The sequence below is a fragment of the Tubulanus polymorphus genome, unplaced genomic scaffold, assembly GCF_964204645.1.
Source record: "Tubulanus polymorphus unplaced genomic scaffold, tnTubPoly1.2 scaffold_63, whole genome shotgun sequence".
Taxonomy (NCBI): Eukaryota; Metazoa; Nemertea; class Palaeonemertea; order Tubulaniformes; family Tubulanidae; genus Tubulanus; species Tubulanus polymorphus.
Window position 1 is genome coordinate 11733 of NW_027437470.1, and position 61268 is coordinate 73000.

Consider the following 61268-nt stretch of genomic DNA (forward strand, 5'->3'; position numbering starts at 1 on the left):
ACAAAATTAGTAATTAGTGACGCCCATAAAATGGTTCTACACAGTGGGTTACAATCAACTTTGTGTTACATACGTCAATCATATTGGATACCAAGAATTAGGCAAATAGTTAGCCCAATTATTAGAAAATGCTCAGTTTGCATTAGACATGATGGTAAATCATATCGTGCGCCAATCACGCCTCCGTTACCTGCCTGTAGACTAAAAGAAGCTCCACCCTTTACCATCACAGGCGTTGATTTCACTGGCCATTTATATTATCGCACGAAACACTCAAAACAGAACAAGGCATACATATGTCTATTTACATGCGCCGTTTCCAGGGCAATACATCTGGAAATAGTCACTGATCTGACGCCTGCTTCCTTTATGAGAGCATTTCGCAGATTTGCCAGCAGGAGGTCGTTGCCAAGTCAATTGATCTCTGATAATGGTTCAACATTTTTGTCTGCAGAAAACGATATCAAAGAAATATTCAAATCAACAAAAGTCAGAAACTTTCTGTCTAACAAACTTGTCACTTGGACATTTATACCGAAACGCGCGCCATGGTTTGGCGGATTTTATGAAAGATTAGTCGGTATAACGAAAAACACTTTGAAAAAAGTAGTTGGTCGAGCGTGTATTACCTTGGACGAATTGTCGACTCTAATTATTGAAATAGAGGCTACAATAAACGATCGTCCCTTAACGTACATGACAAATGATGACGATGAGATCATTCCCTTAACTCCATCACATTTAATTTGTGGGAGAATGATTACTCTGTTACCTCAACCGGTAGTTGAAGAAAACGAACTAATTGATCCGAATTTTAACTTACCGCCCATCGGTTTCTCCGACGCGAACAAACGCATGAAATACTTAGACAGTCTTTTCCAAGATTACTGGATACGGTGGCGAAATGAATATTTGCCAACCTTAAGGGAAAACCACTGTCAGACGCTAAAGCGGGGTGGAATTACGGAAAATCATGTCAAAATAGGCGATATAGTGATCGTTCATGATGACTCAAAAAAGAGAATCTTTTGGCAACTCGCTATCATTGAAGGTCTGAACAAGGGCAACGACGGTCTTGTGAGATCCGCGGTAATTCGTACTAAAAACGGAATTACGAATAGACCTCTTAAGAAATTATACCCCTTAGAAATCAATTCTGATAGTGGTGAGAAAATGAATGATGAATCATCGCCACTAATTAGTAATATTCAACCCCCAATGAAAATAAAACGAAATGCAGCATTGAACGCTAGAAATAAAATAAAAAACTGGTGTGACAAACTGGTCGACTAATGCACAGGTTCAGCCTAATCAGAGTATAATTCAAACTTATGTTCATAATGTTTCTTAATATGAGTTAATTTCATTTTTGAAGATTTATAATGTTAAGAACATGTTCTTCTATGTTTTTCAATTATTAAAATGTGTAAATGACGATCACCATAGTATATATGTAAAATTTAATGTTAATTGAAATGTAAGTTGAATCTTAACAGTGAAAATCATGTATGTATACATTCAAGCACAAATTGTATTAATGTTGAAATACTATGTAATTTCCTTTCTATTATATACCTGAATATATATCGGAGTAAATGTTCTTTTTATATCTGATATTCACATGTTTTTAATTTCAAGAATACGTCAATCAATATTGTAATCTGTTATCTCATAATAATGCTATACAATATCCTAGTTATCATGTATACACCTATATTTTAGTTGAGACACAACGCAATGTCAAAGTTTAACGTCAAAGCTTAATGTCAATGTTTAATGTCAAAGCAATCTCAGTTTTGTGTTAAATGAAGATTAAGAGTAATGCAAACTTAATGTATCGAAGATTTAGTGATTCTGATATGAAATTGGAAATTGATTAATTTCTCATTTTTTACGTAGGCTTATTAACCTCATAGGTATTCCTAATTGATTATACATCCTATCTTTTCTTCCCGCCGCCGGGAGTGTTTCGAAAGTTCGGTTACTAAGCCGCTCATCTGGTTTGTGTTTATATATTTACTGTGGATGACATCTTGTTTATGTTTATTCTCCATCTATGTGAAAATAAAATCAGTCACTTCCAAGGTTTCGTAGTAACCAGACGTGTTGCTTCTTTCTCTCGGATCTGTCCCCTCTGGTCGAATCGAACCTTTCACGACAAAGATGGAGTAAAAAGAATAACAATATATTGATAAAAGATTTCTCGAAAATGCATAGGCCTCCCAACAGATTTGCGGTGTCGAACATCTTTCTTTAAGCCAGTGTTTCCAATCTGAAATTGATTCAAGTATATTATCATACCTATTATTTTTATATAGTAGGCTAGGCACTAATTTAGCACACCCACACACATAATAGACATAGGGCCATGTTGTATCCAGGGTTCATAGTCTCCATGACCAGTCTCATTCCATGATTTTCAAGCACCTTTTCGAGCCGAATTCAATGACCCAATGTTACTAATACTGAAACTTCGATAGCATATTTTACACCTGGCTTCCCTTATATCATTACATTTATCGATCCATAGGCTATAATCATCATGCTTAAGCCAAGAATCCTGAAATCTACATTTTCCAGGCATTCTTACAATCAGTAGACTTTAAGGGCTCTAACAGTGAACTTGTAACTGTGACCTGCAGATGGTAACAAATGACTGATCTAGTTTTTGAAAATTTGTCTCAAATGTTTTCAAATGAAAAATCAATTGAAACATCAGTAGAGTCAAAAGAACGAAAGCAGGCCATGAACAGATCACACTCAACGTTTTGCCTATAGCAAATTACATTCAATTGGATTATAAATTAGACAGTGTGTTGCCATATATTTGCATTGACCAGACAGAATCATTGTTTTCATTGTAGTTGAGATAAATTAAGACTAATTAGACGTGATTAGTCGGAACTAGACCTAACAATACAATGATCAGATCTGATAATGTATAATGCCTAAGCTATAGATTATCTGTGACTGACCACTTTGAAATCTATGCGCGCAGTAAGGTAGATCACTCTCAATGACCATGACCATGAATCAATGACTTTAGAGGCAATTCCATGACTTTCAAGGCCTTGAATTGACCTATTCCCATTTCATGACTTTCCATGACTTTCAATGACCGCTATGAACCATGTATGACCCACAGCCCCCGCCCAAGTTGGCAGTTGAAACATTGACATTGATGGTCCCTGGTCCCTCACAGTAAACTGATAAACTAGCAGCTGCTTATAAGCCCATTCTTGTCCATTATAAAATTGGGTGCATTAAATTGTCTTTCTGTTATTGACAAGTCCAGAAGAGAGGCTTTTTTAATGATTAAAAATGACACCTCTCAATCAATTGAAAACATACCTTCATTTCCGCTTGTCTTTATGCTGACAAACAAATTCAGTGCCAGTTTCGGCTTCGTATTCAGATATGTTTCTGAACACTTCTTCAGCGCGTTTAATATTATGGAATATGGAAGACCTCAGACGACATACGAGATATAAGATACGAGATACAACATACGAGATACAACATACGAGATATAAGATACGAGATACAACATACGAGATACAACATATGATATGCGACATACGAATATTAGTAGGGCGCCATTTTTGGTCACAAGATGTCATTTGTCGTGGAGAAGTTACAGGAATGGGGGATGGGGCAACTCGTCGGAATCTTCGAAGGTTAGTGTGAGACACTTAACCTCCGAAATTCAGTTCTAGTAGGCTAATTTAGTAAGTTAGTGGACTTTACAGCCGAGGTTACGGCTCTCCGTCACCACCACGTGGATGACCGGGTCCCTCGCTTGAAACACGGACGTGACAACGAGTAAATGCAAAATCATACAAAAGCCACTTATAAACACGATACGTTTTTTGTCAATATTTAATGTGTAAATTGGATATCGAAGTGACACGTTTTTTGTCAATATTTAATGTGTAAATTGGATATCGAAGTTCTGATGGCAATATTGATATCTGTAAATTTAGGAAATTTGGATTGTGACTGCCTGTCAGCATATTTTGACAGTTGAGCGCCATCTATCGAACATAAATTGAAGCCAAATTTTACTGCCAATTTTGCCAATCATTGTATTGTTAGCATGTCTAATTAGTAGTCTGTTGAATTTTAATAATTTTTTATAATGTCTGAGTAGCAAGCCCGTGTCAAGCTCTTTTGAGGGGCAGTTCTATTGCAAGAAAAAGGGCACTGTTTCACTGTAAAATGGGGCACTTTCTTGTTGAAAAAGCCTGGGCAGATCTTAAATAACAAGTGCCCGGGTACCTGAAAAATCATTTGAGAATGGATTACTTTTCATTTTCTATAAAATGAGAATTTTTTCCAATTTTCGAAAAATCTTGACCCAAATCTTTAGGCACTGACTTTTTTGAAAGGGACTTTTCAGGGGGTTCGTTTGCTACCCCCGAACCCCTCTTCGGTATGGGCCGGAGTAGGCCAATCTGATTCCACAGGCATTAAAATTGGCCTAAAGTGTTATTCAATTTCGTGTCACATCGATTTTTTTAAAAATTTTGCATAATTCTTTTGAACAAATTGGTCTTAACAAATATCTCATGGGTGGATATAGCAACACTTTAAACCCCTGGCAGAGGATATGCGCATGTAGCCTCTTTACAAGTCGAGACCTCTGATCGCTCATTTTAACTTGTTTTTTAGATAATTCTATAGACCAGGAGGCATTTCTTCTGCTGGACGAAGAAGCACTTAAAGAATTGATACCCAAAATAGGCCTACGCATCAAGATAAGGAAAAGGATGCAAGAATTGGAGGGACACATCCTCAATGCCTCCAGTGACAAGGTATGTGCTGTTTTCCAACACACTGCATGTACAGGGTGTCCTGTAAGTAACGCAACTTTTTACCCTACTTGGGACTTAAGTCCAAGCGGGCTATTGCGTTCACTTTTCGTCTGTCCGTCCGTCAATAATTTATATCCAGTTTCAGGGTTCAGTTCCACAAATATATGTTTATATCACAGTCAAATTTTTGTTCTATTATCATTATGTAGGCCTCTTCAGACAATCCAATCAAAAGAGGCATCTTTACTTTACTTTACAGTACCTTTACTTTGCATATTTACAGTGTACTGGACAGCCTCAAGCATCAACATTTGAGTGTACCAGACAGCCTCAAGCATCAACATTTGAGTGTACCAGACAGCCTCAAGCATCAACATCTCAGGGTTAGTTTTTGTAGTAAATCTGTACTAAAGATTCTGTAATGACGCGCAAAAGTTGGTATGAACCTAGTGTAGCAGACTTTTAGCAAATTCAGTTTAAATTCAGAAAAAATACACATGACTAATGTATCATCAGTTGAATAAGACAATAAGTTGTGTTGGGCTGTTATATTTCAGGTTTTAATCAACAGACATCTGTGGCAGAGGCACTTGCAGCCATAAGGACAAAACGGCTTGAAGTATGCGCACTACTGCTATACATATTCCTACAATCTCATTTTGTCCTAACACAAAATTTTTCCATTTTTGCAGGGCAAGACAACAGAAAATATGCCATCCAAAAAAAAGATGAAAAAAACCTGAATTGAAAATAACAGCTGGATGGTTAAGATGGAAAAATGATCGTTACGTCCAAGTTAGAAGTGCAAATGGTGGTGGAACGCGCAAGATAGATATGCCACGCAACAGCAATTACAATGATATCCTGAAGAAATTGCGAGAGATTTATGACATAAAAACGCCGATTGAAAATTGTGTACTTCTAAGTTTTTGTGAGGAAGAAGTGGATGAAAGCATCGCATTAGAAAGCTACAAAGACTCACTCAGTAAAATTGGGAAGCCTCTGTGCTCTCTCTATATAGGGAGGTAAGCAGTCAATGAGATACAATTGGAAATGTGAATACTTGTACAGATGTTAATGACTTCTTTAAATGTACACTGTACTTACTAAATGACACCAAAGTGATTAGCACTGATTTTACATTTGAAGACAGAAGTACTGTAGTTTCTTTCAACGTCTTTAAATTTGCCAATTTATTTCAAATTTTCTGCAATATTACTGAAGTTTAAGATTGAAAAAGGTCAGCATCTATGGCGTGTGGAATTTCACGTTTCGTCTAACAAGATAAGTCTGTACACTTTACAATTTAAGTAATGATGAGGCAGGTGAAGATGAGACTGGTAATAAGGAGGCAGATGATGAAGATGTTGCTGGTTATAAAGAGGGAAGTGAAGATGAGGCTGGTAATGAGGAGGTGGGCAAAGAGAAAGATGTGAAAGTGGCTATTGAGAAAAAAACTGACAGGTAAGGCCACACAAAGAAATACCCTAGTTTCTCATCAGATTTTTTTCTGAAAAGTGACGAGGGCGGGCAAATTCTATTTTTATTGCTTCTTTTAAATAAAAAGCTCAACCTGAGTACTTAGGAACAGACGCGGGAGGGAAGTTTTTTTTACTCATGCTAAACAAATACCAGTAATGCAAGTAAAACATATGCAAAAAACTTTATTCAGAATTAAGTAGCTCCCCAATACCTACACAATCAAACTATATCGACTCATTTAATCGTTAAAAAAAGGCGATTGATGCTTTGCCGATGCGGGCGAGCGCATTTAGGGACTTCATGACAGGGGCTTTATTTGACTTTCTTGAAAAACTAGGGTATTTCTTTGTGTGGCCTAATATATTGACGCAAACACAGATGTAATTGTTTTCTATAGTTTTGGAATAGAATCTTGATAAACTTCTAAGCACTAGAAGCAACACTTCAGTTGTTCCTGGAATGTCGTTATGAACAATTTAACCCTTTTGCAATTTCAGTACTGTAGGTGTGCAAAATCAGTTCACTTATCAATTAGGAACCTTAGATGATGTTAAAGCATATCTGGCTGACAAGCTCGAAAAAGATAATGCGGATAAGTTTGATGAAGAAATGGGCTTCGAGTTACTCAACTACGACCGTGAACAATTTGTGCCTGTTTTCGTGGCTCCCCACGTCAAACTCTACATTGAACTGAACAACGTATCAGCCGAAATACGCGAGACGGGATGGGGAGATTTTGCACTGTTGACGCATCATCAAATGTCAGTCCTAAAAGTGATGAAGGCTGAATATAACTTGACGCATTTAGTGATCGCATTTAGAGAGGCCACTTTCATTTTGCAGATATCAACCTGCCCTGAGAGGCCACTTTCATTCGGCAGAAATCAACCTGCCCTGAGAGGCCAGTTTAACTGCTGCTGTTTGAGTTGTGAAATCACCTGCCCTGAGAGGCCAGTTTCATTCTGCAGATATCACCTGCCCTGAGAGGCCAGTTTCGTTTCGATAATACAGATTTTTCCTACATTTGCAATCTAGGCTAGGCCTCACGCATGTTACCAAAATGAGTTTAGAAAATGTGTCGTATGTTTTATATTGACGTAATGAGCAATTGCGCATGCTCTCCTCATCTCTTCGTCACCTCCCATTAATTTGTGAGCAAGCCGATAGCCAGTTTAATTACGATGCGATAAGGACTTTGTTATTTAACACTAGTGCATTCATATTTATTGATGCAAACAATGTATAGAAATACGTATGCAAATGTAACACAAGAAAGTGAAGTGCAAAGAAATTAGAAGAAACATATAGCACGTTAATCGTAATAAATTATAGATTACAAATAAAAACAGCGCCGCTTGGAATCATATAATTTAATTTTTACAAAAAACTTGTATCATCGTTATCATTGATTACCTAACATAGCAGCAAAATTCTATTCCTAAGAATAATTGTGATTTTTCTTCTTCATTAAGTTATAGATGAAATTTTTTATGATGTTTTGATAAGAAATGTTCCCACAAGGAAAAGTTTTTTTCATTTCTTTATTTCTATGAAAAATATTAGTATTTTTTAATTTGTTTCTGAAAAATATCAATTCTAATTCTATTTTCTTATATATTTCAACAAAAATTCATATTTTGATTTTAGGTAACTTTTGTTTCCCTATCGTCTTGACTTTTTAACTGTTTTAGCTTAATATGATTAAAAGCATTTGTATATCTCAATTTATTTCTATAGAATACAGCGTAGTCTTCTATTGTATGATCGAAAACTTTAGTTTGAATCTGAATATCCTGATCACCTTGCCGCCATTTCAGCTCACTCTGTTGTATGGGTTTTCATTTTCTATTGATTCAAACAAATGGCCTCTCAAGGCAGGTTCCTGCCCTGAGAAGCCATGTGGCCTCTCAGGGCAGGTTCTGGAAAATCTGCAGAATGACTCATATGTTTTCAACATCTACTACGTACTCGGCGTATACGACGACACGTGCGCGGGCAGTGGCGTATACATTAACTATGAATCAATATGCGAAAAACGTTTCATTTGAAACGAAAAATATTTAGAAATATTCGATCAACCGCTACCGGGGACCGGCTTCTCGCTACGTCAGTGGGCCACTCTTAGTGTGAGACACCGATGGTCCGTTGATTCGAGTTGGCTCCAAATAAGGGGCTACAGCCCCTAAATCCACCAAAAACGCCTCAAATTCCAAAATCCATTTTTGAGTGTACAAAAATCCCTCAAAAGTTAGCCATGGCCCCTTCAAATTGGTGGTGCTAAGAATTGCGCCTAGTCAAGGGTTTAAACTTCGCGTTCGATCGAGGGTTTTCGATGAAGAATGTAAGATACTATATTACGAATGCCGATGACCAAAGAGTTTAAAAAAAAGTCCGACACACGCGGAATCGGTTTAGTGTACTATGATTTCAACGAATGAATTGAAAAATGGACATGAATTAAAAATACTAAAGATAACATAAATTTATTGAATGAATTATTCATTAAATATCAGAATGGAGTTCTGGATTGTATCACTCTCAGCTCCTGGCCCTAGTCCAGCTGATTCGTTTATCTCGACGTTTTTTGCGACGGGTGCAAACGCACCATACAAGCAACGTTCCGGTGTTCCGCTAATTCCCTGTCTAAAAAAATGTTACTTGATATTTCCATGGATCTCTTATCTTTACAAATGTAAGAGCTGTTGTGTTTTGCTGAACACTTATTTATGTGGTTCCTGTAGTTTTGTCAACTCTCGACTCTCAACGGGTGGTCTAGTGGACTCATCAGTCTGCCCCGGTAGCTCGATAGGGATGGAATTTAGCTGGGGATTTTAAACCTTGAGAGACTGGAGAGCACGGGAGTTCTTAATCTGGAGACCAGGGCGATGTGCGGGTTCCCGGGTTGTTTGGGATTCAAGAACTCACTGGCAGGGGTCAAACAGCGGAGGAGGGGTACAAGAGGGCCGGGATTTCCGGCTGCGGAGTTCTTTTTTAGAATTTTTATTTCTGATGCAGAAAAGCCGGCGTTCGGTGAGCGGTGAAGTAGTTATTTTTTCTGCAGGCAGTGAGTAACCGGAACCCCGGCTCCTGAACACCAGGCTGTTTTCAGACCAAAGGAAGACAAGAAATAGCACCATATTATGAACTTGAACAGTTTGATATCTTTTTAGTTTTGTGATTTGAAAAAACTTTTCGTCTCCCGCGGGAGAGAAACGGCCGGCGCGCCTGAGTCCAGGGTGTTCACAGTATGGCCTAATATCGTTGTGTCCGGTCCAGGTGTCCATATCCAAAAGAAATATATTTCTGGTTTGAATAAAATGTTGACTATGTTGATTTTCGTATAATTGACGATGATTGTACGCTTCACCGTATTAAACGATTTATATGCAGTAAATATTGAAAAACATACACTGAGGTGGCGCTAGCGGACGGACACCCGTACTGTAAATAAGTCGTATCTCGTATGTCATATCTCGTATGTTGCATCTCATATCTCGTATCTCGAATGTTGTCTGAGGTCTTCCATAGTTTTTGCAATATGGCCGGCATTTTGATAGCGAAAACGACCTTGGAATCTAATTGAACACTAAGAATGTGTATCCGTAACCGAAAATTGAAAGGTAGTTAACGCGTCCTGGAACTAGGGTCAACCCTGTGAACTTCATCTTCAAAACAAATTTGTTGAACAGCAGTGTATCGAAAAACTGTACGTACAGTGTACTGCGAACTGAACGCGGCGTCTTCTCACTTAGAAAATCATCGACTTGACAGATTAGTTCGATTTTCGACCGCGGCGGCGCTATACAACATTGGACAAAAGAAACTTTCTACCTTTTGCTCGATCAAGTCGGTCATGACGACGACCTTAAGGCATGTCTCTGTAACCGAAGGTAGAGCATAAAACACGGTTCAGGACTCGTCAGCGGACACCGGCCCGGAAAACATTTCAAAACGTGTATTGTCGGTACCTAGCACGATTTCGGCGTTTTTCGGGAATTCCCTGAAATTTCGGCGTTTTTCGGAAATTCCCTGAAATTTCAGCGTTTTTATTTCAGCGTTTCAGCTTTTCAGTGTTTCAGCTTTTTCAGCGAAGTTCAGGAACCGCAATATTGTTGTGATCCGATGGTCAATTGAATACTTCTTCATTATATGGAAAATGCCTCTTTTCTTAGGCCTTCTATTGGTCAGCGTTGTGATCACTTAAAATTACCCTTAAGTTTGAATTCTCACTGAACTACTACATCACTATAACCAATATATATATTTCATATCAGGCGATTAACTTTGATATGTGGTGGTCAGTGGACAGCAGCTACGAAACTACTACCATTCCTTCTATATTCAATAATATGATATGATATGATATGATATCTTCTTTAATGTTCAGTTTAAACGTCTTGAACGCAAAAGTTTGAAAAGTTTCGCATGTTGGTACCGATACGCACGTTCATGCGTTACAGGCTCTTAATGCGCACGTTACAATTACAAATCGAAACGTTGTTCGTTCAAAAACCCCACGTGAAAAACTTTTGCATTTAGTAGGAAATTTCAAAGTTAGCTCGCTACCTACAATAAAAATCTGACAAGACTTTTCAAGCGACAAATTTAAATGTAAGAGCTAGTAGTACTAACGAAGGATTCAGGCAATTCCCCGTGTCATTTCTAAAAACATTTAACCGGAAATTAGACAGTACTTGTGTAGCTTGTACAGGTAAAAGAGTTGTTATATTTACGTTCAGGCCAAATGAAATTATTTGATACCAGACACGACAAAGTTGTTTCCGAAACAGATAACTATGTGGTCAGTATTGGTCAAGATTTGGTCAGTTGAATAGTTGTTAGATGAAAGCCCACACCATATCTAATTATTTGACACCAAACACGACTGTGTTGCTTCTAAAATAGACAAATTACTTTAGGGTCAGTATTGGTCAAAAATTGGTCAGTTAAATAGTTTTCAGATTAAAGCCCGCACCAATATAGTCGCTCGACGCCCAAACACGATTTTATTGCTTTACTAAACATATAAATTACTTGGTGGGTTCTGGTTAGCACTCGTAACTAGTACTGGTCAGTTAAACAATTTTAGATTAGGCCTGATGCCCACATCATATCTAGTTATTTGACACCAAACAACTTATTTTTTTGCAAAACAAATAATTTACTATACGGTGCTGGTCATGCATTGGTCAGTTAATAGACCATATGGTCCACGCCACGAGTTATTTGATACCAAACATGATTGGATTGTGTTGTTTCGAAAATCTGTTGGGCAATTTGTGGTCAGCCCTGGTTCGTTTATAGGTTCTTATTTTGCAGGCATCTCGAACACCGAAAGATTGAATTACTAATTAATTCAACAGATATCATTAATTAATGGAAATGAAAGTTTCGACGAAAGACCGTCCGTGACCGTCATTTTCGTCGCCGCGATTTAGCCAATGCCCATGTGTCCCGGATGTAAACTACACTTTTTGAGAAGGACGGTATGGAGAAATATAGAAAATTAGAATTTGCCTCACACGCGCGATTAACTTAAGGAGCTTCCAGCTCGCGCCTTCGGCGCTCGCTGTGCGCTTAGTATTTTTAGTTCCTATTTCTCCGTAGAAACCGATTGGAAGACTGGATTCGAATCCCACAAAAAGCACAGTCCCTTAGCAACGGGTCGAATTTTTTAGAATAACAAGCGCGCCGGTTTCACAGCATCACTAAGGGTCGAGTCCCGGAGAACAACGCACGCGCGCGGTCCACGTGTTACAAAATGACCGTCCCGCTCCACACAAGTACTGAATAATCAACTCAAAATTTTGCCAATCCCTGGGAGTAAAATGCCGTGTGTTTTTTTAACATATCGTATCTTTATGTGTTTTTTACTCCCGTTTTTCAAACGTTATTCCCCTTTTCCGTTTCGAGTAAAATACGTATACGCTATAATCTGTACTTAAAATACCGTTGTTCCATTAATTCCGTACCCATGCAACCCGTTGTAATACTTAGGAACAAATCTTTAGTAGTGTAAAAAATATAAAACTATTGAAGCCATGAGATTTAATGTAGAAATCTGTCGTTTTTTAACTACAGAAAATTTTGTTTTCGTGTAATCGATAAAACAAGAGGCTCTCAATATGTAATCAACATTCCCAAACTCCCATGTTGTTTTTCGCAAAAAAATGATTTTTTTCTTTTTTAATCACGGGTCCCTTGATTCGCTCGAAGATCTATCATATTTTCGGTGATTTTCTTTGGTCCCGCCACCGGGTGCCTTCCTTCATAACCTACATTTTTTACAATGTAGAACTTGGGAACACAGTTCTTGCGTAAAACATATAAAACTATTCAAGCCGTTCGTAAAAAAATATCAGATAAGTGCGTATATAATATCATATAAGACATTACGAGAATGCCGGTTTGCTAGCGTATCTATTTGACACCCGTATTGCTCGGGTTAGTTTTACTATCAACGGGTGGCGCTGTATGTAAATTTCACATAAATCAACGACTTTCGGCTATTAGCGGTACTTAAGACCACTTGAAAACATCATAGTCAATTACGGTAGTAGTGAACATAAAAAGATACAGTACAAAGATACAGTACGGTGTACAGTTAAGGACATGATTCCATAGGACCCATACCAGAGACATTTTGTTCAGACAAGGACTGTTAGTTAAACACTAATCTTCATTATCAGCAATTAACGATCTGGTGAATTAATTAGTGATTCGGTCTTTCGGTGGTTCGAGATAAAATGCCCGCAAAATAAGAACCTAACGAACCAGGGCTGACCACAAATTGCCCAACAGATAAATTTTCGAAACGACACAATCCAATCATGTTTGGTATCAAATGTGGCGTGGACCATGGTCTTTTAACTGACCAATGCATGACCAGTACTGACCATATAGTAAATTATTTGTTTGCAAACAATTAAGTTGTTTGGTGTCAGATAACTAGATATGATGTGGGCATTAATCTAAAAATTGTTTAACTGACCAATGCTTGACCAGTACAGACCAGTTACCAGTGCTAACCAGAACCCCCATAAGTAATTTATATGTTTAGTGAATCCTTCGTTAGTACTACTAGCTCTTACATTTAAACTTGTCGCTTGAAAAAGTCTTGTCCGATTTTTGTTGTAGGTAGCGAGCTAACTTTGAAATTCCGCTAAAATGCATAAGATTTTTACGTAGGGTTTTGAACGAACAACGTTTCCATTTGTAATTGTAACGTGCGCATTTGAGCCTGTAACGTGCACATTTCACTCGCGTGAACGTGCGTATCGGTACCAACATGCGAGACTTGTCAAACTTTTACGATCAAGACTTTTAAACTGAACAAAGAAGATATGATATCATATCATATATATGAATAATGAATAAATGGAAGATAATGTAGTAGTTTGAAATGTTTCGTAGCTGCTGTCCACTGACCACAGATCAAAGCTTATTGCCTGATATGAAATATATTTTTGTTATAGAGATGTAGTAGATCAGTGAGAATTCAAACTTATGGTTAATTTTGAGTGATCACAACGCTAACCAATAGAGAAAGCTGTAAGGCCTAAGAAAAGATGCATTAAGTATAACATATCTTTCAGTATAATGACGAAGTATTCAACTGGCCATCACAACAATAGTTTGACTTATCTTATTGAAAAATACCGGAGTGTTAATGGGAAATAAATAGAATATCGTTTTTCAATCATACGTACACGAATTATCGCGATATAAAGATAAATAATATGTTCATATACTTTTTACGTCTTATACTGTATATTTCTTCAGTAGTATAAAGAGTGGATCAGCAGGCCACCTGAGACCATTCCACGATCTAAGGTCAGTTGCCAAAAGTTGGTAAGTTTACCAGTGGATAGTTTACATTTATAATGACAATTAAATTTTCATTGCTAAAATAACTTTGTACTTGTTGACTCAAAAGCAGAGAATTGAAAACACGATAATACGATACGAAAACTCAGTGTACAAATTCAAAAAGATTATCTCTAGTGAGAGATCGAACGTTGTGTCGTAATTTTCTAATGATAAAACATGGTTTGAAATTTGAAATGTGTACATAGTTGATCTTTTTCAGTGTATTTAGTCATGTATCATATTGGATGATGGTTAATTTAAACTAGTAATAGGGGTAATGGGCTTTCAAGCCAAAGGTCGAACGGTCGAAGCTCATTAAAAACAAAACATTAAAAGCAATTTAAAACTATAATATATTTTCATAACCGTGTGTATTTTATATTATAACTAAATATTTATTCTAAGATATCAATAATTTAAATTTAAAAAGCATATTGTATTAAATCAATTGGTCGCTCCACTTCGCTACCGCTCCGCTCCGCGACCAATTGATTTATTTACAATACACAAATTCATATAGTCAAATATATTTTAATAATAATTATTATTCTATTATTCAACTGAAATGCACACGGTTATGAAAATATATTATAGTTTTAAATTACTTTTAATGTTTTGTTTTTTAATGAACTCGACCATTCAACCTTTAACCTGAAAGCCCATTACCCCTATTACTCTTAAAATATTCATGTAAATGAATAACATTTAAATTGACAGATTATTCAATATAAAAGTATATATTTACAACATTATTTCAATATTCATATTTGTATGAGATTTTTAACATTAAAAGTGTTAGTAAAGTGTGATTGAAATAATGCATGATATAAATCATTGAACTTCTAAAATCAATTTTAATAAAAAATTTAGAATTAAAATGGAAGCAAATAAGTACTACTGTCCAACAGTATAATATCAATATAGATAAATCACAAAAAGCAAGACACAATAAAACTAAAACACATTTAGAGAATAAATTAAAATTAGAATATAAAGATGATATATTAGAAACTAAATTAGATGAATTAAAGAATGAAAAAGAAACATACAAATGTGATACATTTAATCAATCATTCAGTGATAAAAGATATTATAATGAACATTTAAAATCTAAAAGTCATATTAGAAATAAGAATAATGATATTTTAGGTGAAGATTATTTTGATAAAGATAATGATAAGAAACAGAAGACAATTAAAAGCATAAAAAATAAATTAAACAATAAAAGACCATACATGGAAGATGTAAGAAATTATATTAATTCATTAGATAATAAAAAAGATATAGAGATAACCGAAGCATTTAAAAGTGATATTGGTCCAGCAGCTATCGAGTTTAAATTTCATAAAGGAAAAACATTAGAAGAAAATAAAAAACATTTAGAAAATATGAAAGAAATAATAAAAATAATAACTGATGTTGAATATCCTAAAATAAGTATATCTTCTAAAGTTAAATTCATAAAATCTGAAGATAAACCAATATATAATATAAATTCTCATTCACAACATATTATATATAAACAACATATAGATGATAAAATAGATAAATGTTATAATGAAGTAAAAACTAAAATAGAAGAGAAATATTTTGAAGGGTCTGGTTTAATATTTGATGAGATGATATTTATGACTTTACATGTTTATAACACAAAATATAATAAGTTAACTAAATCAAAACCAATTGATGAAAATAATGTATCATATTATAAAGAACCAGATATTGAAGCATCGAGTTATATTAAACTACCATTTAAAACTAATGCTGTTATAAATGTACAAAATGAAGATGATAAATGTTTTCTATGGGCTATAATAAGTTGTTTACACCCAGTTGAAGATTATAAACAACATAGTTTTAGATTAACTCATTATAAACAATTTGAAAATAATTATAAGATAGATAAGTATCCTGTTATAACTAAAAACATCCCAAAAATAGAAAGAGATAATAATATAAAGATAAATGTATTTGATTTAATCAAATTACCAAATACAAAAGGTAACAATATAAAACATTATACATTAGAACCTTTATATCTATCAAAAGATTATGATTCAAACGATGTAATAGATATACAATATTATGAGAATCATTATATGTGGATTAAACAAATCGATTTATTTCTTAAATCAGAAAGTGATCACCATAAAATATATCTTTGTAGAAAATGTTTACATAGATTCAGTAATGAAAGTACATTATTAAATCATAAACAATTATGTGAAAATCATGATTATTGTAAATTAGTTTTACCAAATGAAAAAAATAAAATATTAGAATTCAAAAAATATGATTACAAAAATAAAGTTCCATTTGTTATATATGGAGATTTTGAATCATTAAATAAAGAATTAACTGATCAAGATAGAAAAGAAATATATTATAAAAGAAAGAAATTAAATTCTAGTGAAAATGATTTTTCAGATGAACCACCAAAAACAAATACAATTAAAAAGATTCATCAATCAGCTGCTGCTTTCGGGTTATATATTAAATCTGATTATCCAGAACTAATTGAAAGTGAATATTATCATTATAGAAATGAAAATGTTATCAATCATTTTTGTGACTTATTAATTGAATATGAAATAAGATTTAGTAAATTATTGAATACAAATATCGAAATTATAATGACGGAAGAAGATAAAGAAGCATTTGAGTTTGCAGATAAATGTTATTATTGTGAAAAGATATTTAATTATAAAGATAAAAAAGTAAGAGACCATGATCATTTGAATGGAAAGTTTAGAGGCGCTGCACATGAGAATTGTAACTTACAAGCTAAGAAAATTAACTTTGTACCAGTTATATTTCATAATCTATCAGGATATGATGCACATTTATTCATCAAACAGTTATGCCATAAAATAGGAGAAATTAATAATGAAATAGAAAGATTAAATTCAAATAGATCAAAAGATAAAATACCAACTTATAAATTTAGAATGTTAGCTAAAACATCTGAGAATTATATATCATTCCAATTTGGTTGCCTAAGATTTATAGATTCATATAGATTTTTAAATAGTTCATTAGATAACTTATCAAAATCATTAGTTGATGATGAATTAAAAATATTAAAGCAACATTACCCAAATAATGATGATTTTCAATTAATGAGATATAAAGGAGCAATTCCATATTCATTTTATAAATCACATAATGATTTCAATATAACTGAATTATTGAAAGAACAATTCTATGATGAATTAAAAAATGAATATGTTAAAGATGAAGTCTATAATAGAACATTGATTATTTGGAATCATTTCAAAATAGAAAATCATGGACAATTAGTAGATTTATATTTAAAATCAGATGTATTATTATCAACCGATATATTCGAAAGGTTTAGAGATGTAAACCTAAAATATTTCAATATTGATCCTTGTCATTGTTATCCATCACCAGGATTAACATGGGATTGTGGATTAAAATTTACAGATATAAAAATGGATTTGTTAACAAATATAGATCAATTACTATTATTTGAAAAATCTATAAGAGGAGGAGTTTCAGGTGTATTAGGTGATAGATATTTCAATGTAAATGATAACCCCGGATATAAGTTATTATATATAGATGCAAATAATTTGTATGGTTGGGCAATGATGGAACCACAACCTTATGGAGTATTTGAATTAACTGAAGTTTTACAGAATGAAAATAATAATAAATTTGATTGGAAGAAAAGAATTTTAGATATTGCAGATGATTCAGATACTGGTTACTTCTTTGTTGTAGATTTAGAATATCCTGAAGATAAAAAATTTAAATCTAGAAATCTAGCTTACTGTCCCGAACATAAAACTGTAACTCATGAAGAATTATCAAATTATCAAAAAAGAATTAAACCCGAAAATCATATTCATACAGAAAAGTTAATGGTAACTCAAGAAGATAAATATAATTATGTAGTACATTACAGAATGTTAAAGTTTTATTTGAATCAAGGAATGATTATAAAAAAAGTACATAGATATATTTCATTAAGCCAATCTAAGTGGTTAGAAAAATATATAGATTTTAACACCAAACAGAGAAATGAAGCTAAAACTGATTTCGAGAAAGATTTCTTCAAGTTAATGAATAATGCATTCTATGGTAAGACTTGTGAAAATATTAGAAATAGAAATGATATTGAGTTAGTTAGTAATGGTAAAAGAATTAGACATTTACAAACATACCCTAAGTTCATTGGTAACAGAATATTTGATGAAAATTTAGCAGCAGTTAAGATGAGAAGAACATCAATGAAATTTAATAAACCAATTTATGTTGGCGCTTCAGTTTTAGAATTATCAAAATTACTAATGTATGAATTCTATTATAATGTATTACAACCACTTTTTGGAGAAAAACATATAGAAATATTATATTTTGATACTGACAGTTACATATTAAAGATAAAAACTGATAACATAACTGATGATTTAAAAACATTAAAACATCATTTTGATTTCAGTAATTATCCTAAAGATCATGAATTGTTTAGCAATGATAATAAAAAAGTTCCAGGGAAGTTTAAGGATGAATTAGGCGATGAAGAAATGATTGAATTCATCGGTATTTGATCTAAAATGTATTCATATAAAACTAAAGAACATGAAGCTAAAAAGTTAAAAGGAATAACCAAAAGTGTAGTAGAAAAGAATATTCATTTCAAAGATTACATCAATTGTATATTCAATGAAGAAGTTAGAAAACATAAGATGAGATGTTTAAGATCTGAAGATCATGAAATGTTTATTGAAGAAATTGAAAAGATAAGTCTAAACCCATTTGATGAAAAGATATATTCTGGATGATGGAATTCATACAGTTGCTTATGGTTGTAATTTAGATGAATACTTAAAATTTAAAAGAGAAGAAACAAAAGAGAACGGGATAATGAAAAGAATTCTAACGTGTTAATCAAATTTTAATAAAAATATGTATTATAAATGGAGAGTAAACAAGCGCACAGTGAGAACAACAAATCATTTCTAGATAGAATAAAAGATACTTCAAATGTCAAATCAGTAGATTATAAATTTAAGAAGTTAAAAGAATTAATAATCCATAAGAAATATCTAATTACAAATATTGATACAGTAACTAACAAATATGGAGATAAATTAGTTATACACTTAGAATATGAAGGATTAAAAGGAAATACATATAAATTCAGAACATATTTACCGGATAGATTTCATAGATTATCAAGTGAAGATCTAGAAGAATTATGTTCTGGAGATTTCTATTTCGTATACAAAGGTAAGAATGAAAAAGGGCATCATGAAATAGATTTCGAATAAGAAAATATGTAAAATAAATGGCGGAATTAAAAGAATACAGAATATTTGTTGATTCTAGAAGTCTTACAAATTATAAATCTCATAATTTACTAGTTCAATTAGATAGAGAATTTAAGAATTGTGTAGATTTAAAATTAGTAAATATAAGTTTATGATATTCTTTTCATAATATATCGAATAAAAGTCTTGATCATTTAGCTTTTAAAATTAATGTTAGAAATTTGAATAAATGGTTTCATCTTTATCTAAAACCAGGATTATATAATTGAGAAACATAAGCGCAAGAAATTAATAGAAGAGCTCGTTTAAAAATGGGCGCAGCTGCTAGATTTGAAATTAAATTTATCAAAAGTGATAGTTCGAATAAAATAAGAATAAAGTTAACTAATGAACAACATAGATTTCTAGTAAGAAAACCTTTAGCTAAACTGTTTGGAATTCTCCCGGATAGAGATTATTCAAGTATCGAAACTTATACAAATTTAATGACTTTTACACATTTTTTCATTTATTGCAATTTAATCAATCCTAAAAAAACATTTGAAGCAACTAAAGATACAATTTGTAATTCTAGTATATTAAATATTTTACCATTAAAAAATGTCAAACAATTTGGAACTCAAATAAATTATAATTTAACTGAATGTGATTTCAAACCTTGTATTCCACATTTCAATAATTTTAAGTTAGAAATAAGAAACCATAATGGTTATTTAATTGATTTGAATAACTTTCCTGTGATATATGAATTAGTTATAAGATGTAGAGAGTAATTTTTTCACTATATAAATGAATATAACTGTTGGGCCGAGCATATGTTTTGGATTTGATTTTAAACGTGAGAAAGAAATGAAATTTAACGTTAATGATGTAATTACACATATCAAAAATATTACATTTTCTAATGACACAACATTTGAGTATGAAACAACCATAGATAAAGAAACTTTAAATGTAGAAAAGATTACTAATTTAATTAGAGAATCTTTAAGATTTTATGAATTAGATGAAGATTTTATCATCGATGATATTAAAAAAATAATAATTGAAATATATACAAATGAAACTAGTAATGAAATAAATGTTGAAATAATCATAAATAAGTTAACTAAATATTTTGATGATAGTAATTTTTTTGATAAATAAATGAGTGATAATAAGTGGATAATAACTGGATTATATAATGGAGCATGACTATCAGTTGGAACTGTTAGTTATTCAATGGTATTAAAAAAAGTATTTAAAATGGGAAGTGTTAATGTTGATAGATTTGATATAAATGATATTTTAAAATTAACATTAGCAGTCACAAAAATATATTCCTCCCATATAAATGCGTAATTATTTTACTAAATAAATGGCTTCTGCAATTATAACTATTATAGGATCGGCAATTGTTAACGCTTTAGCATTTACTGGCGGCGGTTATTTATTTAAGCATATTGATAAGAATAGTTCATTAGGAGAACAAAGAAGACATAACTTAGCATTAGAGAAATACAATAAAGCAGCAGAAGAATACATAGAAAAACGACAAAACTATATGGATTACATCAATAAAGAATTATATGATCAGAAGATTTCACATAGAGATTTTCAATCAGTTGATGATGCAATGAGTTTATATAACGCAGTAACAAATAAAGAAAAATTACATCTATACAAACCTAAATTATCAGATTATTATACCCCAAGTAATGAACAGAAGTAATATGAAATAATTTGGATTTTAGGTGGAACAGTTATTGTTATATTTGTGGCGTATAAGTTTACTAATTAGTAATTTTTTTGCTAAATAAATGGAAGATAAAGTTGATAATATTGATATTATTCCTCATGATATAAATAAAACTAAATTGAAAATATATTTAGAAAAACAAATATTAGAATTTGAAAGTGACTTAAAGATAAAAAAGAAAAAATATTTAAAAAGTAAAATTATATATTATCTTATTATCAGTGGTTCGGTTACAATTAGTTCTGTAATAACATTTCTAGCAATATTCAGTCCATTAACACCTTTAGCTATATCAATTGGTGTATTAGGATTAAGTTCAAGTGTTTTAACTGGTATAAGTTCAAAATTAAATATAAAAAGTGATAAAGAAAAAATTAAAACTTATATAAAAGAAATTAATAAATTGAAGAATACACTAGATTATGTAATAAGTTTAAATGGCCATATAACAGTTGAAGAACAAGATAAATTATTAAAAGAATTAATAAATTATTAATTTTTTTAATTAAATAAATGGTAGATAGTTTTCCAAAAGCTTTCCAATATAATAAATCAATTAAATATAATATTCCAGCAATAGATTTCAATAAAGATATTACATATAGAAATGAAGTTTTAGATTCATTAACTAATTTTGAAATTTATGTTACTGAAACTAATAATTGTAATGCAAAGATGGAAAATATATTTCATGTATATTTAATTAATTTTGAAAAATTGAAAGATGAAAAACAATGGTTATTAAAATCTAATATGAAGTATTGGCAGAACCAATTAAATTTTGCTGTTTATTGTGCAACAACAGGATGCGGAATTAGTTGGAATGATCATTTGAATAATTCTAAATATAAATTAATTCAAATTTTATTTAGATTTCATACATACTTTCAAATCAGAATAATATTAAATGAATTAGAGTGCGCTTTACCAGGATCTAGGTATTTTAAAGAATTAGATAATAATATTAATTCATCATAGTTTTATAAAATTTATAATGAATTTAATATAGATATAAATAATTCTGATTTTAGAACAAAAATTGGAACAATAAGATCACTTCCTTGCCCTAAAAAGATTGCAGAATATTGTGCACTTCCCATACCATCTAATAGTTTGTATAATATCTATAGTAATAAATTAGGTTATGGTAAAATAGAAACTAAGGATTTAGAAACATTAAATTTCAATAAATTACCGAAATTTTATGATAATTTAAAACAAGAAAACAATAATGGTTGGGTTTATTTCATTTTAGAAAATAATGAAGGCTTTACAAAATCAGGTATACAAAGAATAAATCAATCTATTAGAACTTATTTGATATGTATTTTAGGTGCGCAAGTTGAAACAAGATCCCCAATAATTGGAAATTTAAATACATCATTTGATACACAGAAACAATTCAAAGTATTATTTGAAGATTCTATTCATAATGATAAAAATAGATCGATTCCAGAAAACATTGTAAGATATCAAAATTATTTAGATAAATCGCATATTAAATTAAATTATTGTATAGGCCCTAATCTATTAATTATTTCTAATGATTTAGTATTAAAGATGGGAAATATAATTGTTTATAATAATCTAATTAAAACTGCAACAATAAATAATTCATTTGGATTGAATGATATAAATAAAAAGATAATTACTGCTCCAAAATTAATGGAAGGTGAAAAAAATAAAACATATTTAATCAACAGAAACTAAAACTAATAATATTAAATCAAATAATGATTCTAAAATAAAAGATTACAATACATCAGAAAATATTAGAACTGATAATATTCAACATGAAATAATTAAACTAAATGATGATAATAAATCCCATGAAAATACTAAATTAGCTTTACCTTGTATAGGAATTGTTATAGGAGGAATATTATATTTTAAATTTTAATTTTTTATTATATAAATGGAAGAAGATATTCCAATGGATACTTTTGGTGACGCCCCCGGTATAAGTGATGAACCACAACCTGATTTTAATGAAACTAATATTGATAATGATGATGAATCAGCATATAATACTAATTTAGGTGAAGATGATTCTAGTGGGCCTATATTATATGATTATGATGAATTTGAATATGATACTGTAACAAGTGAAAAATTAATAGATTATTTAGAATCCCTCGATAAGATAATAATTAAAACTAGGCCAGATAGAAAAGATTTAATTAATAGATTAGAAAGAACAGAAAACCCTGAATTGAAAAAAACAATTATTATACATAAAACATAGTGTAACAAATACAGTTATTGAAGAATTATTACCAAAAAAAGGTAACATATAACATTGAACCAGAAGATATTGCAATACAAATTGTAGAAGATGATCCATTTTTCATGAATAATTTAGAATTTAAAAATGATTCATGGTTTTATAAAGTTGAATTAAATAACGAAACTGTATCAATTCAATTATTTAAAATGGGACAAGAAGATCTGTACCATCCTGAAATGCGTGCAGGATCTTCAATTGAACGTTCAAAAGGTGGTAGAGAATTTCTCAGAATTATATGGAATGCAATCGATAGAATAAATGAAGAAGAACCAATTCCTAAAATTGATATTAACAAATATTCACCATTTAAAAATCCAAATTTAAATCCTCCTGATGTTGATCCAGAAATGGAAGAGTATGGAGATCGATTAGATAAATTAAGATCTTCAACACCCGAAACATCGAGAAGAGATATTCAACAAATTGATAATGATTCAAGTCAATTACAATTAGTAAAACATTTTGATAGCATGTTAGATACAATTCATTCATTTGAAGAAGAGATGAATAGTGCTTTAGATACACCCGGTGCTGAAACTGGAATAAATCGAATACAATCTTTACTAGAAAAAGGATTATTTGATTTAAATGATGATGAATTAGAAGCATTTCCTGAACAAGCGCGTAGAGAAATTAAAGGTATGCAAGAATCGGCTGATAAAATTGCGCATGAAAAAAGTAAAAGAGATATTAGATTTTTAGAAAAAGATAGAACTGATAAAATTAAAGAAATAGAACAACTAAAATTAGAAAGAGATAATAAAGTTATTGAAGAAATCGAATTTAAAAAAAGAAATGCGTATTTAGAAAAAGAAAAAGATGATTTAGAATATAACATAGAATTACAAAAAGAAGAAATTAAATTATTATTAAAATCATATGATTATAATATTAATAGATTAAAAGTTATTTTTAAAGATTTGTTGATAAAACCAAATTCTGAAATATCATTGAAGGATAGAATGAAATTGTTATTTAAATTAGAAGGAATAACAATTCTTTCAATTCTAACAGCTGTAACTATGTTATTTACAACAATTGGTTTAGCAATATCAAATGCTTTAAAATCTACTCCTACTCCAAATAAACCAGATAAACCCCCGAATGATAATTCTATACAAGATAAAGTTAAAGATGGTTTAAAGAAATTAGCAAAATATTTATGGGAACTATCTAAAAAATCTGCTGCAGCATTGCCAGGAGTTATTGCATCAATTGTTGGTTTTATATTGAAATCTGCAGGAAACATTATTAACTTTGCTGCTGAACATATTATTTTATTTTTAATTATAGTTGTAAGTGCAATTATTTTTGGGTTAGTAAACATGATCAAAAATAAATAATTAATTTTTTTGTTAAATAAATGAGTGGGAGTTATATCAATCCTTCTAAGAATCATAGAATATCTAATGCTATTAAAGCAGAAAGATCACATCATATAATTACTCATAACCCTTCTAATATTAATCCCGATGAAACTTTATATGTTAGAATTCCTCGATTAACACAAAATATTTTTTTATGTTCCAAATAGTATTTATTTATCAGCTGATATCAAAGTAATCGGTAATAATAATAATTATGTTGTTGATAATGTTGGAAGATATTTGATTAAAAAATTAACTATAAAGATTGGTCCAGAAACAGTTTTCTCATTAGATGATTATAATTTATTTATGCATTATTAAGATTTATGGTTAACAAAAGAAAATAGAAATAATATGATATTTCAAGGCATCCAATCAGAAAACCATAATAAATTAAGATCAGGAGCTAATGACGCAATAGTAACTAATGCTGTAGATAAATTGATAAAAAGTATATATGGAAGCAAATATAAAATTCCATTAGACTTTGAATTGATAAATAATAATGCACCTTTATATAAATACGCAATTCAAGAAGACGTTATATTCGAAATAATATTTGCTCCTGTAAATGAAATTGTAATATCTAGCGTTAATAAAGATATGAGTTATAAATTATCGAATATATGTTTAGAATATGACACAGTAACTGATGAAAATATTTCAGGTATAATTCAATCTCAATACAATCAAGGATTTTCATTATTATATGATTATATTGATAAATTTAAAACTGTAACTATTAATGCAAATGATGAAATTATTAATGAGAATATTAACTTCCCAAGAAGATCTATTAAAGGTATATTAATATTTTTTACCATTGCAACATATGGCTAACTAATGGCGCAATAAATGTTGATAATTATTATAATCCTGAAATAACAAAAGTAGAAAAAACTATCGAAGGAATAGCAAATAAAATATTTTGTCAAGGAATGAGAATGATAGATCAATGGCCAGAAATTAGAAAACATTTTATGAATGAAAAAGTAAAATCATCTGAAAATTGTAACATTAATCAAATTGATTATTATACCGGTAATAAATACGCATTATGGTTAGATTTTAGAACAACAGAGGATAATTCATTACATGGTTCTGGAAAATAACTACAGAACACTAAAGATGGAATACAATTATTCATGACAAAGAATAAAGGAATCAAAAATTTTAAAATGCACATTTATATTATATCTGACGCGCAATTAAATATTGTAAATTCTCAATTAAATAGTGTTATGTATTAAAATTTTAACTTAAATAAAAATTTATATAATAAATGGAAGGAGGTAAAGTATATAAACATATTCCATACATCGATACACATGAAAATAATGATGGTTAATATTATGTAATACCTTGTAATATAGCTTCGATATTTGATCCTATTTTCAAAATTTATAAAACTAAACTAATAGAAATCAATAATGATAAAAGTGGTGTTGTTGATAATTTAAGTAATGTAATTGATAATAATGTAATACCTACTACATCTAATAATGTAATACCTTCTACATCTAATAATGTAATACCTACTACATCTAATAATGTAATACCTACTACATCTAATAATGTAATACCTACTACATCTAATAATGTAATACCCTCTTCATCAAATAATGTAATACCTTCTACATCAAATAATGAAATAATATTAAATGTTTGTGAAAATAGAAATTATTGTGGATATTGTAAAAGTGAATTTTCAAACGCTACATCAAATTGGAATAAACATATGAATACAAGGGTACATATAAATAATGTTATAGAACGTGTTGGTTTAAAAGAATTTATAGAACACCCATTTAGATATTTTACAAAGTTTGTTTCAAATCAAAAAGTAAATGGTGAAAAAATATATGAAGATTTATTATTAGCAACACCTTATAAAGATGAATTAGATCTAACCGATGCTAATGAAATATTAGGATCAAACACTGTAAATGAAATATTAGGAGCAAACACTAATACAGATTCTATGAAACATAAAGTAGAAAATAATGATAAATTTGATTGGATGAATAAGCATAACAATGAAACAACTATTGATGATGCGGTAAAAAAGGTGAAAAATAAGTATAAAAATAATAGAGAATTTGAAGAAGAAAATTCGGTAGAGAATTTGATTAAATTGTTAGGGTCTGATAGTGAATTGGAGAGTGATGATGAAAGTGATTAAGATATTAATTATATTTAACTCAAATAATAATATTAGTTGAAAATTGTATAAAATAATAGTAAATAAAAAAGGGGGTTTTAAGTATTTAAGGTATTTTCAAATAATATGTATTAGATATGTATTATTTGAAAATACCTTAAATTATATTTCTTTTTTAAATTTATATTGAAACCTCAGTAATAATAAATAACCTTTATTATTTTCAAACTCATTCATATATTAGTTAAAAAAATAAAAAAGGGGGTTTTAAGTATTTAAGGTATCTAATAGGGTATCAGGTATTAGGGTATCTAATGGGGTATCAGGTATTAGGGTATCTAATACATAGGTATACAAATAGTTATTTTATAAATTTATATTCATAGGGAAATTGTAATCTCAGTAATAATTTTGAACCTTTATTATTCTTTAATTTATTCATATATTCATCATGTAATTCAGTAGGTATAATTTGATTTTCTTCCAATGATTGTTGCATAGATTTTCTATCTTTGTTATAAAATAAAACTAGAAATCTTATATTCTCCCTAAAGTCTTTAACAATTGAATTATATTTTTGATTTAAAACCTATGTTGTTATCCCAAAATGTCTCCCAGAGAAAGCTAGATAACATAACTCACTTTCTCTAACTTTTGAATCATGTAAATTTGCGCAATCATCTACAATGAATAATGTATTTGATCCTTTATCAAGTATCAATTGCTATTTTAATACAATTATCTAAATTTTCTTTTACTGTTTTAGGATCTAATATAATAAACTTTTTCATCTTAACTATATCTCTATTATATGTTTTATTCATTTCATAAGTAGGACAGAATAATATTATGTTATCAAAATGATTCTTATAAATAGTTTCTAACAAATCTAATATGAAATGTGTTTTACCACAATTGGTTACTCCAGTTATTAACATATTATGCGGTTCGAATATGAATAAATCTTTATTCATTTATTCTTTTAATTTTACTAGATAAAATCCATTCATTAAATTTATCATCATATCCTTTATATTTCACCAAAGAATACTTTTTTCCTTTAAGAGTTTTTGTTTTCAATACTTTTTCTATTTTGTATTCTATTTCATCTGGATTTGGTACTAGTGATAATTCTTGTTCATAGAAATAACCTAATATTTCTTCATCTTTTAGATCTTCTAATTTATAAACAAATGGTTTAGTTAATATTATCTTTTTAATCTTGAATATTTCTTCTGTAAAATTAGGGGTATAACCTTTATAAAATGTTTTTCTATATTTAGATATTCTGACGTGTTGTCCAATTTTAAATTTAGGTTTGCCGAAATCATGTGTAACAAACGCTCTATATAAATTATTCCAAACTATTTCCGAATTATCTTCTTTTCTAGCTTGTATAGGTTTCATATTTATAGAACTATGTTTAGAATTATTATAACCTTTCACTAAATCATCTAACACATCGATATATTTATATGTTTCATTAGCAGTAAAATATTTCCACATTCTAGTTTTCAATGTTTTATTAAATCTTTCTATAATAGATGCTTTTTTATCTGAATGTGTTGAAAAATAATCTACATCGTTATCAGATAATAGTTTTTTGAAATGTTTGTTATAAAATTCCTTACCTTCATCAAATTGTATCTTATCTGGAATAGCTTCTTTAAATATAGATTTAAAAGCATTTGTAACTTCTATTCCAGTTTTATTTTTGATTGGAATTGACCATGCGTATCTACTGAATATGTCTATAACATTTAATATCCAGAAATATCCTTTGTTGTATTCCTCTAAGTTCTTCATGTCAATTAAATCTGCTTGCCATTGTTGATCGATATATGAAACCATAACTTTTCTTGTTAAATAAGTTTTATCCATTTTCTTGTGGATTTGATATGTTGGTTGATTTTGTAACCATGATTTTAATTCACTATATTTTATATCACCATGTGGGTGCCATACGGCACCATCACCATTTTCATTATCAGATTTAATTTTATTCCATAATTCTGAAACGTTAGAATATGATACTTCACTTTCTGGGTTATAATATAACTCTCTTAAATATTGTTCTTTTTTCATCTTATTTTAATCCATTAATAATAATCTTGGTTTATTTTCAATGACTTTATGATTTGACTTATTTTCTGGTATGATAGGTTTATTGTCATTGGAATCATATTTATCATCAGATTTGAATTTTGATTTATATATTACACCGGATAATATAATAACTGTTACTAATCCAATTGTAATATATAATTTATAAATACTTCCAGCATTAGAAGAATTAGATGGATTATTATTTGAATCAATATCAGGTGATTCATTTATATCAGTTAATTTCTTTTTCTTAGCTTTTTTTAATTCTGAAGATCTTTTACCTAATTCTCTTGCCAATTTAATTTGTTTCTCGGATCTAGCCTTTTTCTTAACGCTATCACTCATTTATTTTAGTTAATTTTTGTTCTGATTCATTTTCTGTTTCGACGTTTGGTTGTAGTACAGCGTCATCTGTTTCGTTCTTACCTGATTTATATTCCATAGGCTTGATATTCGAAAATGTTATGACGCCAGTAGAAATTAATGTCATAACCGATCCTAATTGAAATGAAACATATCCAACCCATAAGTCATCTAGCCATTAGTCATAACTAAGTAGTCATTTTTCAAATCACTATATAATTTATTTTCATCATCAATTGGTATTAACTGGTTACATAACTTAGAATAACATTTGACAATACCATCTGAAATAGAATCATTTATTCTAGCTAATCTAGCTTCTTCATAAATCTTAAAATATTTTATTACTTTATCGGGTTTCATAGCATCTAATTCTTGAAAAGTAATCATTTTCCCGATAAACAGATTACATTTCCCGCCAGCAATTAATAATTCTAGATGGTGTTTACAATATAAATAGTATTCATAATCAATATTACAATTAACTTGAGCACAATTAGTTACAACTGTATCTTTATTATCACTTATACCCAAATCATCTAACGTTTTTTCAATATCAATACTATTCTTATTAGATTTCTTTGACATTTATATTAGAGAAAAAAGCGAAAAAAAAAATCAGTATTATAAAATGATACCAGTATCTCTTTAGATTAATACTAGCTTAGTTAAAGGTAAAGAATTTTAGTATTAGTTATTGTTTTTTTAGTATTTTTTATTTGTGATATAAAGTATTCTCTTTTGAAAAGAATTGTAAAAGAAAATATCAAAAATTAAAATAGAAATAATGGCTAGTTGAAGTTATTGTTTTTTAATATATTTTATTTGAATTCTATTTGATATCTCACTACTTTTGTTTATCTATTAGGAGCAGTAATTATAACTGAAATGAAACATATCCAACCCATAAGTCATCTAGCCATTAGTCATAACTAAGTAGTCATTTTTCAAATCACTATATAATTTATTTTCATCATCAATTGGTATTAACTGGTTACATAACTTAGAATAACATTTGACAATACCATCTGAAATAGAATCATTTATTCTAGCTAATCTAGCTTCTTCATAAATCTTAAAATATTTTATTACTTTATCGGGTTTCATAGCATCTAATTCTTGAAAAGTAATCATTTTCCCGATAAACAGATTACATTTCCCGCCAGCAATTAATAATTCTAGATGGTGTTTACAATATAAATAGTATTCATAATCAATATTACAATTAACTTGAGCACAATTAGTTACAACTGTATCTTTATTATCACTTATACCCAAATCATCTAACGTTTTTTCAATATCAATACTATTCTTATTAGATTTCTTTGACATTTATATTAGAGAAAAAAGCGAAAAAAAAAATCAGTATTATAAAATGATACCAGTATCTCTTTAGATTAATACTAGCTTAGTTAAAGGTAAAGAATTTTAGTATTAGTTATTGTTTTTTTAGTATTTTTTATTTGTGATATAAAGTATTCTCTTTTGAAAAGAATTGTAAAAGAAAATATCAAAAATTAAAATAGAAATAATGGCTAGTTGAAGTTATTGTTTTTTAATATATTTTATTTGAATTCTATTTGATATCTCACTACTTTTGTTTATCTATTAGGAGCAGTAATTATAACTGTCCAGATAAGTCATTTCGGATCCTTGATATCAAATTCCTCAACATATTGTTCATTATTTGGATCATTGTTCCATTGATCAATAAATTTCTTTGCCTTTGTTAACTGTTCTAAATATAACTGTAAATCTAGTTTATTAGATTTGATTTGATTTTCTTTCTTTTCTAAAGGCCTTAAATTTTTCCAACCCCAAATAAGTTTTTTATTGTATTCATCATTCATGTTAAATTTATATATTGGTAACACGTGATCAATATGGTAATAATCCCCATAATTATCTATATTCATTTTATCATCGAATTGAAATATAATCCATGATTTGAGAAATTCATCTGAACAACCCAACAAATTAGATAATGTTTCTGAATGTGTTTCTTTGTTGAATAATTGTGTTAATCTAGATCTTAAGCATTGTTTCAATCTAAAATTAAGATCTGTTTGATATCTTCCTCTCATATATTCTGCCATAGAATAATTATAATGTTCTATATTATCTTCTCGATATTGTTTGGTATATAGTTTAGTGCAAGTTTTACAACAATATTTAAAACCATCTTTGCTAATCTTACGCTTGCTAAATTTTGTTAAAGCTAATTTATCTAATTCACATTTAGAACACTTCTTGTAATATATATTTATAACACCAGCAGTGTTATTTGTAATATTGATAATTTGTGGTTGTTCTGGTTCCATTTATTATATGTATTTTTTACTAAATTGGTTAATATTTTAGAATCCTCTTCCATTTCTTCGACCAACGTCATCCTTTTTCATTCCTCGCTGCTTTTGATAAGTTGTTTCGATTCCTTGATATCTAAATCATACCAGTTACAATACCCGCGTCACATGCGGACATACAGGAGCGCTTTTGCTTAATGCGCATGCGTTAATCATAATTATATATTCATTCTATAAATTCTGTAAAATAGAAACAACACATGCGTTACATGCGTCACATGCGGCCATTTATGGCCGGTTTTGCTTAATGCGCATGCGTTAATCATAATTATATATTCATTATGCAAATTCTGTAAAATAGAAACAACTGAACATAGAAAATTCAAACGCATTCATGTCCTCGTCACATGCGTTACATGCGTCACATGCGGCCATTTATGCGCGCTTTTGCTTAATGCGCATGCGCTTATCATAATAGAAACGACTGAACATAAAAATTCACCAATCAGATTTACACAATACATTATACAAGTTGTTCGGCCGTTTCTTCCAATACATCATTTGATTTCTATAAATACAATTTATAATTACAAACATTTTTTCAATTGCTGATAAATATTTAACTACATCAACAAATGTTAAACTTAATCATTGGAGTCTTAATGTTTTTGAAATTCTTATATAGTTTCTTCGTTGATCTTTTGGCGATTCTTGTGTTTCTTGTGCTAATTTCTATTGGTTCGATATCCATTGCTGTTGATTCCTCAGTCAGAAAGAGTATCTTGAGTTTCTCTATCACTTCTTGATGCGTATGGCGTTTTATTAATCTAAAAGATATTAGCGGCAACTCTAGCCATCTAAAAGATATACTAAATACACTTAAATATATCTAAAGGTTTCATATTTAATAGCCCTAATAACTACAAAAAAACAGTACTTACATTTAGATTTAGAATTGTAAACTATAAACTCCTAATTTCGTTTCGAGAGATAGAATATCCTGAGCGTAATGTTACAGCGCCTGTTCATTTCTTGCCACGTCATCTGGTTCCGGTTCTAGAGTGTTCTACACGTTTGCAATATTATGACTCATATGTCTCGGCGTCATAGTAACAGCTGTAACAGCTGTGAATTTATAGATTTATTCAATAGTTCATTACATGAAATGTATATAGGCTCAAATAGAATCATGTTCTAGTATAAACAGCTATGCATTATTTCAATCACACTTTACTAACACTTTTAATGTTTAAAATCTAACTCATACAAATATGAATATTGAAATAATGTTGTAAATATATACTTTTATATTGAATAATCTGTCAATTTAAATGTTATTCATGTATATGATTATTTTAAGAGTAATAGGGGTAATGGGCTTTCAGGTTAAAGGTCGAATGGTCGAGTTCATTAAAAACAAATATTGAAAGTAATTTAAAACCATAATATATTTTCATAACCGTGTGTATTTCAGTTGAATAATAGAATAATTATTATTATTAAAATATATTTGATTATATGAATTTGTGTATTGTTAATAAATCAATTGGTCGCGGAGCGGAGCGGTAGCGAAGTGGAGCGACCAATTGATTTAATACAATATGCTTTTTAAATTTAAATTATTGATATCTTAGAATAAATATTTTGTTATAATATAAAATACACACGGTTATGAAAATATATTATAGTTTTAAATTACTTTTAATGTTTTGTTTTTAATGAGCTTCGACCGTTCGACCTTTGGCTTGAAAGCCCATTACCCCTATTACTTAAACTATCTTTTGAGAAACGGGTCCCAGAGCTGTATCCTTTACTCCTGTAATAGAGGATGCAATCTATTTGCGACAAACAGCTAGTGCAAATAGCTAGAAAAGGTAACAATAGTGCATTGGCAAACTTAGAGCAAGCGTACATTGGTTGTTTAGGTTTTTCGAAGGGGAGAATTTGTGGGAAAATTAATCATTCCTGAGATATATCCGTGGCGAGCTTTTCCAGGGATTTAAAAAGTTGAGCTGTACACAAGGAATTTTGTGTAGTCCAATATCCGTGATTACCTCTGGCGTGGAGAGATACAATCTAAAACCAACCCTAGAGTCAAATAATTTACCACAATTTTTTATGATCGATAAAAAGATCGAGTAATAGACATTCAAACAGTATTATCCAAATTCCACTCCATTTTAAACTCATTCATCTCTACACAAACTCCAACTTGTTGAACAGTCCACATTAAAAATTAGGGACCACTATTCTTGCTCATCTACACTAGCTACCAATCTAACAAAGGATTAAATTTGAGTGTTTGATGTTATAACAATACCAGACTGAATTATGGATTCGGTTTCTACTTTTTAATTGAACATTTATATCACATATTGGGCATCATTTTTACCAGTATATATGGAATAACCTATCCATATATCATGTTCAATTTTATATAATCTGATTTTTGAGATGTCATTAAATCAATGCATTCACATGCGGTCGTCGCTTTCAATAGCCACCACGGACTGGCTCCTTATTATTTCTTTGGCGATACCATTGGTGGACGATCCCACACGTTTCTTGCTCCAGCCCTAGAATGCTCAATGTTCGTCATGAATCCCGATTTGAATTTAAATTCAAAATACTCCTAAAACACACCTGTTAACTAGATTAATCTAAAACACCTTTATGTGCAAGAATCAGTGAATTTGGCGCTTTATCAGTTGTATTCATCATTCGTACCCACGAATCTCGTATTGTATCCGGCTATGAATGTGGAGACCCATCCTCGTAAAGAGAATGAATAGGCTCTGTTGCGTTCATATCATTTGATATGAGGCTACGTGTCATCTTCAATTGAAATCACGTTGTTTTTTTAAAGGGTGGGCGAGAATATATTCTTATGTTTTTGTTTCTCTGAATGTTGCTATTTAAGAGTTCAATAATTTCAGTCTACCAAACAAAGGATTTTCCGTATGTTTCGTGACATGTTTTTCCATAACCCTAGGAGAGCATTTTAGGTATTTTGTTCGCGGATGACCGAAAGCTGCTGTCCCTCTCTAGTAATTTGATGATATCCGTCGAAATCTAAATTCTAAAAAGGAATCAGGCATATCTTCTTGTTTGACTAAATATGAACTAAACAAGTGACACTCCCTTCAAAGGCGCCGAAGTAAAATCATGTGTCGAGTGGAGATGATATTGTGTCAGAATTTCTTCAAAATCGGAGAAAATAGAATATTTTGAAAATAATCATTTTACATGAATGTTTTAATCCGTTATAACTGGAGCAATTTTCATGAAAAAATATCTATGGAATCAGCGAAATGTAATTGAGAAGAATACTATGTTTAAAAAGTTATCAAATACATTTGAAAAAAGTTTTCTGAATTCGTCAACTGTTAAACTAGTAACAACCAGATGTGTTCCCATTAAACCACCGACCGCGAGCCGAGTCGATGTGAGATGTGCCCTACACTGAAAATCTCAAGTGCTATACAACCGGTTTTTTAGGTGCCTCTGAATGTCGGCCGTTAAAAAAACTGAACAATTCCCATTTGGAAAGGGCCTACGTAGTTAGAGAAAATTCAAGATGTGTGTATCGTGTGATACAGGCTCCATATTTCATGTGCGTTTGGAATTTAACCTTGTTTATAACGAAACACGCATGTATTTATGCTATTTTAGATTTAAAAAGAGCGCACGAAAGTGTTTCATGAGACCCGCAAATTACGTCAAGTTATTCATGCATTTTTGATTTATATGAATAAATTTCGCTTAAATCTTTAAATTTCTCAGGTGGATTATTCAATAAATTCACAACAGACATTATGGATTAGTTTGACGCCAATCGTTCTTTTAAAGATCTTTCTTTCTCGAAGAAAGATTTTCTTAAAAACTTTGATTATGGCTAATCTTTTATGTGTCCGATAGTTAAACCTTCGGGTATTATACTAGAACACAAATTTTTAAAGATATTCATAACATACTGAAGGATATCACAGTTTATACCCGAAGATATATATAGTCGGATAGATCTTTTTGTTTCGACTCGCATGCGACAGTAAAAGCGGTACTTGATATAATAAGTGAACTTCATCATTGATATTTTCACTAATCTACTTGAATTCCAAAAAAGAACTGACAATGAAAAAGGGTTACAGCTGTGACTGACATCACTCCAAATTTCAATTCCTATGAACATAAAAAGAAAAATATAAAGAAACTATTAACGAAACAGTTTTTAGAGGCGAAGAATCCGCGTTACCATCGAATTTTCAAAACTTGAAGGAATGGTTAATGCCTCGGTGACCACTGGTCTAGTACGCGGTTTTCTGAAATGAAAGTGGCCAAGTCTAAAGAACAACTATTGTATCACATGCTTTCAAATATTAGGAACCCAATGCGTTTAATGATTTAATTAATTGGTATCGCGCAGTTTGGTTGGAAAGACGGGTGTTAGTCACCTTGTGATTTAATTGTTTTTCATGCATCGATTTATTAATCTTATTATAACTTATTTGTAGGCGCTTCTCACAAACATTTTCTATTCGTTGAGTTTTCAAACGCAGTACTGTTCAGATGATTCGAGTCAAGTAGTAAAAAAGTTTATGTATTAGCATTACTATGCAGTGAAAATAACGCACTGCGGCAAGTGAGGTGCTGTGATCCACATGTGTAACCCATTTATGGGTAATAATTTTCCATCATGTCAACGCCATTCAAAAACAGTAGCAAAACTTTCTGCTGGTTTCTAGAAATAGCAATACGACGACAAGCACTTTCGAATTCGACCACGATATTTGAAAAGTTTCACTTGGGCAGTGGTGGTCAGTGATGGTCAATTTATGAATTTTAATGGCGAATCCTTTCTAGTTTCACACCAAATGCGGTACCGGTATATCGTTCTTTCAAGAAGTTTCAATTGGTCAGTGGTGGTCAGTGATGGTCAATTTATGAATTTTCAATGGCGAATCCTTTCTAGTTTCACACCAAATGCGGTACCGGTATATCGTTCTTTCAAGAAGTTTCAATTGGTCAGTGGTGGTCAGTGATGGTCAATTTATGAATTTTCAATGGCGAATCCTTTCTAGTTTCACATCAAATGCGGTACCGGTATATCGTTCTTTCAAGAAGTTTCAATTGGTCAGTGGTGGTCAGTGATGGTCAATTTATTAATTTCCAATGGCGAATCCTTTCTAGTTTCACATCTAGTGCGGTACCGGTATATCGTTCTTTCAAGAAGTTTCAATTGGTCAGTGGTGGTCAGTGATGGTCAAATTAGTAATTTTCAATGGCGAATCCTTTCTAGTTTGACACCATAACGCGGTATATCGTTTTCATATTCGAGAAGTTTGAATTGGTCATTGGTGGTCAGTGATGGTCAGTGATGAGTGATGAATTTGCAATGATGATTCCTTAGTAGTTTGAAAACAAACATTACATGATAAATTTCCGAAATTCGAAGTCAAGTGTTCAGACTCGGGGATATCTCAATTGGTCAGTTACTGACCATCATGATGGTGTCACCATTGTGGTCTATAGCTCAAATGAAACATGTGGAACCGACGAAGGGGCCCAAAAGCGTTAAATCATTTTCTGGAGTGACGTGATCCAAAAATGCCCTAACTGGAAAAGGCAGTCTCTCAATTGGATGAAACCAAATCGGACAGGACAATTAAAATTTGGGAAGGTAGTGGTCTTTCTACGAAGCCCACGCGGTGAGCGTATTATTATGAAATCTTTTTTTAAACCACCATGTACCACGAAGTAATAAGCATCGTTGTAAGCACTTGAAACAGCCATAACCAAAACTGTCAGATCAAACATCATACCGCATCCCCGCAAAGAGGGGTGGTTCAGCAAACCGGAGTTTTCATTGGCCTCTCTAGACTACCCCGCCAGTACGGGTAGCCGAGCAAACCGGAAAACTCATAATGATTTATCGTCGTATGAAAGATAAAACAAACAAGGCTTTCAATTTGTAATTAACACTCCCAAAGCATGTTTTTTCGCAAAAATGAATTCCTTTTCTATACACGTATTTGATCACGGCGAATCTTCGCTCGAATAGATCTTTGATATTTTGGGTGATTTTCTTTGGCCACGGTCCACCACGCCGAACACAGGTGCCCCCACAAAACCTATGTTTTTTTTTTACAATGTAGAATTCTATATGAGTTGGGAAGGGCACTCGCCTCTATTTATTCTTTAAAACATAAGACTGGCTGTGCGCTTCACCAAGTTTCGACTTTGACATATTATTTTATTGCCGTGTCTGTCCTATGTAATTTTGTCATTATGCGGATGAAATAAATTTTGAATTGAATTGAATTGATCCGTGATTTAGTGGTAACCAACACGAACTACACGTGGTGCGAGTGCAGTCGGCAAGAAGGTTTATCTACGTGTTGCTGTTATTGTAATTCCTACGAAAATGTCTCCGTTAAAAGTATGTATCACGCACAGTACAAGGGCCTGATCGATGATCGGGTAATGTCTATTTCAACCTGACTTGAGAGCATTCCTGGTGGCCTAGCTCGCCAATTTTCGGTAGTACATACCTGCCAGTTAGTTACCTACTAATCGTTGGTGGTAAGCTTTTTATAATCGGATGGGCTTATACCAACGTTAGGGATGACAAGGGCCAAAACACGGTTGAAAAAAGTAACACTTCAAAAATATACTCTCTATTCACTTCAGTCCACAATTAATGGCTTAAATCACAAACTAGGTAGGCTACCTTTCGAAGTAATCCAATTCACAGGCCGCTTGTAAACTGGCTTGGATTTTACTTCCCGGTTGTTGATAATCTCGCGAGAATGGTGCTAAATTTAAACTGCAAATAAATTCAAAATATCACAGAAATACCTTTTGTTGATGTTGTTTGTTCGTTTATCCACTATAGTGTAGAGTTCCGATAAACAATTGGCTGTTGAGGATTAGTATCAGCGGGTGCGACGCCTTACTATATTAAAATAACAAGGGATGAAACGGCTTCGCTTTTGCCTGTGACCGTATTGATGCGGCGGAAACCACTGCGCATGCGCGGCAACTTTCCGAGCGCTAGTGAGCTGTCGATCAAACTACACATTATAGTGTGATTGTGATTGCCTTGGCTTGACGGAGGTTTTTGAGAAAAATCAATTGAACTTGAACTGATCTTAACCTTTCGGAAAGTTGCCGTGCGTGCACAGAAAAATGGGTTCCTGCCATTTTCCTGTTCTACTGATTTTGCGGCTTCACCCCTTTGGTTTTTTTAGCCCACTTGGGACTTTAGTCCCAGCGGGCTATTGCGTTCACTTTTCGTTCGTATGTCCGTCTGTCCGAAGACGGAATCCAGTTATTTTGGGAAGTTTTGAAGAGACTTCAAGGTTATGTCTTGATATTTGGGGTACACATGTATCTACCCTAGACACATCTTCAGCCCAAAAACTGGCCCTGTCAGATTCAAGATGGCCGACTGGCAGCCATTGTTGTTCGCCAAAATCAGCACATTTTACACATTTTTGAACTTTTTTAGGGAAATTTTGAAGACGCTTTGATCAATTACCTTGATCTTTCGGATATATGTGAATTCCCCCAGGGCCCATCAGCATAACAAAAATTGGGTCGATCAGACTCAAGATGGCCGTCCTATGACCTTTTTAGTGCCCAAAAATGTTAATTTTGGCCGAAATTCTGAGTCCTGTAGCTTCCTACTGGTTCATCATTTCTCATTGCAATTTGTGATGGGTATTCTTTGGACAGGGATGTTTTATACCTGAGACAGGTATTTTTCATCAGCCAATTATGACGCAATTGGCGGCCATCTTGGTGTCAGCAGTACTCATTCGTAAGTGGGAAAAAGTTTTTCCACATTATATTGATACCTATTAAAGCGTATTTTGTTACCACAATCATTTAGAAAGTTGTAGCTCATAACGTGTTCTATGATTGTGGTGAGTTTCAAGGTCATTGGTTTTTGTATATGGCCACCAGGGGGCGTTGAATAATGCAATATCTTAGTATTTCTATATTATATTCGTATCAATGCATATTTTGTAACCACAATCAATTGCAAAGTTGTAGCTCATGACATCATCTATGATTTTGGCAAGTTTTAAGGTCATTAGTTATTCTATATGGTCACCAGGGGGCGCTGAATAGTAAAATAACTTAGTATTTCCTTATTATATTGGTACCTAGGCATATTTTGTTACCATGATCAATTACAAAGTTATAGTTCGTGACATTTTCTATGATTGTGGTGAGTTTCAAGGTCATTGGGTTTTGAATATGGTCACCAGGGGGCGTTGAATAGTAGAATAACTTAGTATTTCCATATTAAGTGGTAACGAGGCATATTTTGTTATCACAATCAATTACAAAATCGTAGCTGCTGACATGTTCTATGATTGTGGTGGGTTTCAAGGTCATTGCATTCTGTATATGGTCACCAGGGGTCGTTGAATATTGAAATTGTTAGATTGTTGAGCATTTGGAACCACTTCCCAAGTGGGCATGGTGTCCGTGGACCCCTAGTCTGACTAGAACCGTGTATCATGGGTTGAAGTTTAACAGTGATGATCACAAAATCGTTTCGACGATTTCTCCCAACAATCGGCCGCTTTGTGACCAATTTTACACCTGAAACATCATACAGGACTTTGTACGGACCTTTTATATGATCCTATTTTCATTACGTTATCATCATTTTCCGGTGAACTGTGACAACGTTCGTTTTCCTCGTAGTTACGTAACCCTACTTTAAATTCACTGAATTTAATCATCGTTTCTTTCTGCGTGATAACGGTCGCAATGAGCAGACCGTCACTTACATTTTCATCAGCCGCTTTCAACTGCGCTGATGCGGTTTCTGCCCTTAACATATAATCGGTAATTGTCTCATCATGAAATTTTTGGAGCGAAGTAAGTTCTTGATACAAAGAAATGATTTTTATCTTACCTTTCGACAGGTAGTGTCCTCTCAAAATTACAAACGCTACTTTTCCCTTATCGGCGGCGTCGCGCATCACCAGGGACAATGATCTGTCGTCCAAACACTCGACCAATTCGGCATCGTTTCATTCACTGCCGCTAGCGAGTCCGGTGAGATCGTGTCAAATAATTTTACAATCCTCATATATCCCAAGAATTTCGTTTGCCAAAGTTCAAACTTTCGTCACCGTCGAATATTGGCCCGCGTGCCCTGGGCCCATAACCTGTAGACATGTTTGGTAGAATACACCAATATCAATCACCAATCAGACGATGGAAGAAAACAACACTACCACTTTGAATATCTTTCACCGACTAAAACTTTATTACACACTATGTTAACAGGGTCATGATAAGTGTCATGTTGAGTTACACGGTTAACAAATTCCAGGATTGAAAACAATCTAATATTACGCTCGGTGTTTTAGCCATACATTGGAAGAGGTTTCGTTCCCAAGACTCAATATTCAGCCACCCTTTGACATGTGACATCATATGAATTTTATTTGAATATTTTTTCATATTGTGAAAAATATTTTTTTGAAAATAGTAGTTTCCCTGCCGCGCCTACCTGTACCCTACGAATTTTTGGACGTAAGTCATAAACAAATGTTTATCTTTGGTCTTATTTGACTACAAAATAATTCTTTAAGAAAGATAAAATACAATATAAACTTCTAGAACTTTGAAGTCTCGAATTAAAAAGATTTTTCAAGCAATGCCCTTACTGCAAACAACCTCTAGCTTTTAAGGTAAACCACACTTTGCCTATGGGCAATTTATTTCATGTAGTGTGATCTTTGGGGCGGCTTATCTTTTCATGTAAGGATATATTAACAGAAAATGAACATTATCGCCACATAGCCTATACCTCTTAACTATTTTAAAACTTGTTACATCGTTACAATGCTAATCATTCTGTAAAACGTTGAATGCTGAATCATTCATCTTCTACTGCGTCATGAAGGTACAGGGCCTCATTTTTCAATGGCAATGCCCTCGCCAAACTAGCTCCACTTTGAAGGTAAACCACTTTGCCCATGGGTGATTTATTTCAACCGTGTTTTGGCCCTTGTCATCCCCAATGTTGGTAGGCCTATAAGCCCATCAGATCATAAAAGCTTACCTCTAATGATAAGGTGACTAACTAGCCTGAACCTTCCTGCCTTATAGGTAAAATTTATGGCTTTGATTTCAGAAAACTAAGAAGAAAGCTGAAGCTGTGAAAGTGGAAACAAGTAGTAGTAGTGAAGATTCCAGCTCCAGTGATGAAGGTTTGATATCAGAGTTTCAGCCTCAATACAATTTTCTCACTCAATAGTTTCTTTATCATTTAGAAGGGAAGCAGTTTATTTTGTTGGTATTTGCAGAAATGGACATAACTCCGGCACCACCTGCTGCTAAACCATCACAGCAGAATGATTCTGATAGTGACGAATCTTCATCAAGTGAAGAGGGTATGTCGAACTGAAACAAATTAGTTGTATTAAGATAGGCCTATGCAGTCGACTATGCTTCTTATCGGCTGGGATTGGTATTCAAGTGAATCAATTTAGTCAAACCTGCTTAATCCATAATTTCATTTTGCAAAAAATATTTTTGATATTGTGAAAGATATATTTTTTATATCTACCTACCGTATTTTCCGGTGTACAAGTCGACCCGGTGTATAAGTCGAGGTCAAATTTTCAGTTTAAAAAGTTGTGCTAGGGCTATAGTCGGTGTATAAGTCGAGTCGCTTCTTCATGTGTTTACATATGTCACATTGAAAACAGTGCCGATGTCATTCTCATAGTAGTCGAGAGTCTTTACCACTGTTTGCATTATTAGGGTTTTCTGTTACATCACAGAAAACCCTATTGAGATTCGCGTGTTTCTTATTATTATTATTATTATTTTTTTCCAAACTTTTTGTCAAAATTACAAAGGCTTTTTTACATTACCGCTGTTGCCGATACAATCCGTCTGATATCATTCAGCTCACTTCAATCTACAAATACTCCGTGCGAATTTTGAAGAATCAACGTTACAAAAGCACTGTCGGGCCGTAAACATCGAAAATTGAGCCCCATTCAAAGAGCCGACATGTTTTTCTAAGTCGTCTTTCCAAAATCTATCGCACGTTTCTTGTCACGTCGATTATCAATTCAAGCATAAATTAACAAATTTATTACCCAAAGATTACACATTCTGTCACGGTTTTTAAAAACTAATTTTAACAATAGCCCAATTTCCTCATCAAATCATATTACCGATACACAGGAAATTTACTACTTTAGATTTTAAAAGCACTGTCGAGCCGTAAACATCGACAAATCGACGTGTGTCACTACATCGTCGTTCCGGGAATCAGCTGCAAGTTTCTCCTCATCATGAGAATCAAATCGAGTGCAAATTAATTTATAACTACCAGTGATTTGGCTGCGGGCGTCAAGCAGTTAGTTTAGCAATACGTATTTTTCTTTACCAAATTAACCGTGTATTTACTAAGATAAATCATAAGTGTACCGGGGTGTCGTAGGCCTAAACTAAACATGGCGAAGAGATATAGTGGAGAAAAGCTGTTATGTCGACGAGGTATCAAAATAAAAAAATATATTACTTTTTTCGGCCGCGGGCATCAACTTCTATATCAATACCATCAATACTCTATATTTCCTACGGTACATACCGATCATTGTCAAATCTACAAGGTATTTACTAAATACAAGTATATAACACACTCCTATCCGTATGCTGGACTCACACTTGACATTCGGAGTAAGCGTTCGCTGTGGGGGAAAGGAGACCGTTCGCTGTGTCGCTTGAAGTGTTTATCGAGTTTTACGCGACCTTAAGGCTTTAGTATGGTGGCTGATGAGATAAAAAAACACGAATATGCAAATGAGGGCGACATTACGACAAAATGACAAAACTAAAATAACGCGAGAAACCAATGATTTTGATTTTGTCGCCCGCGACAATTCATTATTTTGGTTTTATCGCCCGCGACAATTCATTATTTTGGTTTTATTGCTTGCAACAATTCATTAGTTTGGTTTTGTCGCCCGCGACAATTCAATATTTTGGTTTTGTCGCCTGCAACAATTCAATATTTTGGTTTTATCGCCTGCGACAGTTCAATATTTTGGTTTTATCGCCCGCGATTATTCATTATTTTGGTTTTGTCGCCTGAGACAATTCATTATTTTGGTTTTATCGCCCGCGACAATTCATTATTACAGTTTTATCGCCCGCGACAATTCATTATTTGACGCCTTATAAAACGTTACCATTATGAAACCTAAACAATGTTAACCATTCAGCGTCATTTTACAAACGACAGCCGTAAATCGATGTGCAAAACGTCACGGGTCTATGTGTACGCAAACAAGCTATCTGGCAAAATATTATTGACATAGATGTAGAATGGCTTCCTGTGATTATATAATGACCTATATTTGAACGTCGAAATGTTATATTGCATTGAATATCATTAGAAGACGTATTGTAATAGTAAAGGATGTATGATTATATCAGAAGCGGCAGGCATAAATAGAAATGATAAGTAAATCGGATTATTCGGTTAAATGGCAGATGTATACACGATGCGGAAGTCTGATATAAAAGTCAGACCCTGACGTGGGCATGCCGGTGGAATGACAAAGCTATCTACGATGTGTGCAGGGCCGGCGTGAATTTCATCAGCGGCTACAAGCGGTTGATATGAAAATGTGTAAACATATAATTTCAATATTCAAAAGTTTTAGAAAATATGTTTGATATTAGGAATATGCAGGTTTCGTGAGATTAGCAATTTATAATAGCATGGCTGTCATATACGGCTCCGCGTCCTCTGATGGCATGTGTATTAAGTGACAATTCAATTCTTTATTGATCCTTATTACATTGAAAATCCGGGATAAAATTCCCTAATTCAATAAATACAAATTTTAAAATAAATTAATACAACATACATGACACACGGGTAATTCATACAGAACAACATAAGCATGTTATTTTAAATGACAATGTCTACTTCAACCCACCCAGACTCAAGACTCTAGCATATCGAGTGACAGCCAAACCCGTGGCCCGGGCCGGCTGGCTAGGCCACACGATATGCTCGAAGTCATGATGAAGCAGACATCAGAAGAGCTCTTTCTTCAACCATGGAGGCAATGAAGTTGCAGACCAGCTTAGAGGCATAAGTAAATGAAGTCGGTCGCAAGTTCGCGATCAATTATTGAGAATTTTCAATAAAAAAATTTAAACCACTACTAGAGTCGAAGACCTGTATCATCTACCCAATCGCCAAATCTCATCATTCCCCAAATTTCTTGAAACTTCGATTTCAAATTTGCAATTCCACATTAGCTTAGCCCAGAAATTCTACATTTTTTTTGCAGGCGTCAAATAATTTTCTAAAATTAATTTTCTTGTTTTGGTTTTGTTGCCCGCGACAAATCACCATTTTGGTTTTGTCGCCCGCGACAATTCATTATTCTGGTTTTATCGCCTGCGACAATTCATTATTTTGGTTTTGTCGCCCCGACAATTCTTTTTTTGGTTTTGTCGCCCGCGACAATTCATTAGTTTGGTTTTGTCGCCCGCGACAATTCATTATTTTGGTTTTATCGCCCGCGACAATTCACCATTTTGGTTTTGTCGCCTGGACAATTCACCATTTTGGTTTTGTCGCCCGCGACAATTCATTATTTTGGTTTTGTCACCCCGACAATTCTTTTTTTGGTTTTGTCGCCCGCGACAATTCATTATTTTGGTTTTATCGCTCGCGACAATTCAATATTTTGGTTTTATCGCTCGCGACAATTCAATATTTTGGTTTTATCGCCCGCGACAATTCATTATTTTGGTTTTGTCGCCCGAGACAATTCATTATTTTGGTTTTATCGCCAGCGACAATTCATTATTTTGGTTTTGTCGCACGTGACAATTCAATATTTTGTTTTTGTCGCCCGAGACAATTCATTATTTTGGTTTTATCGCCCGCGACAATTCAATATTTTTGTTTTATCGCCCGTGACAATTCATTAGTTTAGTTTTATCGCCCGCGACAATTCATTAGTTTGGTTTAGTCGCCCGCGACAATTCAATATTTTGGTTTTATCACCCGCGACAATTCATTAGTTTGGTTTTGTCGCCCGCGACAATTCTTTTTCAGTCCACTTGGGACTTTAGTCCCAGCGGGCTATTACGTTCACTTTTCGTCTGTCCGTCCATAGACGGAATCCAGTTATTTTGGGAAGTTTTGAAGACGCTTCAAGGTAATGTCTTGATATTTGGTTTATACATGTATCTACCCTAGACACATCGTCAGCCCAAAAATTGGCCCTGTCAGATTCAAGATGGCTGAATGGCAGCCATTGTCGTTTGCCAAAATCAGCACTTTTTAAACATTTTCGAAGTTTTCGTGGGAAATTTTGAAGACGCTTTGATCAATTACCTTGATCTTTCGTTTATATTTGAATCTACCGAAGGCCCATCAGCATAAGAAAATTGGGTCGATCTGACTCAAGATGGCCGTCCTATGACCTTTTTAGTGCCCAAAAATGTCAATTTTGGCCAGAATTCTAGGTCCTGTAGCTTCCTACTGGTTTGCCATTTCTCATTGCAATTGCTGATGGGTATTCTTTAGAGAGGGATGTTTTATACCTGGGAAAGGTATTTTTGATCAGCCAATTATGTCGCAATTGGCGGCCATCTTGGTGTCATCAGTACTCATTCGTAGGTGGGAAAAATTTTTTCCACATTAAATTGATACCTAAGCATATTGTGTTGCTATATTCAATTGGAAAGTTGTAGCCCATAACGTGTTCTATGATTTTGGTGAGTTTCAAGGTCATTGGTTTTTGTATGTGGCCATCAGGGGGCGTTGAATAATACAATAACTTAGTATTGCTATATTATATTTGTACCAAGGCATATTTTGTTACCATGATCAATTGCAAAGTTGTAGTTCATGACATCGTCTATGATTGTGGTGAGTTTTTAAGGACATTAGTTATTCCATATAGTCACCAGGGGGCGTTGAATAGTAGAAAAGCTTAGTTATTCCTTATTAGATTGGTACCTAGGCATAGTTTGTTACCATGATCCATTGCAAAGTTGTAGTTCATGACATCGTCTATGATTGTGGTGAGTTTTTAAGGACATTAGTTATTCCATATAGTCACCAGGGGGCGTTGAATAGTAGAATGGCTTAGTATTTCCTTATTAGATTGGAACCTAGGCATATTTTGTTACTCCTGTTATGTTTTTGATCAATTGCAAATTGTATTTCATGACATGTACTACGATTGTGGTGAGTTTTAAGGTCATTGGGTTTATGATAAGCTCGATAAACGTAAATCAATCAATCAATCAAAAATTTAAAAAAAACAATTTTTAGTTTAATTTTAACATATTCATGTACACCTGAAGGTGAACTGAAATCAGTTCAAATGCAAACTAAGCTGTAACTAATTAGGGTTTTCTGACTTTCGTCGAAAACCCTCTTGAAATTCTGTTGATTATTATTATTATTATATATTTTCCGCCGATTTCGTCAAATAAAATTCATCTTCATTCAGATTCGGCAACTGACAGCTTCGAAACGAAATGTATAAATTGATACTGTAATAACGTTCTCTCTGAACCAACAGATTGTCTGGATGTACTTTCCATCCTATTTGAAACTTAAAATTACTTATTAGGTTACTGTAAATAAAGAATTGAATTGAATTGTTAGACAACAAGCAACGGCGAAATAACAGTTTGTGACGTCATTTAGTAAGTAAATAAAGGAGGGCTCCGAGAATTTCCAAATCACGGGGGACTATACTGGGGTTAGACCATTCACCCAAAAAGAGGATTGCTCCGATAATATCCAAATCATCTCATTTTATTTTTTCCATCGAATACCCGGTAATTAATTTTTCCTTTCGATCACATGCATCCAGAAAACCCGTTATCGCTGCTTTGCAGCTTTATTTTTCATTGTTTTCCTGATAAAATTAAAATAGTTTTATTTTCTTTGATCTTTTTGACTTAAATATTCATTCCTAAAGGTGAGCTGAAATCACTCAATGCAAACTAAGTTATAACTAATTTTCATTGTTTTCCCGATCAAAGGATGATAGAAGCAGCAAATTGTCTTACTTTGATCTTTCAACAGTGTTAAGCTGAAATTAGCATGAACACATTAGACATAATGATAATTAATGAGTACTTATTATTCATTATTCCCAGTAGATCAAAAGGGCCATGCAAATATCAACAAACTGATTATTTACGTTTGAAGATTTTATAACTTTTGATATATTCTTTGAGAATAAAATTCTTGAACAGGAATATTTTACTATACATTATGATTATATATTCCTAAAACCTGAATGTGGTATTTTGTCCGGAATAATGTGGGATATTGGTTTATGGTATTTTGGGTATGGGAATATGGGATGTGGGATTTTGGTCTGTGGGATTATGTCCGAACAGGATTGGCACGCTGCCACAGCATCGCGGCTTATATAAACACTGTACGATGAATATACGCGGGTTTTCTTTCTCTTTTGATTTTTAACATTAGTTAATTTTGAAACATTTCCAAACTATAAGAAACTATTTTTATCAACATCCTAAATTCTAATTGGTATATGAGTGTAGCCTTACATAAATTAATATTCCATTTCATCATGGCGACCTTGAACTCTAAACATCGTCAGTTTAAAACGATATCGAAAGTGTAGCCGGTGTATAAGTTGACCTACGTTTTTTGGACATGATTTTTGGTCTCAAAAACTCGACTTATACACTGGAAAATACAGTACTCTGATTTTGGACATGGACCATAGACTAAAGTGTATTTTTGGCCTTATCTGACTATGAAATAATTCTTTGAAAAAGGTAGAACAAAAATAGAACTTTTAAGTTTGAAACGATTACTCGATGCTCTTTGCAAACAAGCTCTAGTTTTCTAGGTAAATGACGTTGCAAGCCCATTTTAAGAAATATAGTTCTCATTTCAGAGGGTTCTAATGTCAAAAAACCAGTAGAATCTAGTAGCAGTGATGAAAGTAGTTCTGAAGGTTAGACACTATCCTTAAGCTTTCAAATTTGAATTTTTAGTGATTCTTTTAATCAGATCAGTCTAATTTCGGTTTTCTTATATTGCTACACTGCTCTCTTCTTACACTCAAAAAGTGCTTCACATTACATTGATTTAACATTGTTTAGCTTTATGAAAAGTGGAACAACTTCAATAAATGAAATTGAACACAATACAAACTTGCCGTTTACAGAGGAAAGTGACTCAAAAGAAGAGAAGAAAGTTCCTAATGGTAATTCAGCAGTGGATGATGAATCGGATTCAGATTCTGATGATTCGGAATCAGAAGGTAAGCAACATCAAAGATACATTTTTTAGGCCAGCCGTAGGATGGATGACCTTGATATGTTGATTAGCCATGTGCTCAAACTGCATATTCGATCAAATTCTTTTCTGCAAAAAATCTCAAATCCATTTCAATTTTACTTATTGAACAAATAAAACATCAAATCCAATTCAATTTTGTTTTATTGAACAAATTACAGCATATTCAATTCTATTCTGCATTCAAATCAATAAGACCAAGGGAAAAGATTTATTTGAGGTATTTGCTCTTGCTGGCTCCCTGTCAGTGCTATTTATGAAACCACGATTGTATTGTGTAAATTATAGGTATTGACTGAGCTGGGAGTGTATTTGACAAATATAACCCACAGAATGCATCATTTCCATTTTATGAAAAGCTGCAGGCTGGCCATAGTGCCCCTCCGGGCTCTTATTATGGATTCGTTGGAGTCCATTTTGCCACCACCTTTCTGCTTACCTGCTTGTTACCAGCTTTCCCCTTGTAATTAAGTTCAAAAACATAAATGCAGTTACAAAATCTTGGTCCCTTTCATTTTTATGGACTTTCGCTTTGGCAAAGTCCATTTTGTTATCGCATATGAAGTTTTTTCCTTTGGAACAAAACTTTTAAAACATGCAATGCAGTAATACAAGCTCTAACCCTATCGAATTCATCAGAATCCATTGCTTATTTATCAATTTAGTTATTTATTGTGGACTTTTGCTTTAGCGAAGTCCATTTTGTTATCGCATATGCAACTTTCTTGCTTTGGAACAAAATAACTTCAAAACGAGGCTTAGTTTCTCCCGAACTTTCAAAACATTCAATGCATTTATAAAATCTCTTACCCTTTTGAATTTCATCGGAATCAGTTGCTTATTTATTGATTTAGTTATTGTTGTTGGAACTACATTTCGTTTCGGAATATACACACGTATATTCATGCTTCAAACACTTGCGCGCCACACAGACTTGCTGCTTTGTGTTTAGTATTGACCTGTGCATGTATGTGAAAAGCGCAATGACCTCGATTGGGGGCAGGATCTTAGCCAGCACCCGTCCTACCCGTCATTTACGACTGGGAGAAAATGAAAAACTGAAATTGACGGGACGGGGAAATTTTGGTTAAGACGGGTCGGAATATGAAGATTTTCTCAAAAATGACAGGCTGTATAAACATAGCAGGCATTTTGTGTATTATGTGTATCCATCTGACCCTTTACAATAAATAAGTGATAACCCCTTGTGGAGTACGTATGTTAAAAATGAAAAACCTCTGATGAAACCCAGGCTCTCACCAAGTTTGTACAGTATCTTATCGGGTCACTCATAGTTTTAGTTGTTTTGATTTATGTCATTCAAGGGATGTATTAGAATTATGAACATTAGTTCAGACAAAAGGCCCATAATCAATTTTTCGAAGATTTCATTCTCGTTAAAAGTAATTTATCATTCAAAGTTCACACTGACCAAAATTCAGTCCTTTTTTATATATTATATCTTGTTTCATTTTCAATGAAATGAATTTTTGCATACCAGTAGCCTACGTGACAGATTTTTAACTTCACACCAGTTTGGCGAGCCACTGTTCCATTGGACCATTGTTCTTGCCACTAAAGGGAGTTAAATATTAAATAAAATACAATTTATTTTTGCAAAGTTCTGTAGCTCATGACATGTTTTATGATTGTGAAGTTAAAATTGAAATACTGATTACTTCATAGATTTTTTATGCATTTTAAGATGAAAGTGATTCGGATAAAGAAAGTAAAAAGCGCAAAATAAAAACAAAAGATGTAAAGCCAACAAAAAAACAAAAAGTAGAGGAGCCAGGTATGTTGGAGTTTCTGATCTAGATCTCATATTCATTTTTTCTCAGTAATTCGGTCTAGATATAAAGTATATTCATCTTTGTCACGTATAGAGGAAAGTGACTCGGAAGAGGAAGAGGAAGACAAAAAAGAAAAAGTTGCTAATGGCAATTCGACTGCAAAAGGGGAACCTGATTCAGAATCAGATGGCTCAGAATCTGATGGTAAGTTATAAAGGGATTGACTATTGATGTTGGTATTCAGTTGGATATCAGTGTCATTCTTTCAATGTGGCAGTTTGTTTCTTGGCTCTCTTAATGGCATGTCTATGCCAACTGTCTGGCTGATCGATAACAATTTGAATTCCTATGCTTAATAACACACACTGCACAGCTAATGAGTCAATTGAGCGAATTAAAGGTCATTTGGGCTCTAAATAGAATATAATTTAAAACCTATTTTCTAAATCTGATATGTGTACAAATGATAAGCGTGTTACTAATATGGATTTTAGTAAAGCCATTACTGAGAAATAAGACTTTAAAGTCGGCTATTTTCACCAGTTTGCCGTATACCGCAGGTGCGCATTTGCTGTGAAAAACCCACGATCACTGACGTCACACATTTCCATTCACGTTGTACCACTGAAGAATAACAAACTTTTGGTGGGCTGTTTAAAGTTATGGCAAACTTATATATTTGAATTAAACCAATGAATTTAGCTTCATTAAATAGATTTTAAAACAATCCGTGGTGAAATATGCAGTGTATGTCTGAAATAATCCAACAGTTTCCAGTCTCTTATCCCACACCGCATGACCACCATTCGTAGTGTATTTAAGCCTTTTAGAAGTTGTTTAGATTCATAAATTCTTTCTGATGTATGTTGATACTGTTATACATAACACAACAAACATACAATGGATAGCCAGCAGTAGAACTGTGAATATAGTGAAGGAATGATGTTGTTTTATAGATTTTATATATAGGCTATGAGTCCTGAGTTCACACAAGTGTATGTTTGGCAAAAATGATGCATGAATATGGCACTGACGCAGCTGAGGTGCATAGGCTCTATAGGTCAATGATCCAGTTATCTAATTTTACTGATTTAAGACATATAAATGATTTTTTTTATAAGGCTTATCCCAGGCCGTCATTTATATAAATAAGCATCATTTGGAAAGTAAATCTCAAAAAGTAGGAATTAGAGGGAACTTGAACTCTAACCAAACATATAGGCCTAGTTTGTGTTTTGTTTTTCTTTATGGTTCCCTAAGTCGAATGTCATGGGTTTCATATTTTTGGAAAAAAGGGTCAAAATCCAATGATTTTTTCGTGAGGTGTTAGTCTTGTAGGAATCTGACCCGAAAATACTCAAAATCTCAGTTATATGTAATTTGTGTAGTCAACCCATTGCCAAAACCAAAGTTATTCATATCTATGTAATTTGAATTCACTATTTTCATTATAGCTGTTTTGCCGGTTAAAGGGTTATACATACACCTATGTAAATTTAGAAAAGTCCATAATGTCGTTTCTTGTTTATGAATTGAGCTCATGACATGTTTTATGATTATGGTAAGTTTCAATGTATTTTGTTTCAGTATACAGTATATTCACTTCAGTGCGTTTAATATTGAAATGTCAGATTGTTGAGCATTTCAAACCATTTCCCAAGTGGGCATGGTATCCGTGAACAACTAGTTATTTTTGGTTTGTATTCTCTTTTTGCATCAGATAATTTTTGTATGGATGTATATTTGGTTTTTGTAGATGAAAGTGAGTCGGAAAATGAAAATAAAAAACGCAAGCTGAAAACAAAAGATGTCTCACCTGCTAAAAAACAGAAAGTTGAAGAGCCAGGTAGGGTTAAATTTCCTAGTTGCCTCGGGGCATTCGAAATTCTGTACGTAACATGTGTGTTTTGTTGCAGTTGTGCTCTGCATCAAAAGTCTTTGGACAAAAAGTACATCAAAAAGCTTGGAACAATTTTTCAATCTAAACAAAATTAAAGTGAAAGCAGCTAGAAAGAGTACTAGAGAGAGGTATGTCCGGGTTGCCATTTACATATTGTTCGTTTTCCAGTTAAGATCATGATTCAATCTATGAGGAAAAGTACCACTGCAAAAAGTATTAAAAAGTTTTTCAAAAAAAATGGTATAATCGTTGGGAATGTAGAGAAATCGGATATAAACAGGTATGTGACCTCTTGCCCTTCTTCTGACCTCTCAGCAAAGAAGTTATATTCATGGACTTCCGCTTTAGCAAAGTTCATTTTGCTATTGCATATGAAACTTCCTTCCTTTAGTACAAAGGAACTTGACTTGAACGAGGCTTAGTTTCTCTTCAGAACTTTCAAAGAATTCAATTCAGTTATAAAATCTCAAACCTGAATTTCATTGGAATGCGTTGCTTATTCATTAATTTACTTATTGATTTGTTGTTGGAACTACGTTTCGATATAGAGATTCTCCCGAGTGAAATTTTGAATCATTTAGTGATTTTTGAGAGTCTCTAAGAGGCATTTAGTCAATAAACGAAGTGATAACGATTGACTTTAAACGTACAAAATACAACAACCAACAGTCTCCACTAATCCAAATCCTCGACTGCCAGAGTCCGGTTTTATCTTGCCAGCAATAAAAATGACAATTTTTGACACAGAAAAAAAATAAAAAGGGCACTTTACAATTCAAGGTCTTAAGTGCACCAGGCCTGTGTTAATCAAAGCGGTGATAAATCACTGGGTGATAACCGGGTGATAGCAACACCAGGATAAATCACCTGAATAGCCTTGTCATCAGAAAATGTATCCTATGTGACTTGTACATGGCGCTTTGTACAGAGACATAGGAACCAAATATTTTTAGGCCAGCCTTAGGCTGAGCCTATTACTATACAAATGAAGCGAATTTAAATGACGGGCCTGGGGCGGCGCTTGAAAATCGCCCATTGTCTCTGAGATTCCTGGATTCGAACCTTTGCGATGATGCTGACCGGTGTGTTTGTCATTATAAACTTGCTCCTGTTGCTAAGGTGATTTCAGCTATTTTCTACTCCTTAATCAATGCTCTTGAAAAAAAAAGTTTACTTATACGCTAGTTATGGACACAAAACCGATCTTCTTAGTACAAAATATAGACAAACACAATTGCTGTGAATACAAAGACCTAAAATGCCATCCTGGAGGAGGGGAGGATAGTTGCAGACAAACATTTTGACACTACACCAATTATAGTATGATAAAACAAATTGAAATATGAAATTACCACTGTAGCCTATAACAACACATCTATCTGCATCTATATCCTGTGATGTGAACCCGAGTATATTTTTCAATTATTTATACTTGCATTGGTATCTATTATATCAATAAATCCTATAAGTTAATTCTTGAAGTGAAAAATTAGATCGGAATGGCAGCCATTTTCGTTTTGTTATCACCGGAATAAATGCTCTTATGCTGGTGATAGTTATCACTGGGATAAAATGCTTTTGAAATACGAAAATATATTCCTGCGATAACAATTAACTGAATAATGAAAGTTAACACCGGCATAGCCTTATCACAGGGATAACTTAATACCGCTTTGAAAAATACAGGCTAGAACACATTAAGAACGCTTAACACATTAAATTTCAACAGAATTTCTATACCAATGACACGCGTTGTAACAAGCGGTTTCCAGCTGATAGCTGGAAGCGGCCGCTACAGTTCGACTGTTTTCACAAGCGTTTTTGGTGGTATTGCTGGAAACTGCTGCAGCAAGCATTTTCATCAGTGGTTTCCAGCTAGCAATTTCCAGCTGAGAAATTTTCCAGTAGCTTTTTCCAGCTGCCACATTTTCCAGCTCAGGGCCAGTTAATCTTCTCCGACCACTCAACTGGTAAAGCAGTGTTATACATCTTGGACTATGAATATGGTTGTAGGTATGGGTTTGTTGAACTAGTCAATGCGAAACAGTTGTCTGCTGCTTTAGAAATCAAAGATAAAGTGATCGATGCTCATGAAGTTGAAATATGTGTTGCTGAGAAAGAGGTAGACAAAGGTAAAAATCATAAAAATCGCATTATCCAGTTTGGAGAATGAAACAATCATATGAAAATAATGTTGATCGTTATCTTTATAGTGGTGAAGAGGAGTGTTCCAAAAATAATCATTCAAGAAATTCCGACAAAATATAAACCAGAAAAAATGGAGAAAAAGTTGCGCAAACATTTCCCAGGTGTCATTTCTATTAAACTCGAGAATGGGTGAGTCATCTTATAAAAGCACATCCCACTCAATTTATATGGTTGGCGACCATAGGCATGGTATCTAGTAAAGATTCTGTCATTCACTGATCAATACCTGTGGTATCTCTACTGCCATGGATGTACTCCCATGTCAGTGTATCATATAGAACTAATAATCTGATAGAAAAATGCCAGTAACGTGTCAATTGCCTGTATCCATGATCCTAGCTCTGGCCACCATAGCGTGGTGTATTTAGCTTCTCAAATTTCTGATAAAATTTTGTAAAGTTTTGAGGCGACATATGGGCCTACCTGTCAGCGAGTGGTTTTCTTTGGTTTTACTCTGCAATGAATGTATGCTATCGCAGTCATTGAGGCAATTCAATTGTTTTGGCCGCTGATTTCATTGATATTAAATAAAGCATCAGTCACTTTTGTCCGCTAATCGATTTTCTGAAAAAGGCCGTCTATTTGTGTCCCTTTGGCCTGAGACTGATCTCTAATTGTTCAATTGTCATCAGCCGTTGAATAGCGATTATGGCCCGATTCACATGCATTTACAGTATTTCTTTATCCTCCCAATTACTACATAAACATAATTATCATTGCGAGCGATTGTAAAGCGTTTATCAGCCGTTATAACAAACATATGGCAAGTGTGACTTAGTCATTATGAAAATTGTGTCCCATAAACAAACAGTATTTTGTGATAGTATTTTCGGTACACTGTAGATAATTGATCTTCAAGTGATTGTAAAAGGATTTAATCAGCTGGATAGCAATTTCGCATCTCGCAATTTCGCAAAATATGCAAGGAATTCCCTGATGCAGCTGTTAGCCGTCAGCATGAAGGGCAGAGACAACTTGTTGACTGTTAGGCTTATATTAATGGAACACAAAATGTTAAACTGTCTACGGTCAATGATCACGAAGGATCTGATGGACATGAAGCCGCCCGGCAGGCTAAATTAGCAGCACCCGAGCCAGAGAAAACCCCTATATTCAGAGCGTCCACGACATCTACCAGACCCACACTTCTTGATCCAATCATAGATAGTGAACTTGTTGAGGCGCTAGCATCAAACTCGGATATAGATTGGGATAGTGACAATTTTGAGGGATTCAACATTGAATCAGATTTGGACAGTGATTTTTGAGATATAGATTTAAATGATGATGAAATCCGTCTTAGAACTGCAATTTTGAATAGAAATGAGTGTTATATTATTTCTGATTTACCTTTTGATCTAAAGTTTTCAATTGGTTATTACCTGGTAGGCATTTTTGGCGCATTTCACTATTTGGCCTTGGAGTTTAAAAAATGGCCTTGGAGAGGAGTTTTCAGCACTATTATCCTAGGCCATTTATGGCCTGTGATCAAAAAAATTAAATTCGAGCCCTGCGAGACCTTCCAACGTGGACTTGCGAGAGGATAGATTGTTGTGGTGGGCGTACTGTATTCACTTCGCCGTATGTCCATCCGTCTGTCCGTAGAGGTTTCCGTGCTCTAGACCCTTTGATGGATTTTTCTGAAATTCCACAGTTCTGGTATACTATATAAGGTTTGTAACTGATAAGATTAGGGTCCTAAAGGTCAAGGTCACAGGAAGCCATTTTGTAAATTTCATTTCCAGGCTCTAACTCATAAATGGTATGAGATAACTTAGTGAAATTCTATGGATGGGTTACACTAGAGACCGTGTGTAACCGATTAGAAAAATCGTTCAAATTAACACACTTTTCCAGATTTTCAATTATCAGGGCAGAATCCATAATGTGATATTTGGTTTTATCGGGATAGGGGAAAATTATGGAAGCATTTCAAAATCAAAATTGTGGGTAGTTTCGTAGTCATGATTGGCTACCCTACTTTCAGGCTTGAAATTCCTAATGTGTGTTTTATGTTCACAAAGGTCCCCATGACTATATGGACCGTATGGCCCTCTTGTTTAAAAACCAATGACAGATGATGTTTTCTTGATATTACAGTCAATGCGAGATGGAGTTTGGATCAATCGAGCAAGTTACTAATTACATAAATGAAAAGCAGGGTGTTGAAATTGGTGGAATCAATTTACAATTAGCTCATCCAGCAACGCAGAAATCTAAAAAACAACCTAAACCAGAAGGTAATAAGAAGTTTGGGGTCAATTGCTCAAAAGTTGGTTAAAATTACCCAGTGGATTACGCGCATTGTAACAAAATAGTTTTGATTGTTATTATGTCATGTCAGTTTTTCTTGAACAACTGACTCTACGTCTTTGACTTTATAGCAGTACTTTGTTTGTTAGTGGTTGAACATATATTGAAGAATAGTTTTGTTTGCATATTTTAGATGTTATTGAACCTTCAAACTCATTGATGGTAAAAGGTTTGTCAGAGTCAACGGATGATGTTAGTTTAACTGCAGCATTTGAAAACTGTCTTTCAGCTAATGTGGCTAGGAAACCAGATCGGACATCTAAGGGGTATGCCGACTGTTTCGTATGTTACTCTGGGCCACTCAAAAAAATCTTTCTAACTACACTAAATATGGGAAGTTGGTTATTTTGTTTTATTTATTTTACTTATTAGTTTTGGCTTTGTTGAATTTTCGACAATTGAAGAGGCTAAACAGAGTTTAGCGGTAATGAATGGTCAAACTGTTGATGGTTATACGATAAAAGTTGATTTCAAAAGATCCAAAAAAACCTTTAGTAAGTATCATAAAGACTATCTTCCCCTGGGAGGGATTTGAACCAGATGGCATCAGCCATGACACGAAACCCTGCCACTCAAGACCAGGTTCGCAGGTACATATGCATAGTGCTGCTAAGTGTCTCGATTTTGGCGGAATTGTTATGCTTTGGTATAGAAGAATACAACGTTCTTACTTTTGCTTACCGGTAAAAATAGGATTTTAGAGTACCAATGTCCTGACTTAACGATTTTTCTTGTAATGTTTGGCTCGCATTACCAAAAATACCAGAAATTTTATTTTTGTAAAATTTTTGGGCTAAAAAAAACCAATTATCACCTTTTTTACATGGTTACAATATCACAAATCTGAGTTGTGCAGTGGAAACTTGTCTAATAGTCTTAATTTCAAGAATAATTCAATTCTAAAATTATAATTTTGTGCAGTGTCATCTCTGTGTTCAAAATAAAACAGCACATTGGTATATATGCGCACTTTAACGATACCAGCTTAATATAGTCAGTAAAAATGAATGGCAGCTTATTGGAACACTGCCAATTTCTGACCTCCCTCTTGACGTCATAGCCAGGGGTGGCACAATTGAATTGGTTGATATTCATATTTAGCGCGATTACTGCTACTCATGGCATATCAAACAACGATGTATTGTGTGAAATTTGTTAAATCATTCACCTAATTTTGAAATCCTGTGCATAAAGGCTGGCTTATCGACTCGACGCCTACCTACTCGATGCAACTAAGTTCATCGCCGATTACTGTTGCTGCTCTATCGGTTCGACATAAGCCGGCTTGCGGCGGCAACCCGACGCCTACCGACCCGTCGCAAGCCGCATCCGGCTAGTTGCCCTTGTTCTTCTCTGGCCTACGGTAGGTGGACAGTTGCTTTCGATCGCAACCGACATAAGCTCATCTGCGACGCGACTGAACTGAACGCAGGGGTTCCAGCCAATAAGAGACCGCATATTTATATATATATATATATATATATATATATATATATATATATATATATATATATATATATATATATATATATATATATATATATATAGTACAAATTACCGCTAGTTAGCGTCATTCGTAATAAGTCATAAACTTTCAAATTCAAGTAGTTCAAAACGTAAACCAAACCTTAAGCACAGCAGATGACTGGACCGAAGATCTAGACAGGAAATTGTTAGAATTATGGCGTGAGTGGCCATCTTTATATGATGTCCCTAGCACATTGTTTTTAAAACAGAATCAGAAAGATAAAGATCTTAAAGAAATAGCTTTTCTAATAGAAATATATTTCCCATTAATTCAAAATAATTCAAATTCATGCCCAAAATGATTATGATGTGACCATCTGAGCTGTTGCAGTTGCCAGTAATTGTAACCGACATAAGCAGGGAAGCAACTGGGAGGATCTCGTATCCCGATAGCGACAGTGGGCCTCAGTTGTGCGAATTGGAGCGCAGTCGACTTAAGCTGGGCTGCGATCGCGGTTGCTATCAGTTGCGTCGGTAGCAGTCGTTAGGCGACGCATTGCTTGTCGACATAAGCCAGCCTTAAGGTAACTTAGCATCAAGAAAACTGGCGAAAATGTGGGTTCAAAATGCGGAAATTTATTTGTGTTTACCACGTGGGCACGGCTGGTTGATTGATAGCATCGAATTTTTCGTGATAGTAAGCCTGATATTAGCACGACTGGAATACTTGTTTTATCGGCATTAATTGAAGTAATTTTATGGACGTTAGCATAGTGCTCCGTTTTAGAGCCTAGTTATCTGTATTAGTGAGTAGTGCATGTGTGGTAAAGTCGAGTCAGCAATATCGCCTTATATTCTTGCGTTCACGCATGTATTTATCAGTAATAGATAACGCCGCGTACAACAATGATGCATCAGATTCATTGTTTTTAAGCTTAGCCCATTTAGCCTATGCCTGCCTGCTAAAAACAATCCTATCAACACCATCAGATTGCCCATCATATAATCACTGAGGCCTGTTTCACATATAAACTATGAATAGAAAAACCAGGGCTAAAATAAAACAGGATTTCTGATAGGCTAATAATGACATCATCTAAGCTGCCTGCTTGGTCTAATGTGGCAGGGTTTCATACCGTGGTGAATTGTGGTGCCATCACTTATTCATATTCATCATTTATCACAGCGTAAGAAATTGATTTTATTTTCCCACAGAAACTCAGAACTTGGCATCAGCAAATTCGAATAGATTGTTTATTGGCAATTTATCGTTTGATACTGATAACGACAGTTTATCAGCAGCATTTCCGACATGTCAGTCCGCTCGAATTGCCTGGAGTTATGATGAAAATCGTTCTAAAGGGTTTGTATTTGAGAAATTTATTAGGGTTATTCATTCTGTGATGAGCCGTGTTTATTACATGACTCCATGAAATCTTCATTCAGATTTGGTTTTGTTGAATTTGCAAGTGCTGAAGAGGCAAAACAAGCTTATGATTCAGCAGTAGGATTGACAGTAGATGGCAACGCTGTCCGAGTTCAATTCTCAGGTAGGTTTATTCATATGAAATAAACAATATTAGATACTACTTTCTAGTAAAACTTGCTTAATTTGGATCAGGGTTATTCGGATTTTGATGTAAATTGTACCAATTCTTCTAATTAAATCCTGTTCAGCTTTCCCTTAAAGAAAAATATCGCTTTTATTCGGATCTGAATTCTCTTTATTCAGACTGAAATTACAGTACCTTAAGAAAATTTCTATTGAAATAATGTACACTTAATTCGGATCGGTAATCTGTTGAGATTTACTATTTCCGTCGAGTACTGTACCCTTTCCTATGGTTTTTGCCAATATTTTCTAAATTTGGATTTATCGCCAATGGTTTTTCTATACGACCCGGCCCTGCGGTATTGCATTTAGCCACCGGCGAAATCCGCCATCTTTTTTCTTGGCGTTCTTGCAGTAGAACGCGTTGGATTTTTTCGCCGTAAAAATCTGGGAATTAGGATATTAGGGAGTTTTCACTCTCATAACGGTGAGTCCGTTCGGTTTGGGGGTTATCCCTGGTTTCTTTTTTTCCGTAAGAATTTTATTTACAAATATTGATTGAATTGAATTGTTTTGATTTGTAACAGGATAATTATGCCACCCCCTCCTAAGGGTCAGCATCGTGGCGGGGAGGGATGCGGGCATTTGTTTGGCGCCTGGGACAACCACGATTCATGTGCGTCGTGCAGGCGCAAATCCGGTCAAATATGCGCAAGGAGCAATCCTTGCAATATTTGCGTCGTGTGGTCCGAGGACCTTTGGCTTCGGGCCGATAAGGCTCTTAAACTAAGAGATCGTCGTCGAGTTAGCAGGGATTCGTCGGTTTCGGCCGACGTGCCAACCGACGTTTCTAATCCTGTTTCTTATC

At 33.2% G+C, this 61268-nt stretch overlaps 2 protein-coding genes across 2 annotated transcripts in view; both read left to right on the forward strand.

The window, feature by feature from the left end:
- The window catches only part of LOC141914639 (uncharacterized), a 3273-nt gene extending 2485 nt beyond the window's left edge, over nt 1–788 (forward strand). Inside the window, exons 1-2 of the mRNA XM_074805894.1 lie at nt 1–692; nt 785–788. The exon at nt 1–692 is cut by the window's left edge and continues 2485 nt beyond it. Coding sequence (XP_074661995.1) covers nt 1–692; nt 785–788 — 696 coding nt within the window. The remainder of the gene's footprint in view (nt 693–784) is intronic.
- Nucleotides 789–38138: 37350 nt separating this feature from the next.
- Nucleotides 38139–60398, forward strand: LOC141914640 (nucleolin-like; the record flags this gene model as incomplete). Its single annotated transcript, XM_074805895.1, has 16 exons — nt 38139–38229; nt 41956–42031; nt 42128–42214; nt 48764–48823; nt 49037–49132; nt 50873–50962; nt 51054–51164; nt 52717–52806; nt 52877–52988; nt 54874–54992; nt 55074–55197; nt 57169–57308; nt 57515–57647; nt 57754–57875; nt 60064–60211; nt 60295–60398. Coding segments are annotated over exons 1-16 (1627 nt in total), but the record flags the coding sequence as incomplete, so codon positions are not given.
- Nucleotides 60399–61268: the final 870 nt, after the last annotated feature.